Raw genomic sequence first — 59,955 nt, 5'->3', positions numbered from 1 at the left:
ACCTTGAACTTTTGTTTATAGTCAGGCTTTCTCTGTGTGTCCCTAGCTATGCTAGAACTCACTCTATAGACCAGGCTGACCTCAAATTCAAGAGATCAGCCTGCCTCTGCCTCCCATACCTGGCAATCATAAATTTCTAATCTATCCTTTGAATGCTGAGTCTTAGATTCAGGGTTTTGTGTATGCTTGGCAAACACCTGCCAACTGAGTGTACAGCTTCAGCCTGTACTAGAGTTTACAGTACTGCTCCTCCAAACCCCAAGCTGCGATTATGGGGACCCAACTCTCCCGAGGCTTCTCGATCTGGGATTCTGTAGTCCTACACTTAGGACGTCTCAGTTCTCCTAGTAAAAGCAAGTTGGAGAACGAAAGCCTACGCGGCAATGTCAGTCCTAGACAGAAATATCTCCCCAACTCCAGTCTTAACCCTAGTCCATGTCCTTGCCAGGACTAACTCAAGGGGACCATCCTCCTCCTAGGTTCTGCCCTATATAGGACACATTGTCCTTGCCAGCCACATACTTCCCCGACAGTAGGAAATAAGACCCATTGGAGGATCAGGCTTGCTTCAGACAGCTGTACACACGTACAATGCCCTGGCCAAAGTTCCTCAGCAGAGCTAAGAATTCGTGTATGTGGAGACCCTGAACATTTACTGGTTAAGAGATACACTAGGTAAATATGCTGGCTGAGCAGGCATGTGGTGGGGGATTAGCTCTCAAAAGACCACACTGAGATAGCTATTAGCTTTTAGTGTTGGCATAAGAGTTGGGGTACCCAACATGGTTTGAAGACCACTCTTGCCAATCCTGGCCCGGCAGGAACCTGAACTCTGACACTGCTAGGAGAGTGAGCAGTTGTAAGCAGAACCAAATCACAAGCCTCCCCTCACGGCGTTTCCCCAGAACAGGGGGATAGCAAGGGGCTGTGTGTCCCACAAGGGAGAAGGCAGGAGAGGTCCTATAGGAAAGGAAGGACTTGTGACCTGGGAGGAGATGCAAAGATAAAAGACATAATCCTCCAATTGTCTGCTGAGATCTTGGTTGGGTAGGGGAATAAGAATCTCATCCCCAGGTCTGACTCTGTGTGTAGGACTGTGTGGTAGTCACGTGTTCCTGTCTTGAAGGAATCCAGCAAAATCTGTTGTTTCTGATACCCATAACAACTAAAAATGTCTCTAGAAGATTCAGGCCATGTTAAGATCCACTGCCCATGGGCAGACAGGATGGTGCATGACTTTCATCCCAGCACTCGGGAGGCAGAGGCATGATGATCTGAGGTTGAAGCTAGCCTAGGCTACATAGTTCTAGGAGAGCCAGGACTACATAGAGACCCTGTTTCATAAAACAAAACAGGGCTGGTGAGATGGCTCAGTGGTTAAGAGCACTGACTGCTCTTCCGAAGGTCCTGAGTTCAAATCCCAGCAACCACATGGTGGCTCACAACCATCTGTAATGAGATCTGACTCCCTCTTCTGGTGTGTCTAAGACAGCTACAGTGTACTTATGTATAATAAATAAATAAATCTTAAATAAAATTAAAACAACCAAAAACAAACAAACAAACAAACAAACAAAAAAAACCCCAAAACCTGCCTATTATTCTGAATGAACTATGAGGTGAAGTAGCCCAGAGCCTTTTCTTTTCCAGCTGGCACCCTGGGTGGAAGCCAGCATGGTAGCTGAAGCACCCAGGCCTGGGCCACTCAGGACACTCTACCATCAGTATTCACATTGAAGCCCACCTCCCTGGAGCTGTTCACAGTGGTCCCAGAGCACTCTCTTCTAACATCTGGGTGCTTAGCTCCAGACAGGAGAATTAAAATCCCATTTTTCCTCTAAAAGGAAGTGTGGGGTGAGCCACAGGGCAGCTCCTGGGCAGGGCTGGAAGGAAATACCAGGAGCAGCTGTGGACAGCCAAAAGTGCCAGCAGAATGCAGGGAGCTACAGGGTTAGACGTGGCCAGAACTGGATCAGAGAGAGAATGCTCCACTTCAACAAGGCTCCATCTTTGAGGCCCTGGCCCTAGAACCCTTGTTCCAGTCACCCCAGGAGACCCAGACTCAGGAAGAGTACCACAGCTGGGGAGCCCTGACAGGAGCTTTCAGCCAGCTGCTCTGGTCTTCTGCCAGGGACTGTGGGATGCCAAGAGCCTGGTTGCTGCCCCCTTATGGTCACTAGTAAAAGCACAACTACATTAGAGGTTTTTGGCTTTTGCACTCCATCCAATCAGCTTCAATTTTTCAGCAGAGAGCACAAGGCCCTTATTGGACCCTGCCTTTAGAAACCGGTTCACTGATTCACATTCATTGGTCAGGGGCACAGTTGGATCCCAAGGGACATCTGGTTATCAATATCATCTAAGCCAGCCTAGATTTGTTAGTTCAGGTGATATCGGAGAGCAGGGTTCATGAGGGCCCGCGTGGCCTAACAGATGCACTGTTCAGTTCCCAAGCTTATTCCTAGCTCCCTCATAACTTGGTATACAAGGCCAGGGTCCTTCCAGGTCCTCAACTATTCAGAGCATACACTCCTCTTGATGCAGGGATACTCTTCCCCAAGCTAGACTCTAAAAACAGCATCTTCTGTAGTAAGATGTCAACACTGAACCTAGCAAAACACACCATCCAGGCAACCTTCCTGATTAATGCTCCCACCCACACGGCTGAGGAGCCAAGCAGAAGCTGGGACATCTGGGAACACTGGCGACCCACCCCAATACCCTGTCCCTGTGGCAAGACGAGTCCATCCCAGCCAACAGGGCAACTTAAATGGCTCATCAACTACAGAGGACCACGTGCCATCTCTTGAGACATCTGAGCTTCCCTTTTCTGCTTCCCTCCTGAGTCCTCACAGATCATCTCTTACTCCATAATCAGCACTCCCCTTAACCCAGGTACCCCTCAGCTCCAGGACACCAGGACACCCAGTATTCACATTGATGTCCACCTTCCTGGAGCTGTTCAGTGGTCCCAGAGCACACATCTCTAAATGAGGCAGATTAGTCAGGCTGGAGGTCAAGGACAATTAGGCACACTTGGGCCCTGGGTTCCTATGACAGAGTCTTTTTTTACCCGAAGAGATCTCACACCAAGCCAAAGAAACTCTAGGTCGGCCTAGAATAATTGAGTCCTTCCAATATTTATTATAGTGGGTCAGAAGCAGCAAGAGAGCCAGAGGGACAGGAACCCAGATTATTTGTTCTTCAGGTAGATCTTCGGGGTCTGCCAGTTCTCAGGGGCTTCCTTCAGGCCTGCCTTAAGCCAGATGCGCTTCAAGTCTTTCTCAAATTTGATCTGCAAGGGCAGAGGAGACAACCAACTTATTATAACGAGCAAAGCCTCTTTTAACCACTGTCAGTCTAGGTCCAAGGGAGTGCCCATATTCACCTGCTTCTTCTTCAAACGTCCTTCCCGGACCTTGCGACGTAGAAACCGGGTCCTTTTGACCAGTTTACGGTACTTGTGGTGGTTCATCTTTCGCCTTCGGATCTTCAGCACGTTTTTGCACTGCACTGGAGTGGCATCCCAGGCTTCCCTGACTCCCTGCTGGGCTTCCTCCTCCCCCTGCCTAGGTGGACATTCGTAGAACTGGGAGGGAGCCAGAGTCACTGGGACCTCGACATTCCGTCTGGGCAATAAGTATTGAGCAGTCAGCCAGCTCTCTAGAGGACTGATGGCCATCTTCCTGGGGACCAGGAACTCCTCAAGCTCTGACTGGGTCCTCTTACCAGGGAGGGAGGCAGCCCGACTTGGGCTTGCAGGCTGCAAACTGTAAAGGGGTCGAAAAGCATAGCTGCCAATCACCCCGGAGCCAGGGCAGGAACGACTGAAACCTGGGGAAACAACACAGTTGCTACTAGTGCCATCACAGCAGATCAGAACACCACTACTACCCAGGCTAGGGCAACATGTAGACCCAAATGGTAAGGCCTGCCCCTTATCCTTCCGTCTGGAGTTGTGATGTGCTCCTACATACTACATGCAAGCTCGCAGGAAAAGGTTTGTGCCCAGGCTCTTATTCCCAGTAGCGACAGGAGACTACTGAAGGCGAGCTGGGCCGCGATGATTCCCATCCCCAAGTCAGGTGTGGATTCCGCGTCCAGGGGCGTCTTACCTGCCCAGGGAACAACAGTCCTGGCCAGCCGTGAAGTCAGGCGCGCCAGGAACATGGTGAGCAGTTGGTCCGGCGGCAGCGCTCAAAGCTAGAACACAGGAACCAGCTGAGGTCACGCAGCGGCGACGGGCAGTGCTCTCGGCCGCAGGCCTCGCATATCCCATCACCCTGGGTCCCCCTGACCCGCGATAAGGAGACATCTTCAAAAGTCGCTCTGAGCGCAAATCCTGTCCCTACTTCTCTCCACCAGCGTGGTCGCTGTAAGCCGCCCACCCACGGTTCCCGCTCAGGCAGCGAAACCCACAGCGCAGGACGATATCGACGCTCGCACGCACCAAACAGACGCAGGCCAAGCGAGCTCCGCCGCCGCTCATCATCTGAGCCCCGCAACAGGCCCACCGAATCCCGGAAGTTAGGACCGATCAGGTCGCCTCTGACCTCGACCACTTCCGGTCCCTGGTCCTACGCAGCGCCCTCTGGTGCCCGGCTCTGCGCTAACTCGATCCTTGCGTGCCCGAAGGCGATCGCTTCCGGTTGGAGGGGACGCTTCCCCTGCCGCTGTTGTCCAGCAGCAACAACGTTCCGGGTAAAAAGTGCCCACACCCGACACCCACCACAATCCCGGAGAGTGCTCTCTGCGTGCACGCGGACTTTACAGTATATATATATATATTTTTTTCCTTTCGTCTCTCCCAAGCCGGTTAGCCTCCGGGTACCGCCATGGACCGTAGGACTGCGGAAGTGACAAGTGGCGCTCCTCCTGTTAGGGCGGCAGGTCGTTTAATAGTCCTGTGGGATAGGCTGGCTGCAGAATGGGGCGCTCTGCTTCTTGAGGCCTCAGAAACTCCGCCCTGTTCCTGCTCCGCGGTCCTACCCTGCCGCTAATCTCAAGTGAAAAAAGTCCTAATTTCTTTAGTGTGCCCTGAGGAAAAAAAAATTTTTTTTAAAGATTTATTTATTTTTTATTATATATAAGTACACTGTAGCTGTCTTCAGACACTCCAGAAGAGGGAGTCAGATCTCATTACGGATGGTTGTGAGCCACCATGTGGTTGCTGGGATTTGAACTTCGGACCTTCGGAAGAGCAGTCGGGTGCTCTTACCCACTGAGCCATCTCACCAGCCCCCTGAGGAAAAATTTAAATATCCTCACACACACGTTAATTTTTATCCCAAAACTTAAAAGCAGCTTCTTCAGAATACGGCTGCTGCTTTCCTTGGCAAGAGCCTAGCAATCCACTGCACCTCAGTGTGGACCAGAAAGTCCTGCTGGCTCCGATGGACAGGGGTGCAAGACTAGGGTTCTCCTTCATTTGAGAAACTACGTATGCCTCGCATGAGGGATTTCTGTGGATTCTTAACACAAAGTGGCCAAATATCTCATTCTCAGGCATTAACCTAGCTAAAGTTACATAAACCAATAAGAGGGCAGAAATTGCAGGCTGTCGTCCCAGCTGTGTAACTGAGGTCACAAAGTGATGTTGCGTGTACCCTACCTTCGAGAGGGGATGCTGGAGATATTTGTCTTTTCTAATGATGTTTCGAGAGGGGAGGCACAATGTGCACCTGCATATGCCACAGCACACATGGAGTCATTTCTCTTCTTCCACATTTAAGGAAGTGAATTCCAGGGATCTCATTCAAGTTGTCGGGTTTATGTGGCAAGCACTTAACCACTGCGCTAGCCCAAACAGGAAGGTTTATGCATTTTAGTCTGTCTTTAGTTCAGACTCTCACCCTGGGTTTAGCCACAAAAGGCAAATGGAGTCTCTAGATTCCAGCCCTCACCTTGGTGCTCCCAGTCCTCAACATGGCCAGCTTTTATTTGATGTGTTTCTCCTTGGATTGCATAACTAAAGGTTCAAGGAGATGAATAAAAGTAAATAAATCCATCAGAGAAATGGTCATGTTCACAACAACCCGTATCGGGACAGGTCTTTGTAGAGTCAGGGACAATAAGAGAAAGGGCAAGTGGAAACAAGTTTTGGAAAGAGACCAAGCAAAGCATCCTCCTTACACAATCCCGGGAACTAGCAAGTTTCTAGTCTTCCAGGAGGTGAGTAAAGCCAACCTTGTTAAGATCCCTATACTTTCCTGGGTGGTGGTGGCCCACGCCTTTAATCCCAGCACTTGGGAAACAGAGTCAGATGGATCTCTTTTGAGTTGCAAGGCCAGCCTGGTCTACAGATTGAATTCTAGGACAGCCAGGGCTACACAGAGAAACCCTGTCTCAAAAAACCAAAAGACCCCCTGTATCTCAAACAGGCTCCAGGCCAAAACAGAACATGCCCAACCAGGGCAGGGTAGCTGCTTGGCCATGGTGGCAATAAAACACAGACACATAGCCATGACACCATGACATTGTATTGCTACTGTAAACTAACCTTGCCAAGGCAGATCTGGAATTGCAAAGGTTAATCCTTCATAAAAACCTAAGAAAAAAAGCACTGCTGGGGCTGAAGAGATGGCTTGGTGGTTAAGAGTACTTCCTATTCTTCCGTGGGATTTTCGTTTGTTCCCAATCAGAAAGAACCCGAAAGAAAGAAAGAAAGAAAGAAAGAAAGAAAGAAAGAAAGAAAGAAAGAAAGAAAGAAAGAAAGAAAGGAAGGAAGGAAGGAAGGAAGGAAGGAAGGAAGGAAGGAAGGAAGGAAGGAAGGAAGGAAGGAAGGAAGGAAGGAAGGAAGAAAGAAAGAAAGAAAGAAAGAAAGAAAGAAAGAAAGATCACTCACTGGTAGAAGATTTGGGGGGAGAGTCTGTGTAAATTGTTTTCTTTAGAGTATAAAGATGAATTTAAAAGTGTGAATGGCCAGAGGTGGCCCCACCCTGGGGCCTGCCTGTTACAGCCTAGGTTGAGGAACCCTAGAATTGAGCCACAGAAGCCAAATGCTGACTGGTTTGTGCCAGTCAGGGTAGCTGCTTAACTTAAGCCTGATGCTTAACTTAAACTTGAGCCTGCGCGTCCGTCTCATCCTAACGCTAGCACAGCTGTGAAGCTTGTTGAACACCGACCATTTCTTTTTTTTTTTTTTAAAGATTTATTTATTACATATAAGTACACTGTAGCTGTCCTCAGACACACCAGAAGTGGGTATCAGATCTCATTTCGGAGGGTTGTGAGCCACCATGTGGTTGCTGGGATTTGAACTCAAGACCTTTAGAAGAGCAGTCAATGCTCTTAACCTCTGAGCCATCTCGCCAGCCCCCCATCCATTTCATTTTAAATTTTTTATTGTTTTTTAAAATTAATAGGTCTATTCATTGTAATGTATGTACACCAAGTTCATAGCTGGTGTCAATGAACTTGGCGTACATACATACAATGAATATGGCCTGAAAAGGGCATTGGATCCTCTGGAACAAGAGTTGTGAGCCATACAGTGTGGTTGTGAGCCTTACAGCATGGGTGCTAGGAACTAAACTTAGATCCTCTGGAAGAGAGAGCAAGCCTTCTCTCCAGCCATTATTTTACATTATAACGTTTTTCTGTTTTTTGTTTTTCCCACCATACCTAGCTTACGTACGCAGTGCTGGGGATGAAGCCCAGGGCTTTGTACTAGTTAAGCAAGCTTGCACCTATAGCTGAATTTTTTTTTTCTTTTTTGGTTTTTTTGAGACAGGGTTTCTCTGTTTAGTCCTGGCTGTCCTAGAACTCACTTTGTAGACCAGGCTGGTCTCAAACTCAGAAATCTGCCTGCCTCTGCCTCCCTAGTGCTGGGATTAAAAGCGTGTGCCACTACTGCCCGGCTATAGTTGAAAATTTAATAAAGCCATTGTACCTGACATAAACTCAGAGTGCTGGCATACCTAGACTTTGAAGTATTCTTTTATAAATAATCAGTGATTGTTATCTGAGATTTATGGAGTTGCTTTTCCTATAGAAGATTCAAAACCTTTGCGTGACTTCAGTAGCAAGACATTTCTGGCAAATCCTGGCTGATAACTGCTTAGGTAATGCGCTCCTTCAGACAACTCCCAGATCAGATCAAAGGATCTGGTATTGACTTGTTAAAGATCCCTTCTGTGTAACAATCAGAAAACCACTTCTGCAGAGGCTGTTCCAGGGTTCAGTCCACAGAGGCTGACCACCCTGCTCCTTTAAGGCTTCATTACATACTTTTCTTTTCTCTCTTTAATTGTCCCATGTTAAACAATTTACCAGCATCTGGTGCCCAGTGTGTGGGGTTTGAAGAAATGAGGGGACCAGAATACTCCAGGACTAGAGGTAAAGGACACTCACAGGTAAGCAAGACTCCAGGATTTGGTAGAAACATGGGGGAACTTCCCGTCTCAGGAGTGGCGCCATGTCCAATGGCTAAAATGCTTGTTAAAAGGAAATGGAGAGGGCTGGAGAGATGGCACAGTAGTTAAAGAGCACCGACTGCTCTTCCGAAGGTACAGAGTTCAAATCCCAGCAACCACACAGTGACACACAACCATCCATAATGAGATCAGACACCCTCTTCTGGTGCATCTGAAGACAGCTACAGTGTACTTAGACATAATAATAAATAAATCTTTAAAAAAAAAAAAGGAAATGGAGAAAAGTGAAAGAAAAAAGGCTCACGGAGCTTTCAGTACTAATCTAGTGACATTGCTATTGCTTTTAGGCAGCTCACGTTCAATTAAAATTGACGGTGTTGAAACAAGTGTTGAGAGGTTTGAGGTGAGATCATCAAAGAGGAGAAGCTATGCCTAAAGATTTGGTCTTTGTATAAATTAATTTCCAATGCTTTGGAGCCGCTGCAGAGTGAAGAGTCAGAGAAGGTTCTATTAGATGTGGAACAGGGAAAGGAGGATATTTTGGCCAGGAATTGTCAGTCAGCAGAGAAGAATGTTGTCTAGAGGAAGATAAAGATGTTTCAGGGCAGGAGAGATGGCTCAGCTGTTAAGATCAGTGTCTGCTCTTCCAGGAGTTCTGAGTTCTATTGTACACTGGACTCTGATGCCCTGCCTAACCGTGGCATGCAGGTGTACATGCACATGGAACACTCTTATTACATCAAAACAAAGCATTGTCTAGGAGGAAGACACATGAAGATGGTCCAAAAGCTAGAGATGAATCTCCTCCTTTGTTACACAAACACAGACTTAGAAAAGGGAAAAATTGAAACTGCACAATTGCAAAAATTACAGATGCAGGTAGAAAGGCTCCAGAGACTAGAATTAAAGAAGGAAAATGGATCTTCCTGGTAGAATTTTTTAATCAGGGACCTATAGAGGCTCCTTATGAAGTGAGGAATAGTTTCCTAAGGTCATAAAGACACCTCCTCAGGTGTCTCCAGTCAGTATGCAGCAAATGCTTACAAATAGCCAATATCCTCAGGGTTATGTTCAGGTTAGTTGGAAACGTACAGAAATAACAGATCTGAGGTGATTTAAGGAAGCATCAGTGGCATGTGGAAGGCATTCATCCTGTGTAAGAGATTTGTAACAAAGATGGGAAGGAAGGAGGGAGGGAGGGGAGGGGAGGGAGGGGGAAGGGAGGGCAGCTGGACCTCAAGGTTCTCTGTGAGCTGCTTGTCCAGCCCTTTCTGCCCAGAGCCCACCATCGCAGAGCATAGAGTTCCAAGTTATGACAGGAGAGTCTCCACTGCTGCAGCATGACTTACTAACACAGCTAGACCAAAACTTAAAATTTTCTTGTTTGATTTTTGTTTAAATTTTTCTTTCATAGAAGGAATAACTAAAAACTCACTATCAGTGATCCCTTAGAAGGAAAACAAACACTATAGAAAGAATCAAAACCAGGGCATAGTACTAATCCTACACTTACATGTCCACAGGTATTCGTCATTCATTACATGATGGCTGTCTAATTACAACTTAATGGAATGTTTAATTTTCATAGTAAATAAACTGAAAGCAAAACTTGTAATTTTGAACTATGTAATCTTATCTTTTTATATACTAAGGATTTGTCTGAGTTCTTTGGGTTGTTTTTTGGAAACTCTTGGTTAAATTCTATAGAAATGTAACACCTGGAATAGAACAGTCTATCACCTTATTTAATAACATGGCTGTTAAGATGATAGCTCATAGAAATAATCTTTTACTGATAAAAAGCCTACACTGGGGCTGGAGAGATGGCTCAGAGGTTAAGAGCACTGACTGATCTTCCAAAGGTCCTGAGTTCAATTCCCAGCAACCACATGGTGGCTCACAACCATCTGTAATGGGGAGCCGATGCCCTCTTCTGGTGTGTCTGAAGACAGCCACTCACATACATGGAAAAAAACCTACAATGATCTTTTACAAAGATTTCTTCAAAGCCTAGGTGCACCATCACTCAGGGTTAGTTAGAGAGTTTATGCCAGGTTACAATGGCTCTATTAAATTTCCCACTACATTCAACTAAGCTACATTCCTCACCCACACTTTTTATGTATTTGAGACATCTATGTACTAGGCTGGAACTCACTATAGAGACCAGGTTGGCCTCGAACTGCCTTAGTCTCCCGAGTGCTGGAATTAAAGGCTTGTCTCCCTCACAGCAATTCTTTTTTTAAAATTTAATAGTTAAGGGAAATACTGTAACATAAAACATACTGCTTGTGTCATGTTTTTTTTTTCTTTTTACTATTTTCTATGTTCTCAAAGTTACTAGAGTACTATACACAATGAAGAAAAAGCTATAGACTTCCCCCTGCATCAAATAAAAGTGACCAGTGAACCATGGGGCTCTTGATGCAAAGTCTATGGACAAAACACCTGATGGCCTCTGCACCCCATGCTACACGGATCCCCTTAGAGCAGTGGTTCATAACCTTCTTAAAGCTGTGACCCTTTAACACATAAAATTATGTTCATTGCTACTTCATAAAAAACTTTGCTAGTTATGAGCTATAACTTAAATATCTGTTTCCCGAAGATCTTCTGCGACCCTTATGAAAATGTCTTTCAACCAAAAAGTTAAAAACTACTGCCTTAGAGGGAAGGGAAGGTTATCATACCACCCTAAGACAGGAGCCACCAGGACAAACTGTTTTCTCTCACCAGGGCCCACAAATGATACGTACTGGTCTCAGTGGCTCGCATGACCTGGAACCACTGCAGCTGAGTTGACTCACCTCTTACCTTTGTGTAGGGACAGGGAACCATAAAGTTGGTCTGAGCAGGATCTGACGAGCCCAAGCATTGTTGCTCAGACAAATTATACGCAGGCGACACGTATGCCTTGGCTACTGAGGCTGCAGTGGGGTAGGGGGTGGGCCTATACTTGTCTCTAGATGCTGGTCTAAGGAAGTGACCAACCCCTGGCAAGAGCCAGTCCCTTCCGACAGGAAATATCCATTCAAAGAATAAGCTTACTCAACTCATCTATGCTACTGTCCACGGGGTTCAGGTAATAGTTCTGAATCTAGGAACCCTAGTCTTGGCTACCCCGGTGTCTAAACACAACTGTGAATTATAATAATAAAGCCAATAAAAATAGTAAAGGGTTGGAGCCCTTTAGCTGCACATTGATAACTTATCTTCCTTCCTTTCATCTCTAAGGACAGATGGTTTCAGGATGGCACAGAGCTCAGTACAAAATCTAACACTTTAATGAGAACAGGGAGCAAGGACCAGGGCATATACAGCTCCTACAGCCCCTGGCATATAGCTAAACTGGCAGTGCACAGTTGCACACAAATATCCCACCAGGCCTGGGTCCCACAGCCAAATCCCAGGCATACACTCAAAGAAACAACCAGAATGACAGCCCACAAAGTCTTACATAACAAGTGTCCTGAGAATTGTTTATTCAACCACGTAAAATTTCTCTCCAGCTGGTGGCCTGCACTCAGCATTGCACAGATAAAAATATACGGACTTTGAACACAGACCTAAATACCTTCACATTTTAAAAATCTCAATTTTCTATACAAGTGTTAAGCTAACAGAATCAAAATTCTGAGTTCTCGTATATAGCTTTTACTTGTATTAAACATGTTTATTTACAACGTGAATAGAGAACAAGGGGGCTATTAAGGCCATTTTCTCATTGTGAACCACTGCAAAATATGTACACAAGTACAACCTAATATAGGCAAAGATTTCAAAAATCATCTTTCTTGGCTTAACGTAATTGAGTATCAGTTTAGGAGTGAAGAGACAGCTTGTCAATAGCACCAAGCCACGCCAATGGGGACGTGTGCCTTTGCTGTTCCATCCAGCTACCTGAAGGTCTGCAGTTGAGGTGGACCATTAACCGGGACAGATGCACAGCACTCCCCAGGCCAGCCTGAAGGGCACCTTGCCCACTGTCTCATCAATCAAATTCACCTCAAGGTCCAATTAAAAACACTTTCGAAAAACATCATGCTACAAGGCCACTGACGCCAAGGTGTGCCCAACAGGGAGGGACCAAGGGCAGCCACCAGGGATCCTATCTCACCTCCGATGCCTGCTGTGTCCAGGGTGGTCCCTCTCATAGCGATGGCCTGTGCGCTCATATGACCTTGAGCGCTCACGTCTTTGATCTCTATAGTAATGACTTTTCTTCTTGTATTTTCCAGAATTGTCCGTCCGCTCTCGTGACCGGCTTCGGGAACGAGAGGAGCTCCGGCTACGAGACTTGTGTGGCTTCTGGGTGAGGTACTTGCAGTCCTTTGATTTCCGGGAGCCCCTCACTTCTGAGCCTTTGTAGGGAGCACCTCGGTGTACCTGCCTTGGAGGAGAGTCACTTCGGCTCCGAGAACGACTCTGTGACTTGGACCCACCTGAGGTAGAGCCACTATCACTTTTCCTGTAGAGAGGAAAACAATCTTGTGGCCAAAACTAGGGCCACCTGTACTAGCCAAGCCCTAACAAAGCAGAGGGGCAAGGATTTCCCCTGCCCTTTTATTTTTTTTTCAAGACAGGGTTTCTCTGTATAGCCCTGGCTGTCCTGGAACTCACTTTGTAAACCAGGCTGGCCTCGAACTAGAAATCCACCTGCCTCGGCCCCTCAAATGCTGGGATTAAAGGCGTGCGACACCACCGCCCAGCTAGGAGCCCCCCTTTTAAAGAAATATATAAACACACACACACACAGGGTTTATCTGTGTAGTCCTGGTCACCCTGGAATCCATTCTGTAAACCAGGCTGGCCTCAAACTCAGAAATCTGACTACTTCTTTTTCCTAAGTACTGGGACTAAATGTGTGTGCCACTACCACCAGACAGCAAAGACTCTTAAGCTCAAAGAATGAAGAACCAATCAGGCTAAGAGCCACCAACCCCCTGGGTGTGGTAGTGCACATCTTTAATCCAAACACATGGGAGATAAAGGGAGGTAGATCTCTGAGTTTGAGGCCAGTCTGCTCTACAGAATGAGTTCTGAGAACAGCCAGGACTAACTACAGAAAAGAAACCCTGTCTCAAAAAACAAAGGAAAGAACATAAAATTAAAAACCCAGGGCTAGGGGTGGAGAGATGGCTCAGCGGTTAAGAACACTGGCTGCTCTTCCTGAGGTCCTGAGTTCAGTTACCAGCAACCACATACTGGCTCATAACCATCTGTAATGGGATCTGATGCCCTCTTCTGGTGTGTCTGAAGACAGCTACAGTGTACTCATATACATAAATTAAAAAAACAAAACAAAACAAAACAAAAACCTTAAACAAAAAGGGTTATAGAGATAGCTCAGTGGCTAAAAGCAAGGACTGCTCTATCAAAGGACCCAGGTTCAATTCCCAGTGCATACATGGCAGCTCAAAACTATCTTGTAACGGAAATCTGACACCCTCACAGATGTACATACCAGTAAAACACCAATGCACATAAAATAAAAATAAATTATTAAACAGAGATAAAGGATTCAAGGCCAGGCTGGTCTACAGAGTGAGTTCCAGGAAACCCAGGGCTACACAGAGAAACCCTGTCTCTCAAAACAGTCAAACAAACAAACAAGAGCCAATGTTTCTACTATGCCAAGAGACATCTATGTCCTCTCCTAGTACCCTGAGAAAACACCAGGTTAGGCTCTTATGGGTCAATTCCAGACACAGACCTTCTCTTTGGAGAAGCGGACCGTGATGGGGACCTTGAGTAGCTCTGCTCACGACTCCTGCTTTGACTTCGACTCTCCTGCCCTTTCAGCAAGCTGCAAACAGGAAAAGAGTGGTTACAGACCCGCAGCATCTTCAGCTTCCAACGTCCTCCTAGGCAACAACAATAAGCACCTTACCCATTTACAGGGCTGTGGCCCTGGGCTTTCTTTGGGCCTTCCATTTTCCGTTTGGCGCTCTTTCCAGAGGGCGGGGAAGGCTTGCCTCCTTTACCTTCTTTTGGGGATTCTACCGAATCAAGTAATAAATTAAAGCCATAATCAGACATTTCTTCAATACAAAACACACTAGCAATGTAAGACAAGACCCTGGGACAAGAATCAATCAACATGAGAGACTCAGACAGGTATTCTGTTCAGACCAATTTTCCTCAGAGCCCAGTGAGTAAGTGTCATATTCTGTGTTCTAACAATATAATCCTGGCCTGTGAGATTAAAAACTTAATCAGTTGACAAGTCAACTTGGTAAATGTGATTTTAAAAAATGAAATAAACCAGCATTTTAGAATGGCTGTCCATATTAATATAAAGACAAAACCTTTAGGGCCTCCCTGACTTATTTTAAGAATTACCAATCTCTGACTGCTAGAGATTCGAGTAACAGCATACTACTGAGGTAAGCTTCAGGCTCAACCCCAAGAAAGTTGAAGCACATATCCCCAAACAAAAGTTAGAAGGTCACAAGCTGGGGCTGGCGAGATGGCTCAGCAGGTAGGAGCACTGACTGCTCTTCCAGAGGTCCTGAGTTCAATTCCCAGCAAACACATGGTGGCTCACAACCATACTAACAAGATCTGGCGCCCTCTTCTGGAGTGTCTGAGGACAGTACTTACATATAATAAATAAATAAATCTTAAAAAAAAAAAAAAAAAAAAGACGGTCACAAGCTGCTATCCCTTTGTGGGAAATAAACTCTGGACACTCACCCAGCTTGGGAGCAGGCGAGAACCCCGCAGCACTGTCCAGGCCTGGCGCAGTCCCTGGGAGCAGGCCCTTTGCTCGGGCCTTTGCTTCTTCAATGGCGTGCTTTCTCTTCTCCACTTCACTCTCCAGATGCGTCAAATCAACCTGAGAACCAGAATCACCCGTTCAGAACCAAGTGCTTCTAAACAAACACAAGTATAGAACAAACACAAAAACATACAGAGGAACCTTTTTCCGTGTATAAAGCTGCAAGATTTTAAAGCAAATTTCTTGAATTTCTTCTTCAGTTGCTCCAAACAAAAGAAACCAATGTGGACGATTGGGTAAAGGGATCTGGGAACACAAAATATTCTCATGTTACTTTCCTTAAAAACTTCAAGGCCTGGTGTAGTGGTGCAAACCTTATCATCTCGGCACTCAGAAAACAGAAGCAGGTGGGCCTTTCCGAGTCTGAGTACAGTCAGAGCTACATAATACAGACCTTTTCTCAAAAAAATACCACCACCACCACCACCACCACCAAAGCACTTCGAGGCCAATAAGATTCTTAGGGAAACACCTGAAAATGGCCCGCCAGTTACAAAGAATCTCTGCTGCAAATGAATCTAGTTTGATAAATATTAACATTTCCTACAGGCTGGGAAAATGTCTACAATCTAGACTAAAACCCAGGCAGCCACATACTTACCTCCAGTGTCCGGGCAGCAAGGTAGATACAGGCACAAGCAATGCTTTCAGGCTGGAACCGGACAAAGACATCTGTGCGAAGGCTGTCATTCATGTAGTTCCTGAAACCAAAACCAGGAAGACTGTAATGCCATGGGCAATTGTGCCACCATGTGTCATCAAAGGTGGTTGGTTGTTCCTAAGGGTTCTGCACTAGGACTGTGCTGGGTACTCTGGGAGTCCCCATAGGTGACAGGGGACATTCTGAATACAGGAAAGAAATAAATCACTGGGGGAAAAGCTGGCTGAATGTCAGACAATGTTGCTATGAACGAGAACCGACTTTAACTTTACTTTTCCTTCTCTATGACCTGCTATCATGCAAAGCACAATGCTTAGAAAGAAAATGCTACTTAGTAGTTAAATGTAGTTGATTAAAGAAATCTAAATGTTCAAAATCCATAGTGCAGAGAAACATGCAAACTCAAATGAGAAGGCCGAGCACGAAGCCTCCCAACTGTCAGACAAGCTGTCCTCTGTGTCCCTTTTCTTCAGGCAGCATTTGTCGCCCGGTCCTTCTCCAGACGGCTGAGCCACAGCTCCAGGGAGGGAGTCCATTGGGAAAGGAAAGGCCCTTGGGTGCAGTTCAGATGCATGGGCACATCATGCAGAGGAGGCCAACACCCAAGGGGATCCTCTTCTCAGGCTTATCAAAGAACGAAACTGTCCCATTGCAACAAGGAGTCTTAAAATGAACATTCACAAAAATCAGACAAAAGCAACAAAACACTAAAAGTGGCATCAAACTAAGTACACTTAAAAATGCTATAATACTTTAGATGATATGTAAGTACAAAACTTCACATTTTTAGAAAAGTTAAAGGTCATTTAAAATTGACTACATCTTTAATATTTTCTTTATATATTTAAAGTTTATAGGCTAAGGCCAAAGGGTATACTAGCTTTATCAACAATGCAAAAACAATTCATGAGAAAACACGTCATGAGGTTATACACTGCCCAACATATCCAATGGTACTGTGCATACCCTAATGTCAGGCTGTACCACATACGAGAGATGTAACTGCTCCCACCCAGCATCTCTGCCCGAAAACCTTAGAGAAGGTAACATTCAAACCCACTCTGACATTCTAAATAATACATTCTACAGATGCCTGTAAGAGGCAGCTGGCCTGGGAAGCAACACTTAGAAGGGAAGCCAAGAATAGTAGGGGCATCTACCCATCTCCCAGAAGCCATTCTGTAGCTGAACAGCTTAAACAATAGAAACACAACCATCAATAACTTTACGACTAGTAAGGAAATTTTAGTATTCAAATATATTAATTCATTAACTTTGTTCTTAAAAAAGTGGAATCCTTCAAAGGTATAGTTAAACTTAATGCTACATTTGATATAAATTACAGTATTTTAACTTAAAGATGCACACCTTTACTGGAGTGAGTCCCACTTAAGCTGCTGAAAAGAGCAACCTTAGGGCTTGGAAGAAATGATGATAGGATCCAGTACCAGCCTGAATTTCCACCATGCCAATTTTGTCACTTCAGTTTTTATATCTTTCTATACAATTTTTTTTAAAACAAAAAAGAAAGGTATTGCATCTTTATTGCACAGGTACAGCAGTTTTAAAAGAACAAAATTCAAGTCAAGACAGTTATCAATTCTAATCGATACAATTACCAAGCATGACACGATTAACAAGAAGCACAATCGTCAGAGAACCACAGCAGCAGTCGGCCATGACTATACTATCGGGTGCGCATACCACCAGTCTAGAGCCAGCCTTCGGTGGAGAGCCTGCACTGGATTGGCTGAAGACGGCCGCTGTCCCTGCACCAAAGCACTTGGACAGCAGAGGAGAAGTCTTAGTCACTTACCCTCAGAGGCTACCCTTTGATTGAAAGAGTACAGAAAAGAAAAGTCAAAACAGGTTCTCTATAAAGCATGTCATAGCACCAGACAATTCAGTCAGCAATATGACCCCACAGACTTAACTCTGGGGAAAATATACCCCAATACCAAATTTTTACTATAGGCTTCATTCTAGCACATGCCTGCTAAATCAACCCAGGACTGCAGCAAATCCCCGTCTCCCTTCCCCCAAGGGATACATCCCCTGGAAACAATACCACTGACTTTGTGGCTTAAGCTGCCACCTGCAACATTTTTATGCCCAGCTGACAAACCCCAGAGGGAAGCCCACTGACTACTCTTAGGGTGGGAGAGTTGGAAATACAGGGGCAGGGGTAGGCCACCTACCGTTAAGCCTGTCCCTGTCAATTTGGGGGAGGCTGATAGTAATTATAGGGCAGATCACCAGGCACTGGGACAACTCCAGCCCATAACCAAGTCATGGGATGATAACCCACTGCCCACGTGCCTCAAATAATTTATTCCTCAACTGCCCTTGCTGGTCTCATGAAACAAGGAAAATCAACTCACCATGCAGTCTGGACCAGGTGTTGATTACGCTCACATTCTAACACCTGAAGGTACATAACGATTATCTGGAAGATATGGGTCAGGCAGTTATTACCAAAAACTTCAGGAGCAAGGATTCAGAACTTGGTGTCCATGCAGCAAAAGAACTTCAAGCTATACCCCAGGGAGTTCCTGGTGACATCCGGCAGACAGCTCAACTTTTGTGATGTGCTCGCTACCTGCTTTTATAGTTGGGCAAAGTGCAACCAAGTGAAAACTAAGCCACACCCCATGGCATTGAAGGCCTTGTTCCCCACGTGGCTCATTTTCATTCTTGTTGACAACACCTTTTCCACCAATGAGATTAGCCTGCCCTATACCCCAGTAGTCAAGTTGTATAAAATATGAAAATAGCATTCAACAAATTAAGAAAAGCATGTAAAATATTTAGTGGACAATTTACAAGAATTTAATCACAGAAACTCAAATATGCAAGAAAAGATGGCAAGGCTACAGAAGTAATCATGAACGTTTGCTGGGGTTGCTCTGTTGAGGCAGGGTCTGGCTGGCCTAGAGTTCAAAATGGAGACCAGGTTGGCTTCAAACTCAGATCTACTTTCCTTTTGCCACCAAAGTACTAGGATTAAATATGTGTACCACCTCACCCAGCTATGCCTGAAGTTTTAAAGAAGTTTTTCGTTTAGCTAAACTAGATGAGACACCCATGAAATAGTACAATAAACTCACTTGGGCTCAGCATGTGCTTAGACTTTTTCGGTTTATTTTAAGATAAAAGAATTCAGAATTCTTCCTGTTCTACCACAGAACATATCAAAGCCATTACTAAAGTAAGAGTCAAGCGACTGGACTAAGTTCTTAGGGGCTCAGTCAAGTCAGTAAAGTGCCTGCCTCATATTAAAATTCCCAGAATCCATATTAAGATGCTGGATGTGGCAGCTCACACTTTTTTTGTTTTGATTTGGTTTTTTTAAGATATGATGTCTCTGTGTAACAGAGCCCTGGCTGGCCTAGACTTGCTTTGTAGACAAGGCTAGCCTCAAACTCACAGTGATCCACCTGCTTCTGCCTTCCAAGTGCTGGGATTAAAGTTGAGTATCACAAAACCTAGCAGTGACTCACTGTGGTTGTTTTTTAATTTATTGTTATTTTATGCGCATTGGTGTTTTGCCTGTGCTAATGTGAGGTTCCCTGGCATTGGAGTTGCAGACAGCTGTGAGCTGTCATGTGGGTGCTGGAAACTGAACCCCGATCCACTGAAAGAGCAGCCAGTCCTCTTCACAGCTGAGCCATCTCTCCAGCCCCAAGTGACTCACATTTTTAATCCCACAACTGGGGAAGTAGAGGGGCTCATTGGCCAGCCAGTCTAACCTAATTGGTGAGGTCCAGGCCAACGAGAGCAGCCGTCTCAGGAGCAAGTATCCCTGGAAGTTTTCCTCTGGACTCCAAAATGTACTTCCACACACATGCACTTAAAATTTTTACTGTTAAGAAAAATGTAGATGGAGCTAGAGATGACTCAATGGTTAAGAGCAAGTATCAGCAATTCCAGAGGTCCTGAGTTTTATTCCCAGCAACCACACCATAGCTCACAACCATGGGATACGATTCCCTATTCTGGTGGGCATGAAGAGTATCCATATACTTAAAATTTGTAAATAAATCTAAGGAAAAAGAAAAAGAAAGAGAAAAAGAAAGAGAAAAAGAAAGAGAAAAAGAGAAAGAAAGAAAGAAAGAAAGAAAGAAAGAAAGAAAGAAAGAAAGAAAGAAAGAAAGAAAGAAAGAAAGAAAGGGAAGGGAAAGGAAAAGAAAGAAAAAAGGAAGGAAGGAAGGAAGGAAAGAAGGAAGGAAGGAAGGAAGGAAGGAGAGAGACAAAAAAAGTAGGCTTAAAAACAATTGGTTTTTTTTTTTGTTTGTTTTTATCTTTTGGTTTTTCGAGACAGGGTTTTTTTTTGTTGTTGTTGTTGTTCTTTTGAGACAGGGTTTCTCTGTGTAGCCCTGGCTGTCCTGGCACTCACTCTGTAGACCAGGCTGGCCTCGAACTCAGAAATCCGCCTGCCTCTGCCTCCCGAGTGCTGGGATTAAAGGTGTGCGCCACCATGGCCCAGTGTTGCTCTGTTTTTAATCTATCTATCTAATCTATCTGAGACAGAGTTCCACTACCTAGCCTTGTTGGCCCTGGAACTCACCATGTAGTCCAGGCTGGCCTTGAACTCAGAAGAGCTTCCTGCCTCAACCTCCCAAGTGCTAGGATTAAACCACTCAAGGCTGAGCCCTGTATATTTTTGAGATGAGGTCTCATGTAGTGAAGGCTGGCTTCCTACTTGAAATGAAGCTGAAAACTTCCAAACCAGGCAAGAAAAATGTATGTTTATGAATTACACTTCAAATTTTACCACTGATTTTGAAAGCTGAAATCTAAAAGACACCATTTCAAACACTCTTATATTGCTAAAAATAACAATTATAAAAAGTTGATAAATAAAGGACTAATTTTAAGTTCTAGACATAAACAAGAAAACCAAGAGGGGGAACCGTTCAGTACGTTTCAAGGCCTTCACTCCTGCACACAGTAGAAGTCAGCTCAAGTGTGACTTGGGTGGCTGCAGGTGCCAGGCCAAACCCACCTTGTGAGGGTGCTTCACATGGACACAAAAGCCCAACTCCTTGAGAACCCGTCTCTCTGCCTTTATAATCTGGTTCTTTAGGTTAACATACTCTTGATCAAGCACCAGAGGCACGGGCTTCCTGCAGGGAAGGCAAAGAGTAATATGCTCTGTACCAGGGTTGATCAAAACCTTTTAGATTCCACAATTATTTCCAAGCGATACATACCACAGCACCAGAAAGCTACAAATGACATTTCCTGTAACAAAATTTTAGAAGTCCTCAAACCTACATACACTTATTACCCACCTGCCCCCCACCTTGACTTTACACATAAACAATATTCTAGCGTAACAACACACCTCCTGAATATGGTGGAGAGTCTGAGGATCTCTGCACAGTGCTATGACACTGTGTCAGAATTCAAGGCAAAAAGATCACCCTTTTCATGAGTTGTAAACTGCAGAACCAACACAGCACAATAAAGTCATCCCTTGGTACACACTGGTGCTGGGGTAATGACAATTTTCACCTAATACTAATACCCATGAATGTTTAAGCACCTTACGCAAAGTGGTGGACTATCCCCACAGCCTCTTCACACTTCACATCGTATTTGGATACTTTATACCTATTACACTGGAAATGTTGTTGAAGGGACAGTGACAAGGAAGTCTAATCATGTTCAACACAAAAACTATTCCACCTCATACTCTCCCAGTCTCTCACCCCGAACACTAATATTTTCAAGAGTTAGTTGAACTCTTGAATGAGAAACCTGCAGATAGACTACAAAAAGAGAGACATGGTCAAGTCTCAAAGGGTTTGTTAAGCTGGGCACGATAGTACAGTCCCCTAAGCCCAGCATTCTGGAGCCAGAGACAAGACCATCTGTATGAGTGAGACCAGCTTGGTCTACAGAAGGCTCAAAGACTGTTGAGGCTCATAGCCAAGACTGTTTCAGAATAAAGCAAACACCAAAGGGCTCCTGTGAAGGAGCAGAAAGTCTGGGACAAGGTCTAGGTGCACTGCTATACTATTAGGGATATTTGTTTTCTGGTTCTGTTGGTCCGTGTGGATGTTTTAGCTGGGGGCTGCTGTAGTCAGTTGTCTCCTTCTCCTTCTACAACGTGGGACTTCAGTATCAAATCCAGGCTCTCAGGCTTGCCAACAGGTTCCTTAACTAACTAAACCATTTAATCAACCCAGTGTGTTTGTTCTTTAAATTTTGTACAACATTTGTTTGGTATGTGGGTTGTGCCTATGGAGGTCAGAGGACAACTTGCTGGAGTCAATTCTCCTCCTACCATGTTGATCCCAAAACTAAATACAGGTTGTCAGGCTTGGTGACAAATGTGGTTCACACACGTAAGGAAGATTTAGATGGGATTGCTAAGAGGTTAAGACTGCTACACAGCTAGACCAGATATCAAAAAAGACAGCTGTCTAGGGGTATTTCTGTTACAAATGGTTTCTGGCAAGGAAAGGCCAGGAATATTGATCGACATATTACAATGACACTAGAACAAAGAATGGCCAGTTCAGACACTAACAGCGCTGAGGGTGAGAACCAGGGACCTGGTGCTCAGAGGTTCTCAGCAGAACCATGGAACAAACAGGACAATAGGGTGGTGAGCTGATGTGGTCATACAGGAATTGTTTCAGCAGGGCTAGGACAGCCAGCTATCCTGGTTATTGTACCCCCCTACCAACTGCCCCAAGACAGCATCTAGGGCACATGCGAACAATCTACTGTAAATTCACAGGTTGGTATTAACAATGACAGACATTAGGACAGCTCTGCAAAGGACTCACTTTTTCTCTCTCAGATGCCGAAGGCGATGGAATACATTGATGACATCCCTGATTCGTCTCGGAGCCTCTTCTATTTTGGAAGCCAGGTGAACACAAGCCATGGACACATGCTGAAATGTACATTGTGACACGGGTGTTTTTCCCCCCAACTTGAGAACCTTCCAAGGCATTAAAACTATTAGAAACAACCAGAAGATACAGAGACAGACAGGCCTCTAGGGAAAGAGCTGTGTAGACTTTGCAGGACAGAATTCAGCTAAGCACTGGGCAGAACAGGCCAGGTTTCATCCCAATTCATTTCTCCGAGAAAACAGAAAGAAGCCTACCTCCATGGAATGTTTCACGAAGGACTTAGTGTAAAAGAACCGCTGGAACAGCACCTGCCCTGTAGCCATGGCCACCTAGGGACAGAGAGGGTTCCATCACGTTTGAATGCAGGACTCACGCTTGTCCCGGCTACAATGTCTTGTGTGATTTCCCCCCAGGACAAATAGCCACGACAGTTTCCATTTCCCCCAAAGGGTTTGGGTCTCGCGAGGCTTTCTTGGGGGTAAAAGGGCTTCGGCTCCGGCGGAGGGGGAAGGGGAAGGGGAAGGGATGGCGGGTGCGGGTTATTTCAAGGCTGCGGAGCGCACAGGCTCGGACCTCGTCGCCTGGGTCCGGTGAGCTCCGGGCCGGGGGCCGGGACGACAACAAAGGCCCGGCCCTCGGCCCTCGGCCGGCGAACGGCCCCTGCAGAGCTCGCGGCCCGGCCCTTACCTGCGGCAGGCGGAGCAGGATGCCGGCTGCCTGGATGAGCTCGCAGCCCACGACGCGGAGTCCCGTCTCCGTATCGACGTCGAGGCCGCTCGACATGGACGGCGTGAAGCGGAGCTTGTCGTCGGGCAGCAGGCAGTTTTCCAAGGTGATGAGCACGCCCGAGTAGAGCCTGTCGCCGATCAGCACCCCCTGAGACCCCGGGGCCGCTCCCGCCGAGCCGGAAGAGCAGGCCGCCGACGCCGGAGCCATCAACCCCGCAGCCCCGGCCGCCGCCGCCGCCATTTTGTGCCGCCGACTCTTCTCGGGCCCTTCCCGTCAGGGCGGCTGCTCGAGACGATCGTGGCCGCCCCGCCCCGCCCCCTCCCATTGGCTGAACGTCACCGCTGTCTCGACGCCGTTGGCCGTACGACCAGTCCGTCAGTGTCGCGTCAGGCACCGACGCCGGAAGCACCCACGGGTGGGGCTGCTCGTTACCCACTTGGCTCCGCGGCCTGGCCCGAACCGGAACTCCTGCCTGGCAAAAGGGGTTCTAGAAGGGCGCCTTTCTTTGGGGGTTGGGACAGAACAACTTTTCTCCCACAGTCCCACGTGCACGACGTTACACCGCGACTTAGTTCGGAGTCTTTAGTTCTCAGCCCTCCCTTCCGTCCTCGGGCTCTGGAACAGCTGTGGGGTGGATCTGCCAGCATTAAAAGGGCAGATGTGCCTTTAATCCCAGCACTTAGGCAGGCGGATCTGTGTGGGTTCAAGGTCAGCCTTCTCTCTACAGCTAGAGTTCCAGGACAGCCATGGCTGAGAAACTTTGTCGCAAAAATAAATAAAATACTAAACAAAAAAGTGCAGATGAAGGGTCTGGAGAGATGGCTCAGCAGTTCAGAGAACTGACTGCTCTTGCAGAGGTCCTGAGTTCCAGCTACGACATCATGGCTTGCAGCCATCTATCTGTGATTGAATCTGATATCCTCTTCTCTCATTCAGGCACAAATGCAAACAGAGCACTCATATACACAATCTTTTCTTAAAGGGGACCCCCAATAATCTACTGCAGCAAATACAGGCCAAAAAAATGGCTTGGGGACCTTGAAGATCAAGGTGAAACGGCTTGTAGTAGACCCTACAGACAATATTAATATTCCTGACTCCAGTCCTGGCCTGCTTAGTTTCACCCAAAACAGTGCTGCTGCCACTACACAATAGATGTTTCCTGTCACTGCTCAGTTATCTCAAGCTTTTGATAAGATTTCAGCCAGGTTCGGTGAAACGGAAAATTGGGAGGACATGGGAGTTTAAGGAGATCCCTGTATAACTCTGATTCAGGTATGGTGAACAGCCAACAAGGTTGCCAAAAGTCAGTATTCCATAGTCCAGCTGTAGTGGGGTGATTGGATTCCACTCCTAAGCAGACCCCACAAAGATCTCATCAGTCCTCTCACTGTAATGGCCACGCTGCTACTGTCTGTCCGTCTGTCCCACCCCTAGGCTGCAGCTCTAAAGTAGGCACAATTGTCATTGCCTGGTCTGCCCATTCCCTAAGCTGAAACTGAACCAAGAATTAGAAAAGACTGTTGGCTCTAGTCACTCAACCCAGACTCTGGTTCTAGAGATGACTATTACATCCATCAGGAAGAGAAACCTATATTGGAGAGGGATGCTTGGTTACAACTCAACAGTGATTTGCAGTATCTTGTCTTTTTTGTGTGAAGTAGAAAACAAAGCTCAGTGATGGGGCCACATGGATGTGTATCTTCTCCAATATCAATAGCAAGTGGCTAATGAGTAATATATGTGCAACATTCTGGCAAAGTGTTAAGCATATTGTATGCAAGACACCAACCTAGTACAGTGACGTTTAGGCTGATGAAAAAGTCAAAAAAGCCTTGTAGGAATCCTCAGGAAAGAGAAGCCAAACTTAAGCTTGCCTGCAGTGGTGAGAGGACAGATCTTTAGGGACTGGGAACATTACGGAGTTGTAAGCTTCTGTAGTATGTGTGAAGCCTTGTGTTTAGTACCCTGAATCCCAGAAACTAGACATGGCCAGTACATACCTATAATCCCAGCACGTGAGAAGTAGAGGCAGGAAATCAGGAACTTAGAATCACTCTTGAGGTACGTGAAATTGTCAAAAGCAACACAAATTATAGGAGGGAAATTAGGACTTGATAAGTTATATATTGTGCTAGAAGTGTGCATTGAGTCTGAGGGAAGAGCTCAGAATGACTCGTAAGCAACTGATGGCCTAAGATGAGGAATGGTGTCACTATAATCCAGCATGGTTCCAACTGGAGGCAGAGACAGGCATTTATGGCTTCTGGAGCAAAGGGCTCAACAAAGTAGACGTGGGCCTTTCTTTTATAAATGTGACTGGCAATTAAGAATTTCCCCAAAGATAAAACATTTAATCATGAAGAAGAAACTAGTCCAGACAAAGAATGCTCTTAAAGGAAGCAAAACACTCCATCCAGCAGGTAAACTTTTTAAGATACAAGTAGCTAGGCATGGTGGCATATGCCTATAATCCCAACACTCAGGACGCAGAGGCAGGCTGAGTGCAAAAGTAGCCTGATCTGGATACTCTGTGTGTGTGTGTGTGTGTGTGTGTGTGTGTGTGTGTGTGTGTGTTTAAAGGTTAATAAACCTGGGCAGTGGTGGCGCACGCCTTTAATCCCAGCACTTGGGAGGCAGAGGCAGACGGATTTCTGAGTTCAAGGCCAGCCTGGTCTACAAAGTGAGTTCCAGGACAGCCAGGGCTACACAGAGAAACCCTGTCTCGAAAAACCAAAAAAAAAAAAAAAAAAAAAAAAAAAAGGTTAATACAATAACTTCAGGATGTTTCTGAAACTGACATGGTTTATTAGGTACCCTCCCCAAGCATGTCATGTAAGAACTATTAAGGGACTCTCAAACAAGCCAAGGTGCTTGGAAGAGATACTCTTGAACCCACGGGACTACCTGTAAGCTTGCAGTGCACTTCAGTTTTCAATCTGTGGTGTGCTTTTGGGTCATTTCTGCTCTCTTAAATAATCCTGATAAACTCACCAATTGGACCTAAGTAGTATCCTTACTTTGGTCAGTCAATGGTTCCCTCTCTGAGGTGAGTACCTTTTTGTTCACATCTCAGGAATACTGTCTTAGCTAGAAGAGAGAATAGAATAAGTCAAGGAAAAGGGTTATTGTCAGCGTCTGCTGGGTTTTGTTTCCAGGAAATGGCTTTGGTGAGAGTTACTAGGGTGAGATCAAATGTAGACCAATTATGGGAAGCAAGCAGTGGACACAAGAATGAAGGTAAGGGAGTACAAACTATAGAATTTGATGGAGGCATGGAAATTAGGTGTTTAAGAGATGGCAGTCTTTGGGTGAAGCAGGACCCCAAGAGGACAAGGGACAGACCTAACCTTATAACACTATATAACATTATAACATTATATTCTACAGGAGGAAGAAAGAGTCTACATCATACAGCATCATCAATAGAGCAGCTGAGGTGCTGCTGCTAACAAAGACTGTCCAGAATTCATTCCTTAACCTTACAGAGCAGTCTTGTGAAAAGGCCTAGCTACATAACATAAGTTTAAAAGTGCCCCCCAGCCCACTCTGAAGCTGGCCATCCTTTCAACTGAGACCAAGAGCATCATGTTTCTGATAATGAGACATATTCTTCTGATGTGTACCCAACTGGAAGCATGGAAAGAGAAGGAAAGCAGCTAGTGGCTCAACTGCTGATTCCCTGGGCCCATGCCACACACAAGGAAAAGACCAAAAGAGGTTAAATGTTTACAGTACTTAAGGCAGACCAGACAACTTGGAGGAGGGTTGATATAGGACCCCTACCTTAAAAGGAAAAGCAACATGAGAGCTGAAGCCTGCTACCCCCACTCAGCCTTTCCTGCCACAGGCAGCCAGTGATGGCAAGTCTATGGGCAGTAACAAGCTTTATATCCCTAAAGGGGGATTACTTGATGCCAGGAAATAACTCACAAGTTCAACACTGCAAAGGCTTTATTTATACAATCTTTACAGGACAGTTTGGGGCCGTGTCACTGAATAAAGACCTGTCGTCTCAGGCCTGTTGCTAAAATGTAAATAAATACAAATCAGACTTACTGGTGACAGTCCTTTTGGTCCTATCTTGTTTATAACAGTCTATAGCACTGCAGCCTTCAGTGGTACTGCACCACTCTGGAAAAGATACCTTCAGGCTCCTTTCCATCCCCCAAAGCTGCAGCAAATCCCTCCTGCTGCCTCCGCTTAGCCAATGCAGCCAAAGATTTAAACGTCTTTGGTTCATAGATGGCCAGGTCCACAAGAACTTTCCTGTTGAGCTCCACCTGGCACTGGAAAGACAAAGAACCACAGCCTATAATAAGCATCAGAAACCACTTGAGAACACTAGGTGTGGTGGTACATGCCTTTATTTCCAGCACCATAGAACCTGTAAGTTCCAGGCCTGCTAAAAAATACCCTGTTTCAAAAAGTAACAATAACCAACAAAAAGAAACTACTTCAATAGAATACAGCAGATGCTATGTTGGAACAGACAGGAGGATACAGCCACAAGACATCTACTGAGTCTAGAGTAGCCAGCCAACATTCTACTAGTGTGGAACACTTGGGAACTGTGGGAAAGGAACAGCAAGGACATCTTGCATGGAGAACATAGCAGGATTCTGTCGTATAGATGTGAGTGAGGACAAAGAAGGGAGCCACTAGAGGCTGTGGCATGAAAGAGCCAGCGGAGGCCCAGGTCCCATGGTTAGGGTCAATGGTCACCTGGACACTAAAACTTCTGGCCTGGGCTAACTATTTACTGTACTTTAGAGAAATATAAACTCATTAAGCTGTGATTCCTATCAAGTAAGACTACAGGGGTTGACAGATGCAGGTATTTCTGGCTCAGAAGAGAGAGGCTATAAGCCTGGGAGTGTAACTGAATGGCAGAAGTCATGTACAAGGTCGTGGGTTTTAACCCCAGCAATGATGATAAAAGTTAACAGGTGATTTCAGAAAGCAAGAAAAGAGAGGGGACATAATATTGCCTCAGGTCACCCAGACGACCCTTATAAAGCTCTAGAACAATGTCTGTGACGAGGTGGAAGTGGAATGCCTACCACTGGACTCTTTTAAAAGAAAAACCATGGGCAGCTAGAGAGACTGCTCAGCAGCTAAGAGCATGTACTCCTCTTCCAGAGGACTTAGGCTTACTCCCAGACCTACATGGCAGCTCACAACCATCTGTAACTTAGGGACCCAATGCCCTCTTCTGGCATCCAAGGATACCAGGCACAGATGTAACACACAGATACACACACAGGCAAAATAACCTCTGTACATAAAAATATAAACACGCAAACAAACAAAAACCCCCTCAAGATGGGCAGTGGTGGCGCATGCCTTTAATCCCAGCACTTGGGAGGCAGAGGCAGGTGGATTTCTGAGTTCGAGGCCTGCCTGGTCTACAGAGTGAGTTCCAGGACAGCCAGGGCTACACAGAGAAACCCTGTCTCAAAAAACAAAACAAAACAAAACAAAACAAAACAAAACAAAAAAACCCTCAGATTCAAATTCTAAAATTAAAATCAGTTTTTTACCTTTTCCCTTTCATACAGAGCATGTACCTTGGCAAGGGTATGGCATGCTCTGCTCACAGTATGCTAAACTATTAACAGGGCTTGTTGAAAGCAGGTTGCCAGAACGTAATCCAGACAAGTAGTTTAGGAAACAGCCCTAGGAGCACCAGTGTTTACCCCATGGACTACTACCAGGTTGGCTCACATCTGATGGCATGATTCTTTTACTTGCTCAGCACCTTGATAAGGCCTCAACTTACCTTAATTAAGTTGACAATGAATGCTGGGTACTTTAAGCCATGTTCCTGGGAGGCAGCTGTAATTCGATTAATCCAGAGCTAGAATTAAAACATTGAGATGTTTAGTACTGACTTACATTCTCTCTCTCTCTCTCTCTCTCTCTCTCTCTCTCTCTCTCTCTCTCTCTCTCTCTCTCTCTCTCTCTTCCTTCCTTCCTTCCTTTCTTCCTTTTTGAAGCTGGGCCTTACTATGCACCCCTGGCTGTCCAGGAACTCACTATGCAAACCAGGCTGGCCTCAAACACACAAAAATCTTCCTGCCTCTGCCTCTCTAGTGCTAAGAGTAAAGATCTGTACCACTTACACCTGACTCCAGGATGGTTTGATATTCATTTCCAAATGTTGTATCTGTATCTTGTTTACAGCAAAGGTTCTGATTGCAATAAAACGTGCAAAGTAGAAAAAGATGTTTCTTCTCAGGAAATAAGCTTTTAGGAAAAACAACACCAAAGGTTGATATATTTCATACAGAGAAGCCCTACTATGAATCACAAGCAGGCAGCACTCCAGGAGTTACAGCCAGCCCAGGTTACATATTGAGACACTGTCTCAAAAAAGCAAAGCAGGCAACCAGTCTTAGTGGTACAATCCTCTAGTCCCAGCACTCAGGAGGCAGAAGAAGGCAGATCTCTGTGAGTTAGAGGTCAACTTGGTATACATAACAAGTTCCAGGATAGCCAAGAGATACACAGTTTAAGACCCTGTCTCAACAATGCAATGCAACACAACACAAAGCAAAACACAAAAGTAAAGCAAAAAGTTCCTTTATAAATGACAAGCAAACTAGGGTGATACTGCATGCCTGAAATTCTAGCACTTAGGAAGAAGGCCAAGTTTAAGGCCAGCCTGGTCTGCCCAGTAAGGTTCAGGGCAGGTAGGGCTATATAGTGAGATTCTATCTCAGAAGCAATCAAACAAACAAATAAATAAGACAGGCAGACAGGCAAAGCCAGGCCTGGTAGGGTAGCACTGTAACTCCATCCAGCCCCCAGTATAGCTGAGGCATGACCACAAGCCTGGGCAATAGCATGAGTTCAAGTCCAGCCTCAGAATTTTTTTTAAAGATTAATTTATTTTATGTATATAAGCCACCAAGTGGTTGCTGGAATTGAACTCAGGACCTCTGGAAGAGCAGTAATTTGCACTTAACCTCTGAGCCATCTCTCCAGCCCGAGCCTCACAACTTAAAAGTGTTCTGTGACATCTGATTTCCCTAAAGCTTGGAGGCCAGGCACCCTAGTAGCATGTTCAGGTCCTAATTAGAGTCCTCACCTCAAAAAACAAGAAACAAAAAAACAAAAACAAACAAACAAACAAACAAAAACAGGTGATGGCTAAGGAAGTACACTTCAAGTTGACCTCTGTACACCACACATGCATATAAAAATGGCTGGGGATATAACTCCGAAATTCATAGGCCACAGAGGTGGTTCATATTACTGTGCAATCCTGATGACCTGAGTGCGCTCAACATCTGGAACACAAAAAGCTGGATGCAGCAGCATACGCCTGCGGTCCTAGCACTCCTATGGCTGAGGCAGATCTTCACGGGCCAGGATGCTTAGAGTACAAAGTACAGCAGGAACAGCAAGGCAGATTCTGCCTCAACACGGTAGAAGGCAAAAACAAACTCCCGAAAACAACCCTCGAGCCTCCACATTTGAGCATATGCAGGAGTACATGCACACACAGAGTCCATGCCTAGCATGTTCAAGGCCCTAGGTCCATTCAGTCTCAGTAGTGCCTTCTTCTCAGTTAAAACAGACAAGGAAGTCAGCAAACTATTTGTATGTACCAGTAAGACAAAGGTTGAGATTCTGTGGCAGACACAGGAACTCAACTCTATGAAGGGAGAAAGGGTTCTTGGAGGATCTGGCTCGTTTGGATTAGTAGAGTCTGTGCTACACACTGACAAACACCTTAACATCTGTCTGGAGGGAATCAAAGTGGCCCTTGCCAGAAGAGGAGCAACTGTGGATTTCTTCAGTGCAACCCCAATGTGCCTCTGTTCTTACACATTAGATAGTAATAGGTTTGGGTTTTGCTTTGAGCTTTTTGGAGGGGTGGGGGGCTCTTTTAAGCATTCTTTACAAAGGTACTGTAGTCCCTAAAGCTCCTGTATTAGACTCTCTGGAAGTTTGTTAACACAAATTGTTGGGCTCTCCTTCTAGAGCCTAACTCAACACACTCAGAGTAGGTCCTTTAAAGAAAGTGTGCATTTTCTAAAAAAAAATCTCAGGGTGACCAGGACTGATCCAGGCCCTCATCAATGGCAGCAAATGTTCACTTCCCGTAAATGGATGCTCCCATGTGTTCACAACACTACTGGAAACTTTGGGCCTGAACAAATCACCAGGTCCCGAGGCAGGACCACTCTACTTCAAAGGCCCGTGCAGCTGAGAACAGAACAGAAACCCACAACAACACTGTCCACACAGTGAACACAACCATCATGCTGTACCCACATTCAGGTTAGGGAGTCCTGGGGTGGTTTGTTTGTTTGTTTGTTTGTTTTGTTTAATTTGTATATATTTGGATATGTCCTGTGAGGATGTGTGTGGGTGGGTGCACATGGAGACCAAAATGAGTCAAATCCCTTGGAGCTAGAAGTATAGACAGTTTTGAGTTGCTATAGAAGACCAGCATGTCCTCTATATCTATATCTGCTGAGCCTTTAGGGAACACGTTCTTACTGTCAAGGTCAGAAATGACATTTCTTATGGCCCTGTTGACTTAGCTCATAAGTACTTACAAGAACTATAACCCAGCGCACAAGTACAGCTTTCACAAATGACAAAACAAAACAAAACAAAACAAAACAAAACAAAAAACCACTTTTGCCCAAACATGTAAAGGGAATTCCTCGGGAATGAAAGTCAACATCCTGCGGCTACAGAAGGCTAAGCTCCGGGGGCATGGAGGGCTGAGCTCCCGAAGCCGGTTTGGAAGAGAGCCTAGCTCTAGGGAGATGAAGGACAAGCTGGGGGTTGGGGTCGGGCTTACGGTCCTCAGGTTCCGCTTCTTAAGTCTGCGGGCCTTCGTACACTTAACGAAGGCTCTGGTCACCGCCCTGACGGCCAGGCGGTAGCAGCGATTCTTCCTTCCCCGAAAATGCTGGATGAAGAAGAGGGGAGAAGGGTGTCGGGATGGCAGCGCGGCCCTCCACCCCCGCCCCACGCCTCGGGCCGCGACTCGCGCACTCACCTGAGCGTGTTTCAGCACCTCCTGAACCCGCCAATAGCGATCGGTGAGGCGGTTCCGCAGCCAGAGCCGCGTCGTGAGGAAGACCATGATGGGCTCCCGAAGCCCGACCGGCTGCCAGAAGCGCTTCCGGGTCAACGGTCAGACAGGCCAGCCCTGCCGGATGTGTGCGAGCACTGTCTTCCGGGGCGCCTCTAGACTCGCTCCCTCAGTTCCGTTGTGCCAGACCGTCCGCACGCGGGAGAATGGTTAGAGCATAAACTGGAGGAAGCCCCGCGGGCGGGGATGGCGAGCAGTCCCGGACGGAAATCAGATCTACAGAAACCGCCAAGGAACACTCGGTGGTCCGCTCTTCTGTGGGCATCAGTTGACCCTAAAGGAAAGTAAAAGAAATTGGGCTGGTGAGATGGCTCAGTGGGTAAGAGCACCCGACTGCTCTTCTAGAGTTCAAATCCCAGCAACCACATGGTGGCTCACAACCATCTGTAACAAGATCTGACGCCCAAATAAATAAATGAATGAATGAATAAATGAATAAATAAATAAGAATAGCCATGTGAACAGTATGTTTAAGAAAAGGAAAAGAAAGTAAAGGAAATTAAATCAAGTAAACCCATTCCAAAGACAGCTAGTCTGAGTCAAAGGCTCACATGAACAAAGGTATCTACTGTCCTGAAGATGTATCCTGGGGATGGAGCCCAACCTCCCGCAGGTACAGAGGCCAAGTTTCGGGGGGTGGAGGGCTGAGCTCCTGGAGCTGTGGGAGATACAAGCTCTACCGAGATGAAGGCGAAGCTGACAGTCGGAGTGGGACTCGCAGTCAACTCAGCAGAATTGGGGCTGGAGAGAGGGTTAAGAGCACTGACAGCTCTTCCGAAAGTCAAATCCCAGCAACCACGTGGTGGCTCACAACCATCCGTAGTTAGATCTGACGCCCTCTTCTGGAGAGTATGAAGACACCTACAATGTACTTAGATATAATAAATCTTTTTAAAAAAGAAAAAGAAAGAAAGAAAGAAAACAACAGCAGAATTTAGCTTATTCACCAGCTTTACTTGGAGTAAAGGTCTGAGTAAGAAGTTGGCTACCGCCGGGAGGTGGTGGCGAACGCCTTTAATCCCAGCACTTGGGAGGCAGAGGCAGGCAGATTTCTTGAGTTCGAGGGCAGCCTGGTCTACAAAGTGAGTTCCAGGACAGCCAGGGCTACACAGAGAAACCCTGTCTCGAAAAGCAAAAAAAAAAAAAAAAAAAAAAGTTGGCCACCAAGCCAGATGGTGGTGGCACATGCCTTCGATCCACTCAGGAGGCAGAGGGAGATGGATGTCTTGAGTTCAAGGCCAGCCTGGTCTACAGAATGAGTCCCAGAACAGTCAGGGCTACACAGAGAAACCCTGTCTCAAAAAACAACAAAGTAAAACATTTGTCTGTCAGGTCCCAGATGAGGAAGTAGACATGGACTCTCATCCCCAACCAAGAAGCTATCTCCAATTGCCAGCTGCTCCTAAAAGAAAAATTAGTTTTTCCTTGAGGGAAAGTCTTACACAGGGAGTCTTACATAGTATACTACAAACCACACCTTAAGGGCAGGCCCCAGGTCCAGATGGCCAACAGAAAACAAATTCAAAGGTATTTTGGGAGATTTTTTTTGGGGGGGTCTCATATTGTTTTGTTTGGGAATTTTTTTTAACTTTACTGTTCGTTTGCTTATATTATTGATGATGATAGGTTATTTCTTCACAGGTGAAATGAGCCAATTCAAGTCAGATTAGAACATTTAAAGGTAGGTTTGGCCCAAAGGATTGAGAGAGGAGGATTGGCCAAAATGTCTGGCTTACATAGGGAGGAGCCTTTGGTGGAAGGGCAGCTCAGTCCCTGGGCTGGAAAGTTTAAGGTTGGGGGCAGAGTGTCCTTGCCAGGTAGGAACTGAGGGATGCTGGGAGAACCTGCAAGCCAGGTCTGCTTTGATATGTAAAATATGTACCTGAGTTCCCTGTCCCAGGATCTGAAACTAAACAATTATGGTTTCTGAATTTGAGTTTTTATGTCTTTGAGTGTTTCTCATGTTCTTTTGTAGGTTCTTGTTTTTTCTTTTTTTTTTTCAATAATTTATTTTTGTATTCACTTTACATCCAATTGCAGCACCCCCTTCTCCCAGTCCCACCCTTACAAATCCCTCCCACTCTCACCCACTCCCCTTCTCCTCAGAGAAAGGAGAGCCCCCCCCCTTGGGTACCACCCCACCCTAGGACATCTAGTCCCAACAGGACTAGGCACATCCTCTCCCTCTGAAGCCCAACCACACAGTCCAAGTAAGAATGCCAACAGGGGGGCTGGAGAGATGGCTCAGTGGTTAAGAGCGCCGACTGCTCTTCTGAAGGTCCCGAGTTCAAATCCCAGCAACCACATGGTGGCTCACAACCATCCATAAAGAAATCTGATGCCCTCTTCTGGAGTGTCTGAAGACAGCTACAGTGTACTTACATATAATAAATAAAAAAAAAAAAAAATAGAATGCCAACAGGAGCTGGGTGTGGTGGTTTACGCCTTTAATCCCAGCACTCAGGAGGCAGAGGCAGACAGATTTCTGAGTTCGAGGCCAGCCTGGTCTACAAAGTGAGTTCCAGGACAGCCAGGGCTATACGGAGAAACCCTGTCTCGAAAAAAAAAATATTAAACTGCATAAAGTAGAATTTAGCTAGCTAACAGAGTGTTCAAGGATGAGTAGCATACTAACCAGAGATTATAGAAACTGTAGAAAGGAAAAAAAATTGTACTTCTAACATAATTAAAATAATTAAACTGGGACTGGAGATATGGTGCAGCAGTTAAAGAGCACTTGTTCTTGCAGAAGACACATGTTCAATTACCAGCACCCACATGGTGGCTCGTAACCATCCACAGCTCCAGTTCCAAGGATCCAACACCCTCTTCCAGTCTCCAGGGCCCTGTATACAAATGGTGAACAGCCATACACCCACACACAAAATAATTTTTTTGAAAAATATTAACTTAACTGTAGTGAGAATTCTGGGATTTTGTGTATCTGTGGGCTTTTCTACCTGCATCCAAGTTCCCCGAAATGATGACTCTGAAACTCTTACATATGAATAAGTGCCTAGGCTATTACTTTGGCTCCTTTCCACTGCCTCATAACTCAATTATCCCATTTAACTAATCTAGGTCAGTTACCTTTGTGGCCAGTTACCTTTCCTTCAGCTTCATGAAACCATCTTCCTCGGAGTTCAGGGTGAATCCTCCCTGTGCCTGACTCTATCCCAGAATCCTATCTCTGTACCAGAACTTCCACCTCCCTAATTCTATTTCCTGCATAAACTGATGGGCCAACAGCATTTTACTGACAGGCAATGCTCCCATACATTGTACACGAGTTTCTCTGTACAATTTTGGTTTCTTTAAAAACAAAAAAATATTATATGAATGTGATTTTGTTTTAATCCCAGGTGTGGGGTTAAGGGGCCGCTTTGGACTGTCTGCAGCAGCTGATTTGCCTGGTGCTCTAGTAGAGGCATGATTTTGCCACCTGCAGATAGTTTCTGTAAATTCTGGGAACTTTTTGTTTTGTTTTGTTTTTTGTTTTTTGTTTTTTTGAGACAGGATTTCTCTGTGTTGCCCTGGCTGTCCTGGAACTCACTTTGTAGACCAGGCTGGCCTCGAATTCAGAAATCTGCCTGCCTCTGCCTCCTGAGTGTCTGGGAACTTTTCAGAGGGTATATAAGAGCTAGGGCCCCTAGAGGCAGGGTTGGTGGTGGTCACTGTGGTTTGTTAGTAGTCATGCTCAAGAAACAAGAAAAAAAATAGATTCAGGTATCTCTCTCTCTCTTTCTCTCTCTCTCTCTCTCTACTTCTTTCTCTCCTATCTAATGATAGAGGGTAAAACCAGGGGGGATTAAAGGGTGGGAAAAAGAAGAACCTGCAAAGAAGCAAAGGTCAGCTATGGTGGCACACGCCTTTAATCCCAGGGCTTGGGCAGCAGAAGCAAGTGGATCTCCAAGTTCCAGGCCAGCCTGGTCTACAGGATGGGTTCCAGGACAGCTAAGGTTGTTTTGAAAAACCCAAAACCAAAGGAGGAAAAGGGCTTTATTGCAAATATGTTTCCGTTAAGATTTGTTCACTAGCAGGTTTGGAGAGATGAATCCACGTAGTCAAGAGTACTTTCTGCTCTTCCAGAGGATCTAGGTTTGCCAGGGGCCAGTCCCAGCGATGGGTTTTTCTTTCTTGTTTCTTCTTGAGGCAGCAGAGGAAGAAGAGCATCTGCAGAGGGTAGACTTGGTCTTACGAGATATGGGGGTGGGGTATTTAAGGTTGCTGTATAATAAAAAGTTCACTTATCTAAGTCTAAGTTACTAGGCTACAGTATCTGATTAATTTATCTAAGTCTGAGTTACTATGCTATTGTAGCTGACCTGCCTTCTGTGTTTCTCTGAGGCCAGAGACTGCAGTCTCTGGCACTTAACGCCTCATCCTAAAACAGCAGGAGATTAAGTAAAGGATTAATTGCTAGAACCTTTTCCCTATTGTCTAGATGCCTCTTACTTGTTGGGCCAAGAGGAAGTTTAGAGCAATAAACTTCTATTGAACCAGGAGAAGAGGATAACATTCACAGAAGGAAAAACTTTTACATAAGCGAATATGTATAATCTCACATGAGTTCATATACAGATTCATACATGCTCATTTATTCATTTATACATTTCCAGTTGGGCCCTGCTTCCATGCATTCTCACAATTACATACTTATACACACACATGCATACGTTCTCACAATTACATACTTAAACACACATCCATACTTACATATGTATATGGAGCAAAAGACCAAGCACCAGTGCAGAATGAACTCACTCATTCTGGATGAAAAATGAGCTCCAATCTTTATTGCATAGAGAAAGAAAAGGCTTCAACCCTTTTAATGCTAAATGAATTAGACCCAAAAGCTTTGTTCCTTTTAATAAGACTAAGACTGCCTTGTCCTTACCATGGGACCTGTTCTGTCCCACTGTAAGGAGAAGCCTGCCTGCTCCTTCTGCTCTCTGCAGCATCTTCTTTTTTTCCTCTTTCCCTTTGCATTCTGCACATTGCTCTTAGTATTTTATGTTATCTATAGTTTATAAGTTATTCCACTCTGCATTCTCCTTCTAAGCTTACTCTCTCCTCCTGCTCTGATGTCACAATAATGCTCTAACTCTCAATGCCTTTTCTCAGGATGCTGTGCCTATACTTCTAAGTTCTTCTTGAGTTCAGTTCTGTCTAAAAAGTGTTCTGTCTAAAAATTTCTCCTCCGCTCAGCTCCTTTCTCAGCTCAATTTTTCTCAGCTCAGCCCTTCTCACCTCCATTCCTCTCACCTCATTTCTGGCTCTTCTCTTTTTCCTCAGCACTTAAACATCTTTCAGAAGACACGATCACATGTTAAAAGGTTCATCAAAAGTTCACATAGGGCCGGGCGTGGTGGTGGCGCACGCCTTTAATCCCAGCACTTGGGAGGCAGAGGCAGACAGATTTCTGAGTTCGAGGCCAGCCTGGTCTACAGAGTGAGTTCCAGAACAGCCAGGGCTACATAGAGAAACCCTGTCTCAAAAAAAAAAAAAAGTTCACATACAAAAATCAAATCATAAATTGAAATAGAAGTTTACAACAGAGATTGTTACATGCATATCCACTAGGAGTAATTATCTGGCTAAACATCCATCACCTGTCTCAGCTCCACAGGTTCACTGAAGGCTTAAAACCATAACTAAGTTATAAGTGAAGTTTTGTATAGATTAACCCAGTCAATATTTTATCTTCTGTCCTAGCACCTATAATAAGTCGTTAGTTCCTTTTTTATAACATTTGTTTAATTGTTTTACAACCTCTTAGAATGTGCTCTGAGTAGGAGAAAGTCTGGTTGCCATCTAAGAACAATTAATTGGTGACACTTGGGAGACTGGCAGAGTTCTCATTGAAGTTTGACTATCAGAAAAGAACCTAATAGCAGTCACTCTATACAAGAGCTTAATAATCACAGATATAATTTTAGGAATTCTTATAGGATCATCATTAAGACTTAAGTCATCTATTTGTCTTATAGCATAATTACAAGACAGTACATTTTCGTGGATCTGCAGAGATCTGCTCTAAAGGGGTGTGCTACTACTTAGTGATTGATATATATGTTTAATAATAACAGGAAAAGCATATTAATAGCACATATCTTTTCTAAAATGAATCCCTTACAGCCTTGCTTAATAAGGGCATACCTGCCCCACAGATTATATAATAATCCAAAGCAGGCCATTTCAGGATGATCACCTGCTAGTTATTAGCTTGTCCCATTATGGCTCCTGGCATAGGTTCAATTCCCAGCCCCCCACCCACATAACTGCTTACAACTGTCTTTAGTTAGCTCTAGTTCTAGTGAATTCAATGCCCTCTGACCTTAGCACTAACTATACAGACATACATACATGCAGGCAAAATACACATACACATAAAACGGTAAAATGAAAATAATTTTGTTAAAAATGAAGATTTGTTCACTGAGATTAGCAGCAATTGGTTGCTATTCCCATAACAAAATAAGACAGCCCTGACTCACAGCTGCCCATTCAGCCCATTCCCGTATCAAAGAGCATGGCTTTATGGGACAGTTCAAAGGGAGAGAACTGAATGAGGGCCATCATTAAGTCCTGGTTCTCTTATCCAGAAGATTATGATTCTGCTGGACAGGAATGATGACCTAGTTAACAATTGTCTGGGGAGAGAAGCCTAGTCGGTCTAGACATAACTGTGATAATAGTTTTACATTATAAATCTCTCTACTTGTCCAAACAACCAAACCTTGGAAGTTCTTGGAACTATATAAGCTGGCTGATTTATGCATTACCCAGAACAAGTCATATACTGTTATTAAAAAGGTTTTCCTTATTATCTCTAAGTGCTAGAGTAGTTTTTCATTGGGAAGACATATTAATTCCAAAATATCCAAAATCATATAAAAATGTTCTCTAGTGAAAAGGAGTCATGGTGGGAAAAGGTTAAGTAGGCTTGACCTTGTCTAGGGTCCATATGCAACTTTTGCCAGATGTCCTTTATAGCTGGGTGTGTGTGTGTGTGTGTGTGTGTGTGTGTGTGTGTGTATGTGTGTGTGAATTTTTTCTTGTCTTGATGTCTTTCATTACCATGGGATTCTTGAAGAGCCCAGTGCAACAACTGTAGTCTTTAATCTGAGTTTACCTATTCCCTCATGCTTAGAATCGAGTTGTTTTGTTCTTTTGAGACAGGGGTATACCGTTTTGACCTAATAGCGCAGAAATTATATTGTGTTCTCAGTATCTGGCACTAGAAATCTGTGAATCCAGTCAATTGTGGCAGCATCCGTCGTGTTAGTCTTTACCTCCTGATTAAGATACCATTAAAGTCTAGTGCATAACGCCCTCAGAAGAGGAAAGGAGACGGGGGTCCGTTAGAACATCACAAACCCAACAGTTCTGAAGCCGAGATAGAGCAAGAACAAGGTGTTGTGCTGGGTGGAAGTGAGCAGTTTCCATGACCTTACTAGTTATGGTGGGCAACTGGGTAACAGATGCTATCTTGAACAAGATGTTTAAGCAACACTTATCCATGGCCTTGGCATTTTGAGATGATGTAAATGTTCTGTCCCTCGTCAGATTCATGTTGACTAATTTGAATATTCATTGGTGATTTTCTGACTTTCTCATCCCTTCCACATTTGCTTGGCTTTCTACTTTAAGAAGAGCTTTTTGGGCTGGGTGTTGGAGCACACACCTTTAATCTCAGCGCTCAGGAGACAGAGGCAGACAGATCTCTATAAGTTGAAGGCCAGTTTGATCTACAAAGAGAGTTCCATAAAAGCCCTTCTAGAAAGAAAAAAAGAAAGAAAGAAAGAAAGAAAGAAAGAAAGAAAGAAAGAAAGAAAGAAAGAAAGAAAGGAAGGAAGGAAGGAAGGAAGGAAGGAAGGAAGGAAGGAAGGAAGGAAGAAAGAAAGAAAGAAAGAAAGAAAAGAAAGAAAGAAAGAAAGTTAGTTCCAAAGTGGGCACAGTGATTTACACCTGTATCTCTAGTGCTCTGGAGCCCAAGACAGAAAGTTTGCAATGGGTTCCTGCCAGCCTGATCTATAAAATAAAATTCTGTCTGGAAAAAAACAAAAAACAAAAAACCTTAAAGCCACCCTGGCATACAGAGCAAGTTGTAGGAGAGCCAGGACTACACAGAAAACCCTGTCTTGAAAAACAAAACAAAACAAAACAAATAAAAATAAAAGTGTGTACCACATCACTATGCCCAACTTCCTAAAGGTTTTCTCATAACAGAACAAAGAAAGGCATAAGTCAAGACACTTTTGAATACATTGGTGGAAATATCAAAAAGGCTTTTACGGCAAGATGGGGGAGCTCTCTCTCTTACAGGCCTCAGATGCTATGTGATGAAAGTTTTTGTTTTGGAGTTGGTGGAACCTTTATGCCTTTCCTATGTTCTCGTGAGTTCCCTGTAATAATGACTCTGCCTAATAACTGAATGTGAAATTAAAAGGTGTGTTTTAAAGCGGGGCGTGGTGGCGCACGCCTTTAATCCCAGCACTCAGGAGGCAGAGGCAGGCGGATTTCTGAGTTCGAGGCCAGCTTAGTCTACAAAGTGAGTGCCAGGACAGCCAGGGCTACACAGAGAAACCCTGTCTCAAAAAAAAAAAAAGTTTGTTTTACATGCCCCATCTGTAAAAAATTAAGTTTTTCCTCCTCCTGACTACCTAACTCCCAGAAATAACTATATATATATATATATATATATATATATATCCTAGGCCACCAGCATTGGCTTGTTTTGACTTGCTCTTAACTTATTATCCCTTTTAATCTAACCTGGCTTCAGCTACATGGTTGGTTTCCTCTCTTCATCCTCTTACATCTGTCTACTCAGCATTCTGGGGTGAATCTCTCCCTTGCCTCTTACTATTTCCCAGAGTCCTCTCTATCCACGCCGGATGTCTCGCCACCTATTTCCTGTCTCAGCTCATTGCCCATAGGCTTTTTTTTTCTAAGATGTATTTATTTATTTTATGTATATGAGTACACTGTAGCTGTACAGATGTTTGTGAGCCTTCATGTGGTTGTTGAGAATTGAATTTCTTTTTTTTTTTTAAGATTTATTTATTATATGTAAATACACTGTAGCTGTCTTCAGACACTCCAGAAGAGGGCATCAGATCTCATTATGGATGGTTGTGAGCCACCATGTGGTTGCTGGCATTTGAACTCAGGACTTTCAGAAGAGCAGTCAGTGCTCTTACCCGCTGAGCCATCTTGCCAGCCCGGCCATAAGCTTTTTTAGTGACAGGTGTTTCTTATAAGAGTTTCTCTCTACAAAGCTAGTGGACTACTAAGTTAATTCCAAAATGTTTCTATTATTCACAGGTTGTTAATTCTAACACAGAGGTGGGCAAGGAAGAGCTGGCTATTCAGGGGCTAAAGCTAGCTTGAGATAAAGTAAACTGGACCAGCCACGCTCCAACATTTCTAAATCATTGCAGTTCAGTCAGTCAGCCTTTGCAGATACACAACTTCTTTCTAGGAGTTCTCATTGACATTTGCATGCTAAGCAAGCATTTTACCAACTGAGCCATGTTTATAGACTGGACTGGAGTGAAACTATGAGCCAGAAGTCACTACTTTCAAGTATCTTATCACAGAGATAAGAAAAGAATCTAGTATGAAAGACAAATATAAACAGAAAATCTCCATGTACAGCAAGGGTAAGGGGGAGCCACCAGAGTTAACAGACAGAGCTTAGCCATGAGGTTTTCTGTTGCCAAGACTCAACCCCACCAGTATGCGGAGGAGGAGGCTGGAGCTGAGAAGTAATACTCCTCAGGACAGAGATCAAGCCACCTTCGACACCTTCTCTTTCTAAGAAGAGATGATCTTTCCACAGAAGGAGGAGTCAGGAGTTTCCTTGTCCTGTTATGGCCAAAAAAGCTTGGCCTGACAGAAGGAAGCTGAGGGCTGGTAGGGGCTGTGACTTTCAGTGAACCAGCAAGTTAACTGCACCAACAACAACAACCATGAATTTACTCCATAATTCAGGGACTAATGGGGGACGGGGGCTTTAATAATGTATCCTGGCTAACACCCAAAGAGACACCACCCCTGAACAGAAATTCTTTGCAGCTTATGTAGATTTTGAGCTATAACCTTTCATGTACACTGTAATCTGTAAATCTCATTTAGGTTCCAGCACCAACTTACATTTTACATAGTTTTGTTTGTTTGTTTGGGTGTTTTGGTTTTTTTTTGGTGGTGGTTTTTTTTTTGTTTTGTCTTTTGTTTTTTTTCGAGACAGGGTTTCTCTGTGTATCCCTGGCTGTCCTGGAACTCACTCTATAGACCAGGCTGGCCTCGAACTCAGAAATCCGCCCGCCTCTGCCTCCCGAGTGCTGGGATTAAAGGTGTGTGCCACCACGCCTGGCTAGCTCTACGCTTCTTATCTTTCTGTAGTTTCTAAAACGATTAGTTAGCACAGGAAATCAGGCCATGCCTGGGGCAGACACCCTATGGGATCTGGGCCGCTTCACCCCACTGTGTCCTCAAGGTGGAGTTGGCTCCTCGGCTCAGCAAAAGCTCCACAGTGGTGCTGTGGCCATTCTCCACAGCAAGGTGCAGAGGGGTCTTGTGGAGCCAGCCAGCAGCATTGATGTGTGCACCCCTGTCCAGGAGATGGCTGACAACTTCTACATGGCCGCCTCGAGCAGCATGGTGCAGAGGTGTGAGGCCCAGAGAGTCCTGAGCGTCTATTTCAATGCCCTTAGCCACTAGCAGCTGTGTAACTCGTAGATGCCCACCAGTGGCAGCCCTGTGGAGTGCAGAGCGGTTGTTTCTGTCCCTGATATTTGGGTCTGCCCCATGGTCCAGCAGGACCTCAATGTCCTGGAAAAGAAAAGGAAGAAGATGAGAGAAAGAGCCTATGACCTTGGCCCAGAGGGGTGAGGATCTGGGCCTGGTGTCTACCAGACCTCATCCCTATCGCCTCTTCTTCTTTTAGGAATGAATAGAATGGAATCTAAAGCAACCCCAGATTCTTAGATTAAATTCAACACTGTGCAAAGGGTGCTGTCCTCTGGTGCCCTCTGGGCCCCACTGTTTGTTTGTTGCCTGGCATGGTGGCCCATACCTTAAACCCCAGTACTCAGGAGGCAGAAGCTGGAGAACCTATGGGAATTCAGGAGCAATTTAGTCAATAGAGCTTCAAGTTAGCCAAGGCTACATAGAAAGATGCTGTCTCAGAAAACCTATCCATCCATCTATCTATCCATCTACCCATCCATCCACCTAATTCATTGTTATGGCCCACCAGAACAAAGCAAGATTGCCAGGAATGGGAGACCTCCCCAGGTGCCATTCAGTAGGGAGGTTACATAAGGAGGGCCGAGCTGGAAACAGGCTCATCTCCCAACCGCTCCAGCCTCCATCCGGTCCACCTGTCCCTCTCCTGTTCTGCGTCTTTCCACTTTGTCCCTCTCCTCCCCCAAGATCTTAGAGAAATGTAGGGGGTGAGGCCCTTTGGCTTCTGGCACAGTCATTGCAGATGAAGGCTGGACCTACTTGGTGGTGACCTAAGCCAGCTGCCAGGCCAAGTGCGGTGGCCCCCGTACTGTCCTGGGTGTCCACCTTTGCCCCCAGTGTCAGAAGAAGCTGCAACGATGACGTACTTCCAGCTATCGCTGATACCAGCAAGGCGCCATCCAGGTCTGCATTGCCTCCAGCAGACAGCAGCTCCAGCACCGCCAGTTGCCCACAAGCCGCTGCCCAGTGTGCTGCAGTCCAGCCTCTTACATCTTTCACATCAGAGCCTGAATCGGAAGCCACGGTGAAGCTTGTAACGAGTAGCGTGCGGCCCAGAGCGGCTGCCCCGTGCAGGGGCGTGAGGCCGGTTTGAGAGCATGCCGCTGCCGAGGCCCCACGTCGCAGCAATAGTTCTGCCACGTTTGAGTGCCCATGCCAGGCAGCCTCATGCAATGGTGTGCGCCCTGTGTGGTCAGGTGCACCTGCCAGAGCCCCACGCTGCAACAGCAGGCGAACCAGTGGTGCGTGCCCCCGCATCACAGCCAGGTGGAGTGGAGTCCTACCTGTGTGATCCCTGTGGGGTATGAAAGAAGTCATAATGCTGCCCAGACGTTCAGTCCCAGCCAGAGAAAGAGTCTAGGGCTAGTTAGTCATGAAGCTCACCTCTCCTCCACACTGGAGCCTTGTCTCAGCAGCTGCATCACCAGGCTAGGAGCACCCCACCACACTGCCTGGAACAGAGTACTCCAGCCCGGAGATGTAAGAGGTCGCTCTGTCTTGTCTGCTGGGGCCTCCTCCCAGACCAGCTTCATCCACCGTAGTTCCTGCTCCAGACTGCTGGAATCCATCTGGGGGAAAGTAGGGACCCGTGTCCACCCTAAGGCTCCTGGCTGGTTCACCTTACCAGGTGTCCCTTGTCACCATGTCACCACCCCAGCAGGAGGAAGGGCTGTGGCTCCCAATTATCTCCAGAGGGGGCTGGCACGTGAACTCTGTTTTCTGGTTGACTCTCGTTCTCTCTATTTTATTTCTAGTCTGACCTCATCCTGGGAGGCCAGTTTGGGTGGTGAGAGAGTGGGCAAAGGGCTTTTGCACCATGCAGAGGCCACCAGACACTGTTTACTTAGTAATCTGAAGGGAGTCTATGCCTGCCAGGTAGCACCCCTAGCCTGAGCACCTTGCTCCCTTGCTGACTACTAAAGCTCTTGGCCACACTCCCACGAGAAAAGGCCAGGACAGGTTGGGAAGGGCAAGCAGGAACATGCCCTGGATGACAACCCCTCCTTCCTCCCTTCCTCTCTAAGTAACACAAACTTTAATATGTTCTGACTTGCCCTCAGGCACCCTGAGACCTACCTGCCCCCACTCCATCCTGGGGCTGGAACCACCTCTCTTTGTGGTTGGAGAGGGGACACTGTAAGGTCCTATCCTCCTTCCTAATAAGATGCTTTGCAGGAGAAAAAGTTCACCACAGACATCTGAACAGCGGGGCTGGAGAACAGGCTAAGACAGGCTAGTGCAGGCCAGGACAGGGAAGAGATGTCTGGGTGGCAAGGGGCAGAAGCAAGCAAGGATGTTTCTGGAACAGGAGTTGCAAAGTACCTACATCTAGAGGTAGAAAAGTGTCTGTAGGAATAAGGCACTCATGTGGACACTTGACTCTGGGCCCAGGACCAAAAGGGCTTGTTTGCTACCTGACCAGATTCTAGATGTGGGCAGCAGGGCCTTGCCAGCTGATCCCAATAGCGAGGTCCTGTAGTTCTCTGACGGAGACTGTCCAACAATGGGTAGCACAGCATGGAGCTGTCTGTTTTAGCTCCAGCTATCCAAAGGATGGAGTGTCTCAAGAGACATATTTGAACTCTCTCTATACTGGGAACAGCAGCCCTTCCAAGTGGCACAAGGAAGAGTCTCCCAACAACTGTGTGAAGGGCCCCTGCCTATCTCTGAGGCCCAGCCCACTGGATCTCACAAGTTCATGTAGATGCTACTTCCCAAGGGCTTAGAGCCTAACAGCCAAACTGAAGCAATCTTCGCCTCTGACCCTGTTGTTCTCATCTTAGCACTCAAAAAAAAAGTCTGTCCACTAAATTTTTGGTTAGCTGGGTTTTGTTATTGCACACCTTTAATCCCCTAGCACCTGGGAACAAATAGTATTTATTTTATTTATTTGTGTGTGACTGGGAGTTGTGTGCCCAGTAGAGGTCCAATGACAACTTACAGAAGTCAGTTTTTTCCTACCAGGTTATAAACAAGCCTGCTTGCAAACACCCCTGCCTTTTGGACCATTTCACTGGCCAAAATCTGTTCATTTTAAATGTCTGTCTTGCTCTTCTAAAAGTAGATGCTCCTTAAAAGTACGTTTCATAGGCTAGCCAACAAGAAGCAAAGATCTGGACCGACATAAACATTCATAGTGGGATGTGTAGTGAGAATATTCATTCCTTTAAAAAAGAAATATAGGCCGGGCAGTGGTGGCACATGCCTTTAATCCCAGCACTTGGGAGGCAGAGGCAGGTGGATTTCTGAGTTCAAGGCCAGCCTGGTCTACAGAGTGAGTTCCAGGACAGCCAGGGCTACACAGAGAAACCCTCTCCTGAAAAACAAAAAACAAAACAAAACAAAAACAAAAACTAAACAAAAAACAACAACAAACCCAGAAATATATTGTTTTATTTTTTAACCCCAGTTGTGGGATATGGAACTTCTTCACATTGCCCACAGCAGCTAACTGTGATTTGCATTGTGGTCTAACAGAGGTGTGGTTTTGCCAGCTGCAGATAGTTCCTGCAATTGTGTGACATTTGGAATTCTGGGAACTTTTCAGAGCGTGTATAAATGAGCTCTGAGAAGCATTGTTGTTGGTTGTTGTTGGGTTGTTGTTTGTTAAGTAATTGTCTTAGATAGGGTTTTACTGCTATGAACAGACACCATGACCAAGGCAACTCTCATAAGGACCACATTTAATTGGGGCTGGCTTACAGGTTCAGAGGTTCTGTCCATTATCATCAAGGCAGGAACATGGCAGCACCCAGGAGCTGAGAATTCTACATCTTCATCTGAAGGCTGCTAGCAGAAGACTGGCTTCCAAGCAGCTAGGATGAGGATCTTAACGCCCACACCCACAGTGACACACCTACTCCAACAAGGCCACACCCACTCCAACAGGGACACATCTTCTAATAGTGCCACTCCCTGGGCCAAGCATATACAAACCATCACAGTAGTCATTCCCAAAGAAGAAACAAGAAGAAATTAGATATCAGGACATTGAAGATCAAACTTGCCCCAACAATTCGACGCCCCCTAGTCAGCAGAAAGTCGTCTAATGATACCATTTGCTCCCTTTCTCCTCTATCTTTCTTTCTCTCTTATTTAGTAGAGAAGGGTGGGAGAAAAAGAACCCACAAAGTAGCCAAAGTCCAATCACAGGGAAAAACTGAGGCGTCAGCTCCTAGCACCCCTTCCCCACACAGGATGACACTGGAGTGAATCAAGCCCCCTGTGGCTGAAAGCTACCTTCATGAGGCAGCTTCATGGCGTGGGGAGATGGGAGGATGGAAAGGCCCCTATCAGATTGGATCCAGGGAGGCTGTAATTCTGTTTATGCCAGGTTCCCTTGGCCTGTCACAGGTTCCCTATCTTTCTAGACCTTCTGTGGCCTCTTCCTTGGTGGAGCCATGCCAAGCTATCAGGAAAGCCGCATCGTTCACAAGCATATTGCAGCCCTTCCTTTGAAACCAAAAAGCCTAAAACAATTCCTGGAACAATTCTGCAGTTTGAATGTGTCTTCCCAAAGTTCACATTCAAAACTTCTTTCCTTTCATTTTTTTAAATGAATGAATTATTTTTAATTCACTTTTATCCTGAAAAACATACTTTCTAAAAATATTTGTTGCTGATATTGGCAGGTGGGGACTTTGATAACTAAGGTTAATTCAGGCCATAAAAGTGGGGCCTAGCATTTATGACTTACACATTCACACAGATGCACATAAATAAATTGTGTGTGTGTGTGTTTCCGAGTGTGCACTTCAATGTGAGTACCCTCAGAGCCAAAAGTATATATCAGATCCCCTGGAGCTGGAGCCACCTATCACGAGTACTAAAAATCAAACCAAGTATGTACTGCTCTTACAGTGGATCTAAGTTCAATTCCCAGCGCCCACACTGGGCATCTCAGAGCCACGTGTAACTTCAGTCCCAAGGGATCTGGCTCCTCCTCCTACTACTACTTCCTTTTCTTTCTTCTTTTCTTTTCTTTTCTTTTCTTTTCTTTTCTTTTCTTTTCTTTTCTTTTCTTTTCTCTCTTTCTTTCTTTCTTTCTTTCTCTTCTTCTTCTTCTTCTTCTTCTTCTTTCTTCTTCTTCTTCTTCTTCTTCTTCTTCTTCTTTCTTCTTCTTCTTCTTTCTTCTTCTTCTTCTTCTTCTTCTGCTTCTTCTTCTTCTTCTTCTTCTTCCTTCTTCTTCTTCTTCTTCTTCTTCTTCTTCTTCTTCTTCTTCTTCTTCTTCTTCTTCTTCTTCCTTCTTCTTCTTCTTCTTCTTCTTCTTCTTCTTCTTCTTCTTCTTCTTCTTCTTCTTCTTCTTCTTCTTCTTCTTCTTCTTCTAAGATAGAGTCCCAGTATGTATCTCACTATATAGCCTTAGCTAGCCTAGAACTCACTATGTCATTTGACATGGAATTTATAAAGCTCTGCCTGCCTCTGCCTCCCAACTGCTGGGATAGAAAGTGTGTAGTACTACCATGCCCAGCTTTGACTCCCACTTCTGGCCTCTGAGGACTCTCCTGCGTATGTGCACATACCCACATATAGATACACATACACACATAATCAAAAATAAAATGTCGAGCCGGGCATGGTGGCGCATGCCTTTAATCCCAGCTCCTTAAAAGTACGTTTCATAGGCTAGCCAACAAGAAGCAAAGATCTGGACTGACATAAACATTCATAGTGGGATGTGTAGTGAGAATATTCGTTCCTTTAAAAAACAGAAATATAGGCCGGGCAGTGGTGGCACATGCCTTTAATCCCAGCACTTGGGAGGCAGAGGCAGGTGGATTTCTGAGTTTGAGGCCAGCCTGGTCTACAAAGTGAGTTCCAGGACAGACAGGGCTATATAGAGAAACCCTGTTTCAAAAAAACAAAACAAAACAAAACAAAACAAAAACAAAAATAAATGTCAGAGCCTAGAGAAATGGCTCAGCAGTTAGGAACACTTGTTACTCTTACAGAAGACCATGGCTAGATTCTCAGCACCTACAAGGTGACTCACAACCTGTACTGACAATTTTGGAGTTTTGGTTTCCTTGAAAAACACAGAAATATTATAAGGTAGTGTTTTCATTTTGATTCTAGGCATAGGGATATGGAGCTGCTTTGGACTGTGCACAGGAGATGGCTATCATTTGTCTTGTTCTCTAACAGGTGTGATTTTGCCAGGTGCGGATAATTTCTGTGATTGTGTGATGTTTGTAATTCTGGGGACTTTTCACAGAGTATAGAAATGTTAGGGCCTTGAGAGGTGCGGTGGGTTGTTGGCTGGTTGCTGGTGGTTGTGGTTTGTTATGGGAGTTCTCTGACAACCAGAGCTGGGGCTTACCTGACTCTGTTCCCTGCCTGTAGATCCTGTTCCCCTAACTGGGCTGCCTTGTCTAGCCATAGTGGAAGAGGATATGTGTGTGTGTGTGTGTGTGTGTGTGTGTGTGTGTGTGTGTGTGTGTGTAAATTACAAGAATGTGTGCTTAGTAAGGAGATAATTTACAACACTTAAAATTTTTTGGATGTATTTATTTTACTTTATGGGTATGAACATTTTGCCCAAATGTATGTATGTATGTATGTATGTATGTATGTATGTGCACTACAAGCATCCCTAGTGCCTATGAAGACCAGAAGAGGGCTGGAGTTTTCAGTGGACTATATGCTCCCATCATCTGAAAGGCTTGTTGTATACTTCCATGATTGATTGGATTTAGTACAGAGCAACTGCAACTGCTGTTAATTAGGTATCCACTCTGTGCCGGGTACTACCTTAAGCACTACTAACTGTACAACCCTGTCATGCTGTGAATCACTCCACAACATGAAGTCACCTGGTGTCAGATAAGGGGAAGTGCAGGGGCTAGTACTGGGAAATGAGTTAATAGTTCGTCCCTAAATGGCAGCTATTGATAGAGCTTCTGTCATCGCCAAGATCTGTGAAATGAAGCCATTGTTTGGGAGAACTGGGAGATGGGCTGAGAGAAAGGAGGGCCCCAGTGCTCAGATGGGAAGAGCTCTGTAAGACCTGAGCCGAGCACATAGGCGCTGCCTGCCTTTGCCTGGTAAAGAGGCCCAACAAGGTAGCAGGGGAAACTGTGGCAGAGGTGTAGCCCTGGAGACTGATATTCAGTGCTAGATTAAACTGGATGAGAGTCTACTCTCTGATGGCGAGGATCTAGATGTGAACTGAATCTGGGGAGGGTAAAAGGCTCTCTAGTCTGGGCCTAGGGTGGTTGGAGGAGGGGGATTAGGCCTGCTGCCTACCACTGTGATCTTGGGGGAACATCCTTCAAGCCCCGCGGCACGACATGAGTGAGCAGGAAAGGGAGACAGAAGAGGATGAAGGCGTTGCCTCAGACACAGCACCCATGCTACCCCGAAGAAGGCCTACTGATTACCACATCTCAGTCCTGGCTCCTATCCTGGCCACCCGAGGCCTCGGGACCCTGGTGCTGTCTGGCCGGGCTCTAGTTGGGTTCCTGCTTCATCTGCTGCTACCTGGAACAGTCTTCCTGCTGGTGTTGCTACCAGCAGCTGCCGTTGTCTACCTGGGATTCCTGTGTCACTCAAGGGTGAGCAGTAGCCATTGGTTAGTCCCCGGGAAGTGGGGAAGTGAGAGTTCTGTGGAGGTTCAAGTCCTTGGGGTTGAAGGTGAATCTACCCCCTTCTAGCCTTGCCCCTTTGTAACCAGAGATATATGCATCCTCCTGTTATGCCAACATCCCTGCCAGCTGCAGTCAAAGAAAGTCTCTTTGTTACTCGGTGAACAGCTGTCTTGCTTCCCCCCCCCCGCCCCCCCCCCCCAGGCCTCTTAGCTTTGTACCAGGAGGTACTAGGGCCTGGTCAGTGAGGTTGATGTGGAGATAGGAAAAGAAATTGTCAGATTCACCCGTCCTCAGTGCTTCTCCACTCCTCATACTCCTCCCCCCCACCTCCTCCCCCCCACCTCCTCCCCCCCACAGCCCTTCCCTGAACCCTCTTGACCTTGGTTAGGCTTCCGCTCATCTAAGGCTTGACCTATACATAGACGACCCCTATATCCCCTTTCTGAAGCTGATAGAGAGAAACGATGCTAGCTGGGTGACAGTCCAGATGGAGCCATATCAGCTGTCAACAGGTAAGGGGCATGGAAGGAAGCTCATATGGGGACAGGAAAACTGGGTTGGGAGAGCCAGGGAGGTTCTCTGGCCTTTCCTTAAGGAATCCCCGAACACACACTCTTGGTTCTGTTCTCGCATTTCTGTCCAGGCTCCACCTCCAGGCAGGCCTCCCAGCCTTACGCTTTTCTTTCTGGACTCTGCCCTGAGCTCGGGGCCCAGGACCTCCCTCACCCCTGCGCTGCTCTGGGGCCTCCCCGCCTGACTGCACGCCTCCACTGTCCACAGGTTCATCCGGCTCCGGGTCCACGGTGCCGAGCGCTGCTCTCGGACCGCGGCTCCGCGGCGCTCATTGTGTTCGGATTGCTCTCCCTGCCGCCGCTCGTGGTGCTCGCCGCCGCCGCGCGCTCCCTCCTGGTCCGGCGACTACGCCCTGCGCTGCCTGATCCCGCGAGGACCCCGGCTCCGCGCCGCCCGCCCAGGAGCAGCGGAGATCTGGCCGACGGCCACCCGGACGAGGACAAACAACTCTGTGCTTGGGTCTGACGCCTCAAGGTCTCTGCGCGTCAAGAGCCTCCCAGGTCCCTCGACCCCCGTAAAGTGGATGACTCGGGCGGCTGCTTTGGGGCTCTGAGAGCAGTGCTCGAAGTCGCCAGGAGATGGCAACAGGGTCCCTCAGAAGAGGGAGAAAGGGTGTCCCTTCAAGAAAAGCAGAAAAGCATATTATGTCTTCCACCCAATTCTGTGGTCAGCAGCCGACTTGGCAGCTATCTCTGAATCCCCCCCCCCAACCACGCATAATTCTAGAAGCTCCGGTGTAGCCAGTAGCAACCAGACGTCATGGCTCAACTTGCGGGATCAGCTGAGTCCTCCAAGGTCTTGACCTTGTACAGGACAAAAGATCAGTTGGGTCCATGGTCAAACTATTGCCCGGATCAGGTTTGAGATAGGATCTGGGATCAGTGATTCAGTGTAAGTGCAGGATCGGCGTGTCGTTGTTAATATGTAATTTATTTTTATTTATTTATTTTTGTGCGTGTGTGTATTGATGTTTTGCCTGCATGTGTATCTATGTGGGGGTGTCACAAGCCCTCGAACTGCAGTTACCGGCAGGTGCGAGCTGCAATGTGGGTTCTAGGACTGCAACCTGGGTCCTCTGGAAGAGCAGCCAGCTGTCTTCTAAAGGACCCTGAGCCATCTCTCCAGCTCCTAGCACTCAGCTTGCATTCGGGGTCAGGTATCAGCGCATATCTAGAACTGGAGCTCATTCTCTGACCAGGGGTCTTTCTTTTGAGACAAGTGGCAGAATACGAGCTCATTTTACAATGTGGGTAATGTTAAGATTTATCTTTGTATTTGGCATGCTACAGTTTGACTAACATGTTCCTACTTACGCATAAATTATCATTCTCCTTTCCCTCCCTGTCTCCTATCTTCTCCTCTTCCTGGGACTCGTACATACTAGAACTAGAATATCTTGTTTCTTTTTATTTTTATAGAATATCTTATTTCTTTTTATTTTTAGTAGTCCTGGGATGGACTTATAAATGTTAGGCAAGCACTCTACCACTGAGCTATAGCCTTAGCTGTGGATATATTTTTAAAATTTAAAGTATTTTTAAAATTATTATTTTTGAATTTTATTTGTAGACCAGGCTAGCCTTGAACTCAGGGAATCTGCCTGTCTCTGCCCCACTCCCCACCCCCAAGTACTAGGAATAAAGGTGTGTGCTACCATCCAGGGTTAAGCCTTGAACATTTTAATTTTAAAACAGAAATTCTACTACTTCTACTACTGAGTGAGCCCTCCAGATCTGTTTTGGTTGTAAGGTTCTGCTTCAATTCCTGCCTCCAGGTTCTTGCCTTGAGTTCTTGCCCTGACTACTTTTAGTGTAGTGAGATCTGGGAAATGTAAGATGACATAAACCTGTCATGATGGGTTGTCTTTTGTCTGTTTGCCGGCCTGCCTATCTATCTGTTTTGTTTTGTTTTTAAAGATGTATTTATTTATTTATATGGGTACACTGTAGCTGTCATCAGACACACCAGAAGAGGGCATCAGATCTCATTACAAATGGTTGTGAGCCACCATGTGGTTGCTGGGAATTGAACTCAGGACCTCTGGAAGAGCAGTCAGCACTCTTAACCACTGAGCCATCTCTCCAGCCCCTATCTGTTTATTTTTAAGTCAGGGTTTCTCTGTGTAGCCTTTGCTATGCTGGAACTTACTCTGTAGACCAGGCTGGTCTTGAACTCACAAAAATCTACCTGCCTCTGCCTCCCAAAGGCTGAGATTAAATGTGTGTGCCACTGCTCGGTTGGTTGGTCTTGAGTTTTTTTTTATTTGTTTGTTTGTTTTTAAATAATTTATTTTATTTAATATACATTGGTGGCTTTGCCTGCATTCATGTCTGTGTGAAGGTGTCAGATCCCCTGGATCTGGAATTACAGACAGTTGTAAGCTGCCACGTGAGTGATGGGAATTGAACCCTGGTCCTCTGGAAGAGCAGCTACTACCGAGCTATCTCTCCAGCCCTTTGATCCTGATGTTTTATCAAAGCAATAGAAACCTAAGGCAGGCACTAACTTTAATAGTCTTGTCCAGAGACAAAAACAACCAGTCATCTTAGGTTCCCTTATGGCACTAGCTCATGGCCCTCAATACAGAGTACTCGCCCCTTCCCCTCTCTGCACCCCAGCATGTCTCTCTGTCCTGTGTTCAGAGAACTCTTTATTTTCCTATCAGTTCCCTTCAATATGCTGGTTGCTTCTTATTGTTGTGTTATTACTTTTTTTTTCCAGGACGAGTTTTCTCTGTGTAGCCCTGGCTATTCTAAAACTCACTCTGTAGATTAGTCAGACCTTGAACTCAGAGATCTGCCTGCCGCTGCCTCCCGAATGCTTGAATTAAAGGAGTATACCACCACTTTCTAGCTTGTTGCTAGATGTGTGTGTGTGTACATGTATGGATGTGCATGTGCCACAATGTATGTGTGTTGTGACAGTCAGAGAGGACAACTTTTAGGAGTTGTGGGTCCCAGGGATGGAACTCAGGTTGTCAAGGTTGGTAGCAAGTGCCTTAACACCATGGGTCATCTCTCTGGTCCCTTGGTTTATGTTTTTGTAATGTTTAATTGTTGGGGGCGGGGGGTTGTTTGAGACATATTTTCTTGTAAGCCCAGCAATATGTTAAAAATATGCTCATTATAATTTACCTGGAATCTAATTGTATCAGACTTGTTTTGTTTTGTTTTTGTTTGTTTGTTTGTTTTTACTTTAACTTTTGCAACTCTAACCAGGATGCTCTAGAACTCATGAACCTCCTGCCTCAGCCGCCCACATATTGGAATTATGAACATGCCTCCATGCCCAGACCTAACTTTTTTTTTTTTTTTAAAGGATCCAGCACACTGTTTTGCCAGTGTGGCTCAGCCAGGGTCAGACCTCAGCCTAACTAGGATTGAGTGAATTTTGTAGTCTCAAGCGTAGCCCAGTGTGTGGCTGAGTCCGGTCTGTAGGGTGCCTTGTGTGTCTTGGGGCTTTCCAGCCTTCATCCGTGTCCAGCTTTGATTCTTTTCCTGGTCAGACAGAATGACGGAGCCAGCTGGTCGCCAAGCGGCCCAGGAGTGCTTCCTCCGGAATGAGGCTGCCTTCCTTCTGCTGGCCAACCCCAGAGGTGGAAGATGAACACTCTCCTGGGAAACTCTTGGCTGAGGATTGGATCTGCCTGGCCCCACAGTCATCAAAACAACAGCTGGGCCTGGTGGGGGTGGGGAGGTGACTGTAGAAATCAACTCCCAAGCTTAAGTGGCTGCTGGTGGGGTGAGGAACTCTGTCACAGCAGCTGCCTCAGACATTCCATTTCCGAAAGGTGTTTCCCAGCTTCCCAAGCCTATCTTGAGCCTTGGGTGTCCTCCAGTGGCCATGGGGATGTCCAAGGGAGGGCAGTGGGATGACCTACTTCAATCCAATCTTCCAAATTTTTCTCTTTTCTCTTCTCTTCTCTTCTCTTCTCTTCTCTTCTCTTCTCTCTTCTTTTCTCTTCTTCCTCTTCTTCCTCCTCCTCTTCTTCTTCTTCTTCTTCTTCTTCTTCTTCTTCTTCTTCTTCTTCTTCTTCTTCTTCTTCTTCTCCTTCTTCTTCCTTTTCCTCTCTCTCTCTCTCTCTCTCTCTCTCTCTCTCTCTCTCTCTCTCTCCTGGCCATGCTTTCAAAGGAACACTGTGTGCAGAGCATGGTGGATTATATCTGTAATCTCAGCACTGGGGAAGCTCAGGCAGGAGAATTGCTATGAGTTTGAGGCCAACCTGGGCTACAAAATAAGACTGTCACAAAACAAAACACTACTGTGCTGTGAATGGAGCTGGATATAGAAGGGTACAGTTTGGTGTTTATGTGGGGGCAGACATGACCTTGGTTCTATTCACAGCATCACACACACAAAAAGGAATGCTGTGGAGGTCATGGGAGATCTGTGGAAGAGGTCTGGGGTCTGTATTTAGCTGTGAAGGACAGAAATGTGCCAGCTGGTAGATTAGAGCCTGAGGGCTGAAGAGACAAGCTAGCTCACCATACAACCAGACACAGATCTGGGGTCACTGTCCCCCACTCCACCACCACTGGACAGGTCCGAAAAGGGGGGTTTGGGGCTGAAAGGAAAGTGTGAGGCTGGGCCTTCAGTCCCATCTCTGAGGTAGGCCTGCATAACCTACTGTCTCCTGCCTTGGTAGTACTGTGTCTAGTCCCTTCAAGTGTCTATCTCCTAACTCATACCTAGCACAAGCTCATGACAGAAACATTTAGAACCTAGGATCCTCATGTCTGGCCTGAGAGTTCAGAGCACCTTAATTCTTCTGAGGGCCTCTGTCTCCTCCCTCCTCACCGGTTCCTCAGGGCGCGCCAGGCGAGACCTCCACTTGGATGCAGACTTCTTTCCCAGTAACTCAGGGCCTGCCTTATAAAAAGGAACCTGACTGGGGTAGGCACATATGCAAGGCTGTGTCCTGTCTGTACTCCTCTTAAGCTTTGAGTCATAGCATTATCACAGCTAAAGAGACTGGGCTCAGTGAGATTCCCACTTTATTTAAATTATTCATTCACAAAGTATTCGCAGGCATGGCCGCAGACAGCATCTGCCACGAGTGACTCTGTGTTTAGCCAGCTTTGCCCATCCAGCTTCAAGTCCGGGCTTAAGCTCTAGCCTTGCTTATTTCCCAGGCATCTCTGGTAGAGGCAGGAACTGAGGTGGGGCTGGGGTGGTGGTGGGGTGTGGGGTGGTGGTGGGGTGTGGGGTGGTGGTGGGGTGTGGGGTGGTGGTGGGGTGTGGGGTGGTGGTGGGGTGTGGGGTGGTGGTGGGGTGTGGGGTGGTGGTGGGGTGTGGGGTGGTGGTGGGGTGTGGGGTGGTGGTGGGGTGTGGGTGGGGTGGTGGGGTGTGGGGTGGTGGGGTGTGGGTGGGGTGCTCAGTAAGAAGACCTGGTACTGTCCCTGAGAGCAAAGGCAACTCCTCCTGACTCCCTCAGGTCCCCACAGCTGGAACACTCTCCCCTTGGAGACTGCTGGGCCTTTCTTGGAGATGGCACAAGGGACTCTGATCAGATCGCCTCTTAACAGAACCATTCCAGCCAGGACCCCAGCTGGGGATTCCGTGTCGAGACGGAGCATTACCACTCAGCTAGTGGCACATGTGGGGCTTGTAGTCTACCTCTGATGGCTGCTTTCCTAGAAGCATGGAGTCAGCCATCCTTGCCTCATCTCAACCTCGTCCAAGACTCTCTCTAGTACTCAGAATCCCATCAGCCCCTGTGGTCTGAAGGCTACCGAGCTTGGCTTGCTGCCTCTGTCCCAGCCCAAGCATCTTGCCATACACCTGCACTCTTACCCACAGCCCTTTGTGTCTTGGCATTTGCCATTGTATCTGCTCCGGAAGCCTTTCCGTCTCAGAGCTCTTACCAATTCCCTGGTCTTACACAGTTAAACCATTTTAGGGAAATTAGTAGCCATGTGTATTTGTTACTGTTAGCTGTAACCTGTAACTGTAATCCTATAGCTGTGACCACCATAGGACAACTGACAGGGACAATGTAGCACAGAGTTCGAGATTAGCCTGGTATACAAAGTGAGTTCCAGGACAGCCAGGGCTACACAGAAAAACCCTGTCTCCAAACTTACCACCCCATCCCCCCCCAAAAAAAAGATTTGCTTCAGCTCAAAGTGTTTCAGTCCAACATGGTAGGTATAGTAACAGCAACTCAGACCATAGCAACAGAATGTTTTTTTTTTTTTTTAAAGAATTTCTGCTCATGAGTTTGGGTTTTTATTTTTTATTTATTTATTTTTTAAAGATTTATTTATTTATTATTATATGTAAGTACACTGTAGCTGTCTTCAGACACTCCAGAAGAGGGAGTCAGATCTTGTTACGGATGGTTGTGAGCCACCATGTGGTTGCTGGGATTTGAACTCTGGACCTTCGGAAGAGCAGTCGGGTACTCTTACCCACTGAGCCATCTCACCAGCCCGCAACAGAATGTTCTTAAAGACCTGTCCCTAGTGTTATTTCTACCAGTTAGGCATAACCCCCTATAGGTGCACAGACTCCTACAGTTTCATGTGTTCCCAAAAATACCACTAGCTAGGGAGTGAGTGTTGAAAGCATGAGTCTAGGGGATCATTTTAGATTAAAATCATAACATCCTGCATGCTTGCTACCATAGGGCTTTCTTGCTCAGTCCTTATCTGGCAGTACTGTGAGGACAGGCCTTGGCCCAGTGCCCGTGTCTTCTGTGCAGAGATTTGGGTGGTGGACTGGGTAAATAAAGGGGAGACTTGCATTCATCCCATGCTCAGACTGCTCACTAAGCCATTTTGTCTTCCTTGCCACTCTTGCTGAAAGGAAAGTGGGTTTGGATCAGTTCTGGACCCTGAGGTTGGAAAAGGACCCTAGATCTCCAGACCCTCTCTTAGGCTCTGGCATCTGCCTCACCGGAGCTGGTCTAGAAGAAAGTGTAACAGAGGGAGCAGAGAGCCCTGTGGCTCTGGGCTGCTCCCTGACTGCTGTGATGGGGTTATAGGGTCCAGGTTCACCCCATTCACTGTCCCAGGCCTCCAAGAGCTACCCCAACTCTTCCTGTTTCTGTGTTCTGGTATGTGCTTGGGTTTTCATGTGAGATATAAACAACAGGACAACCTGGACGGTGGTGGCAGATGCCTTTAACCTCATGCCTTTAACCCCTTTAATCTTAGCCCTCAGGATCGGAGACAGGCAGATCTCTGTGAATTTGGGGTCAGCTTAGTCTATAGAGTGAGTTCTAGGACAGCCAGAGCTACACAGAGAAACCCTGTCTCAAAAAAAAAAAAAATTAAAGAGAAAGAGAAAAGAAAAAAGACAAAAGAAACATGACATTTTTAGGACATTTCAGCCTGGTGGAAGTGGGAGAAATTTCCCTATTGGCAACCATCCTAGTTAGCTTTAACTTGATAGAGCCCAGTGTTATCTGAAAAGGAAGTCTCAATTGAGGGATCCTCAGATCAGGCTGGCCTGTGGGCATGTCTGTGGGGGATTGTTTTATGTAATTGGTGTAGGAGGACCCAGCCCACTATGGACTGTTCCATTGCCTCAGCAAGCAGTCCTGAGTTGTATAAGAAGGCTAGCTAAGCATGAGTCAGTGAGCCAGCCAGCAGTGTCCCTCCATGAAAAACAACAACAGAACCAGCATGACAAACAGCAGCTCACAGTTAGGGTGGAGGGGCAGGGGCAGGGCAGGCAGCTCTGTCCTCATCTGAGGTCAAGGGTCAGGTCAGAGGCCCCAGGAGCTGCCCTTTTCCCTAGGGTTGAACATGACCACAGCCATCTGTAGACAAAAGGCCCTTCTTCTCTGCAGAAGCCTGGCTGTGGGAGGGAAGGAACATTCTCTTGGTCCTTGGTTGGAAGCAGGGCACTCTGCTAAAAGCATGTCTTTGGGTTTCAGGAAACCCCTCCACCTACCTGCAGACAGACAGGGCGGGCCAGCTCCTCCAGGAAATGAGGCATAGGGCTTCCCTGTCCTGAGCTAAAGCTATGGGGGCAGGATAGATTTAGCATCGGGGGCAGTCCTTCCTCTTAGGTTCCTAGATTGACAGGAACAAGCAGGGGCAGTCCCTGGAGGCTGAGGACTGAGAGGTCAGGGTCTCCCTGGCCTGGCACATCTTTGCCTGGGAGACCACATTTCTGCCCTTTCTCCTCCCATGAGCCTGTCTTCCAAGGCTCCTGGACCATTGTGTCTGGGCTTCCTTTGTTGACTGCCTCAAGCCTAGACCTGACCCTGACCACTGCATCCTTGGCAAGTCCCATAGCCCTTTTGATGTCTGTGAGTTCTCTCTCTCTCTCTCTCTCTCTCTCTCTCTCTCTCTCTCTCTCTCTCTCTCTCCCTCCCTCCCTCCCTCTCTCTCTCTCTCTCTTTCTTTCTTTTTGTTTTTTTGTTTTTTGAGGTAGGGTTTCTCTGTGTATCCCTGGCTGTCCTGGAACTCACTCTGTAGACCAGGCTGGCCTCGAACTCAGAAATCCACCTGCCTCTGCCTCCCAAGTGCTGGGATTACAGGCATGCGCCAC

At 46.0% G+C, this 59,955-nt stretch overlaps 5 protein-coding genes across 16 annotated transcripts; 1 reads left to right on the top strand and 4 right to left on the bottom strand.

Moving 5' to 3' along the window:
* Positions 1–3,087: 3,087 nt before the first annotated feature.
* Aurkaip1 (aurora kinase A interacting protein 1) lies at positions 3,088–4,917 on the bottom strand. Of its 2 annotated transcripts, none has more exons than NM_025338.4 (4): positions 4,451–4,917; positions 4,116–4,203; positions 3,389–3,834; positions 3,088–3,295 (listed from the first exon to the last, which is right to left on the bottom strand). In NM_025338.4, the coding sequence occupies exons 2-4, from the start codon at positions 4,168–4,170 to the stop codon at positions 3,194–3,196; spliced, it is 603 nt and encodes a 200-aa protein (NP_079614.1). In that variant the 5' UTR covers positions 4,171–4,203; positions 4,451–4,917; the 3' UTR covers positions 3,088–3,193. The 2 variants fall into 2 exon arrangements, with proteins under 2 accessions (NP_079614.1, XP_006539158.1); XM_006539095.3 differs by having other exon boundaries at positions 3,117–3,295; positions 4,420–4,881.
* A 6,725-nt stretch (positions 4,918–11,642) lies between these two features.
* Positions 11,643–25,967, bottom strand: Ccnl2 (cyclin L2). 8 transcript variants are annotated; one of them, XR_001784166.2, is made up of 12 exons: positions 23,377–25,967; positions 22,944–23,018; positions 22,618–22,727; positions 20,823–20,943; positions 18,199–18,263; positions 17,186–17,647; positions 15,758–16,480; positions 15,298–15,402; positions 15,072–15,213; positions 14,266–14,374; positions 14,089–14,181; positions 11,829–12,843 (listed from the first exon to the last, which is right to left on the bottom strand). XR_001784166.2 is itself a non-coding variant. In XM_030253679.1 (12 exons), the coding sequence occupies exons 7-12, from the start codon at positions 15,848–15,850 to the stop codon at positions 12,489–12,491; spliced, it is 897 nt and encodes a 298-aa protein (XP_030109539.1). In that variant the 5' UTR covers positions 15,851–16,480; positions 17,186–17,647; positions 18,199–18,263; positions 20,823–20,943; positions 22,618–22,727; positions 22,944–23,018; positions 23,377–23,679; the 3' UTR covers positions 11,829–12,488. The 8 variants fall into 8 exon arrangements, 4 of the variants coding, with proteins under 4 accessions (NP_997561.1, XP_030109539.1, XP_011248606.1 ...); XR_001784165.2 differs by having other exon boundaries at positions 17,634–17,647; XM_030253679.1 differs by having other exon boundaries at positions 23,377–23,679.
* Positions 25,968–27,354: 1,387 nt separating this feature from the next.
* Mrpl20 (mitochondrial ribosomal protein L20) lies at positions 27,355–33,308 on the bottom strand. Its single transcript, NM_025570.3, has 5 exons — positions 33,091–33,308; positions 32,444–32,813; positions 32,243–32,353; positions 29,201–29,278; positions 27,355–27,707 (listed from the first exon to the last, which is right to left on the bottom strand). The coding sequence occupies exons 2-5, from the start codon at positions 32,528–32,530 to the stop codon at positions 27,534–27,536; spliced, it is 450 nt and encodes a 149-aa protein (NP_079846.1). The 5' UTR covers positions 32,531–32,813; positions 33,091–33,308; the 3' UTR covers positions 27,355–27,533.
* A 3,201-nt stretch (positions 33,309–36,509) lies between these two features.
* Positions 36,510–45,211, bottom strand: Ankrd65 (ankyrin repeat domain 65). Of its 4 annotated transcripts, XM_017320567.2 has the most exons (4): positions 44,678–45,211; positions 44,578–44,588; positions 44,054–44,301; positions 42,858–43,378 (listed from the first exon to the last, which is right to left on the bottom strand). In XM_017320567.2, exons 1-4 carry the CDS (start codon positions 44,860–44,862, stop codon positions 43,004–43,006), a joined length of 819 nt encoding a protein of 272 aa, XP_017176056.1. In that variant the 5' UTR covers positions 44,863–45,211; the 3' UTR covers positions 42,858–43,003. The 4 variants fall into 4 exon arrangements, with proteins under 4 accessions (XP_017176057.1, XP_017176056.1, NP_001357751.1 ...); XM_017320568.2 differs by lacking the exon at positions 42,858–43,378 and adding an exon at positions 36,510–36,712 and having other exon boundaries at positions 44,161–44,588; NM_001370822.1 differs by having other exon boundaries at positions 44,054–44,588; positions 44,678–45,014.
* A 5,100-nt stretch (positions 45,212–50,311) lies between these two features.
* Positions 50,312–54,595, top strand: Tmem88b (transmembrane protein 88B). The gene is made up of 2 exons (NM_001033394.3): positions 50,312–50,847; positions 51,661–54,595. Exons 1-2 carry the CDS (start codon positions 50,584–50,586, stop codon positions 51,916–51,918), a joined length of 522 nt encoding a protein of 173 aa, NP_001028566.2. The 5' UTR covers positions 50,312–50,583; the 3' UTR covers positions 51,919–54,595.
* The last annotated feature ends 5,360 nt before the right edge of the window (positions 54,596–59,955 follow it).

This window comes from Mus musculus, chromosome 4, assembly GCF_000001635.26.
Source record: "Mus musculus strain C57BL/6J chromosome 4, GRCm38.p6 C57BL/6J".
Taxonomy (NCBI): domain Eukaryota; kingdom Metazoa; phylum Chordata; class Mammalia; order Rodentia; family Muridae; genus Mus; species Mus musculus.
Note: the sequence above shows the minus strand (reverse complement) of the source record. Positions and strands in the feature narration are given on the sequence as shown.

Excerpts from the sequence above, each read along its gene's own strand:
- Mrpl20 (NM_025570.3), bottom strand. The coding sequence starts at position 32,530 with ATGGTCTTCCTCACGACGCGGCTCTGGCTGCGGAACCGCCTCACCGAT. Across the intron at positions 32,354-32,443 it reads AGGTGCTGAAACACGCTCAG|CATTTTCGGGGAAGGAAGAA; the intron begins GTGAGTGCGCGA and ends TTCTTCATCCAG. Across the intron at positions 29,279-32,242 it reads AGAAGCGGAACCTGAGGACC|CTCTGGATTAATCGAATTAC; the intron begins GTAAGCCCGACC and ends TTTTAATTCTAG.
- Tmem88b (NM_001033394.3), top strand. The coding sequence starts at position 50,584 with ATGAGTGAGCAGGAAAGGGAGACAGAAGAGGATGAAGGCGTTGCCTCA. Across the intron at positions 50,848-51,660 it reads GATTCCTGTGTCACTCAAGG|GTTCATCCGGCTCCGGGTCC; the intron begins GTGAGCAGTAGC and ends CACTGTCCACAG.
- Ankrd65 (NM_001370822.1), bottom strand. The coding sequence starts at position 44,862 with ATGGATTCCAGCAGTCTGGAGCAGGAACTACGGTGGATGAAGCTGGTC. Across the intron at positions 44,589-44,677 it reads GGCTCCAGTGTGGAGGAGAG|GGATCACACAGGTAGGACTC; the intron begins GTGAGCTTCATG and ends CATACCCCACAG. Across the intron at positions 43,379-44,053 it reads CTGGCTTAGGTCACCACCAA|GACATTGAGGTCCTGCTGGA; the intron begins GTAGGTCCAGCC and ends TTTCTTTTCCAG.
- Ccnl2 (NM_207678.1), bottom strand. The coding sequence starts at position 23,658 with ATGGCGGCGGCGGCGGCCGGGGCTGCGGGGTTGATGGCTCCGGCGTCG. Across the intron at positions 20,944-22,617 it reads CGGCATCTGAGAGAGAAAAA|GAAGCCCGTGCCTCTGGTGC; the intron begins GTGAGTCCTTTG and ends CCTTCCCTGCAG. Across the intron at positions 18,264-20,822 it reads ATGTGAAGCACCCTCACAAG|ATAATCGTTATGTACCTTCA; the intron begins GTGGGTTTGGCC and ends CATATCTTCCAG.
- Aurkaip1 (NM_025338.4), bottom strand. The coding sequence starts at position 4,170 with ATGTTCCTGGCGCGCCTGACTTCACGGCTGGCCAGGACTGTTGTTCCC. Across the intron at positions 3,835-4,115 it reads GACTGTTGTTCCCTGGGCAG|GTTTCAGTCGTTCCTGCCCT; the intron begins GTAAGACGCCCC and ends TTGTTTCCCCAG. Across the intron at positions 3,296-3,388 it reads GACGTTTGAAGAAGAAGCAG|ATCAAATTTGAGAAAGACTT; the intron begins GTGAATATGGGC and ends CTGCCCTTGCAG.